This window comes from Capra hircus, chromosome 25 (genome assembly GCF_001704415.2).
Source record: "Capra hircus breed San Clemente chromosome 25, ASM170441v1, whole genome shotgun sequence".
Classification (NCBI taxonomy): domain Eukaryota; kingdom Metazoa; phylum Chordata; class Mammalia; order Artiodactyla; family Bovidae; genus Capra; species Capra hircus.
Window position 1 is genome coordinate 9244990 of NC_030832.1, and position 60948 is coordinate 9305937.

Below are 60948 nucleotides of genomic sequence, written 5' to 3' on the forward strand. Positions count from 1 at the left end.
TGGCGGGTTATAGTCCAGAGGGTCACAAAGAGTCTGACACAACTGAAGGGACTTAGCACACACCCCAATACAAAATAAAAAGTTCAAAAACACCCCAAGCTTTTTCATTGCCCAGATGCACACACAGAGCCTTGCAGGTCCATCCGCCTTCCGACACGATCAGGCTTCTCTCCCAGCTGCCACCCCCGCGGGGCCCCGCGGAGGGAGCAGCATGGAGCACACCTAGTCCGCAGGCCCACCTCGCCAGACCCGAGGCTCCGGACTCGGTGTCGGCTCTCATGTGCTGTGCCCATCTCTGTGTCCCCCGGGGGTGGCCCAGCAGCTCCAGAGGGAGAGGAAAGCTGTTTTCCAGTCCCGCTGCCAAGATCCACCTCTGGTTCCCCTGCCCCGCCCTCAGACGGCAGTGCCAGGACCAATCCTCCCCTCGCCGCCATTCCACCCACCTCCTCTGACTCTGGAGTCACCTGCCAAGGTGCTAACAGATGGGGGGACAAGCCAGGGCCACAGTGCAGACGTTCACGCCCTCAGGAGACTCTCCTCCGAACCCCCAGACCTGAGCGAGCCCCTTCTCCCACCGCCCACATGCCCTGAAGTCTGGCTGGCCGAGGAAAGGGGGCGTCCCCAGCCCCTCCTCAGACCCTCAGCGCTTGCTGGGAAGGAGGCTGGAGGGAAGGTGGGCAGTGCCCACAGGGGTTGGGCCGCCAAGCACGATTGGCACGGAGTTGGCGGGATGCCCGAACATCCACTCAGGGGCGTGGGGTCAGGGCACGGCTCAGGGGGCGGGGCTACACACTAGGCCTTATTTGCATACAACCCTGAGGGGCGGGGCCAGGCACCGGAGTAACTCTTGACGCCATCTCCCCCACCTCCGCTGTGCCCAGGCCCACTGGCCCCGTTACGCTCGGGGGGATGCTCTTACCCACACACCCAATGTCTTTATCTCCTCTTTTGCGTAGATTTAAAGCTCCTGGACCAGTTCCTGGAATCCAAGGAGGGTGGACAGGAGGGAAGAAAAGACGTCCATTCTCCAAACTGATGAAAAAGGCTCCTGAGAAGATTTCTGGGAAAAGGTGAAGCCACTGGGGTTTATGAGGAACCAAGATGGGGAGGGGGGTTCCCAAGTGGCGCTAGTGATAAAGAACTCGCCTGCCAATGCAGGAGACGTAAGAGAGGCGAGTTCCATCCCTGGGTTGGGAAGATCCCCTAGAGAAGGGAATGGCAATCCACTCCAGTATTCTTACCTGCAGAATCCCATGGACAGAGGAGCCTGGCAGGCTATGGTCCATAGGATCGCAGAGTCAGACACGACTGAAGCAACTGAGCACGCACGCAGAATTGGGGAGGTGGAGTGGGACTGTACGGCTTTTTCTGCACAGTTCCTTTCCATGGGTGATGCACGCCTCCTGGGGCCTCAAAAGCTCTCCTCCTTTTGTTCTGGGTCAGCTTCAGGACCCCAGTCACCAAGCTCACAACATGATTTGCTAAGTTGACGTGTGGATCAGCGAGTCCTGGGCTGGCCAGGCCACTGAAGAGTCCCCCCTGGCTGGCAATTCTGTCTGGTGGGGGTCCTTAACAGATACTGAGAAAGCAGGAGTCCTCCTAACTAACCCAACCAGCGAGGTGCCCCTGCTATGCACCAGTCTCTGTGGCCTGCATTTCATAGACGTTACTCTGGACAACTGGCTAAGCCCCCACGAATAGAAACTATTATTGTTATTCCCATTTTACAGGTGAGGAAACCAAGGCTTGGGGCAGTTACATGAGTTGTCCATAATCACCCAGAGAATGAACTTCAGTGCCTGAATATATTTAAAGTTTCTGGACTAGTTCTTGGTCTGCTGTGGTTCCCTGTCAGGATGGTCCTGCTTTGGAACAGGAGGCTGCATACCCATTGGAAAGGTCAGTTCTCTGACTCACGTCCTCCCCTGATGGGTCTCACTCATCTGAGACCACCAACAGCTGGGGTTGAGCTGTGGGCACTGCAGAGACGCCCTCCAACACACACACACACACACACACACACACACTCTCACACTCTGCCAGGCTCAAACCCACTGGGCTTGTGGCAGGGGAGGGGCCTTTCCAGGAGCCCCTTGGCCACCCTCACCAGGCTGTCCTGGGCTCTGCCCCCCATGGGTGCCCACACCCTGTCCTGCCCGTGGAGGAGCGCCAGGAATCCCAAGCAGCATAGTTGGGTGGGGAGGAGGGAAGGACCAGCCCTCCCTGGGACACAGAAAATTCCTCCCGGGAGCCCATCTGTAGTTACAAGGGACCCAAGAAGGTGCAGCCAGAGGCTCAAAGCCCAGCCCAATATAGAGACCAAGAATTTTCTGTATTTTCAAGGGAGGAATTGAAGGACTCCACATAGCTCCTTAGGAATTTTAATCATGTGCCTTGAACCTGCTTCCTTTCCTGCCCCACCCCCCTCAGCCTGTGTGAGGGGACACTTGTCAAGGGTGCCCCAGGAACCACAGGAGCAAACAGCCAGGACTTTGTGTGATGGTGACGCAGTGACATTTCTGGTCAAAGCAAAAAATGCAGCCACCTCCCTCCCAGAGCCTAGCAGCCTGACGCTGGCTGGGGAAGGGTGAAAGGTGAAAGCCCCCTGGGACCAGTGCCAACTCATCTTAACTATACTGCTGTGGGCACCCCATAGCATGTGGTTGGAAGCCTGGACTCAGCCTGATTGCCTAGGTGTCGATCCTGGCTCCACCATCTCTGTAAATTTGGATGACTTCCTAAACTGCCCTGTGCCTCAGTTTCATTATCTGTAAAGTGGGGACAGGCACAGCAGTGGCTTCAAAGGATGAATGTGGGATTACCAGAGATAAGAGGGTAGCACTCAGCATCTCACAAGTGTTCAAGATGTTATCTCAATGATTATTATTATTATTATTGCTGTTTGTTAGCAGAGAACAGATAAATGCTGTCGCACCAGGTCACCTGCTTGGTGAGTAGGGCTCTGGGGTCCTCTGTTTCCTGCAGTGATTGCCAGTGGCCTTGCCAGACCCCTCTTGGACTCCAGGTCCACTTTAAACAGTAACTTTTATTTGGGAGGCTGGGGTCAGCGGTTCAGACCCTAAAGTCACTTAGCTAGACTCATGTCCTGTCTCAGCCATTTATTCACTGTGTGAGATTCTTAACCTCTCTGGGCCTTGATTTCCACTTCCATAAAATGACGTTGTAAATAGAACCCATGTTCCAGGGCTTAGTTCCCTGACCAGGGACTGAACCCACACCCCCTACAATGGATGTGCAGAGTCTTAACCAGTGGATCACCAGGGAAGTCCTTGAAGCTCACTTTTAAAAACCTCATATGACTCTTCAATGAAACAGAATTGTTTTACCCTGGTTTGTTTGACTGAAGACTGTGGCTTGAAGTTCTGTGAAGGCAGGTGGAGTCCCTGCTAGAGCCGCAATGCCCAGCACAGGGGCCAGGTGTTCCGTGAATATTTCAAATGAAGACGTGAATGAATGAATGAAAGCTTACATGGAGTAACACAGTGTTCAAGGGTAGCCCTTCTATGTATCTTACTAATCCATAGTCACCTTCAGTCTCAGACCAGCTGGCACAACTCTCGGCCCTTCAAAGTCATCGAGCAAAGACAGGCTCGATGTACCCTCTCAACTCTCCTTAACCTGGGGGGGAAGTGGGTTCTGCAACAGGCCTGGGAGTTCTGAAGAGGAGAGGGTACTGGCTCCAACTCTAACTGGCTGTGTGACTATGAGCAAATCACTGTGCCTCTGGGCTTTCTCTTCTGAAAAATAACGGCTTGAAAGTATCACCTCCTGAGGCCCCCGTGAGCCCTATCTATTCCTTCATCCATCCACTCAAGAAACATCTGGTGATTCTAAAGGTTAAAACCAAAACAGAGGGCCGCCTCTGAATCACTCTTGTTAACCAGAAAATGAAAAAACCCAGGCCCTTTCCATTCCTAGAGCATTGCTTTTGAGGTTTTACTGTACTGTTCCTGGCCTCTGAATTTGTGAAATGAAATTGGGAAAGAGAATACAACAGCATTCAGATTAGTGACTATCCTGGCCCCCAACAGCTCCAGCCCTGATATCTCAGACCCTATGTCCCTTCTTTTATTTTTTTTAATTTAAATTTTCTTTTTTTTGTTTGTTTTTTACCCCTTCTTTTGAAGCACCCCTATTGGGAAGTAGATAGATAGCCAGGTCAGAGAGTGACTTTTGGTGTCAAACATGATCATAAATTCTGAACGACTCACCCAGGGAGAAACCTGGGGGCATAGGAAATCAACCAGACAGAAGACAAGCAACCTGGTCCCCACTGCATATCTGCCTTGTCTGTATCATGCAGCCCCACTTAAAGTGTGACCCCCTTCTCCTCTGCAGCCCCTGGGCCTCAGTTTTCTGGATCAGAGGATCTTTCAGGAGCCTCAGCAAAGCAAAACACCAAAATCAACTGCTCAAAGGGTCAGCAAGCCAGCTATGTGAGTGAAGCAGGACTGGTGTGTGGCAATAGGGAATGGTGGGCACTGTGGTAAAATGAACACTGCAAGCTCGGTGTGTCAGCTTCAGGGAGTGTGTGCAGACAGGGCAGCCAGATAATCCCATCTTTAATACAACCAAATGTGTGTGTGCACGTGTGTGTGTGTGTGTGTGTAGAATGTATTATTTAGTCATTGGCAATTAATTCAATACATTTTGAAAGCTTCCTGATCACTAAGACTCAGGTCCATGCCCATCAGCCTTCCATCTTCAACCCTGTCTCTCTTCTGTGGCTTCTCACTTTGTCCCTGAAGCCTGCTGGATCTCTGCACCACAGGTCTGGTCTCAGAAATGCTAAAATGCTGGGTAAGGCCATGGAGACAGGGAAGACTACAAGTGTGAGCCCATACATGCACGCACGCGCACACACACACACACACATACAGGCACTGCTTAGGGAGTGGTCTGTTCCCTGGAGCCAGCTGGACAGCATCCTCCTGAACCCACTGGAAAGCAAGTCAACTGAGAGATCCTCCAGCTTCTCCCAGTTTCCTCCCAGGCCTGGCAGGGAGCCAGCTCTTGGTCACGTCTCTAGGATTTCCTGCCTGGGCTGCATCAGGGAAGATACCCAGTGAGGCTGTGGTCACCGTGCCAGCCTCTGAGAGCCACAGGGGAAAACACCTCACGGGTCCCTAAGCTGTAAAAGCAGATAGGAGACTTACCTTCCCACGGCAAAATGCAACTATACCTTTTTTCTTCTAAAACTCAGGAGTCATCCCATCTGTCCAAGATGAATGTACATGCATTTGCATGCACTTGTTTGTTTATTTACAATTCACCCAATCAAGTACTGCATGTGCGTGCGTGCTGTCGTGGCTGACTCTGTGCGACCCAGGGATCTCTTGAGTCTCCTGCATTGGTAGGCAGATTCTTCACCACTGTGTGAAAGAAGCCACCTGCCCAGGTGGCGCAGTGGTAAAGAATCTGCCTGCCAATGCAGGAGGTGCAGGAGACCTGAGTTCAAACCCTGGGTCGGGAAGATCCCCTGGAATAGGTAATGGCTATCCACTCCAGTATTCTTGCCTGGGAAATACCGTGAACAGGGGAGCCTGGTGGGCTGCAGTCCATGCGGTCACGGAGAGTCAGACATGACTGAGTAACTGAGCACGCAAGTACAATAAAGTCTTTATGGAACACCCACTTTAACAGCGACTGGGGTGCAGAGCTGACTAAAAGCTCAGGCTGTCCCCAGTTCTCTCCACTGTGCTTTCTGACCCCGTTGCTCTGCCAAAACACCTTTTCTCACAGTTCATCCAAAGACTCCTGGGCACTAAACCCAATAAACTTTTTATTTTCTTATCAAAAAAAATTCCTAATGATGAGCACATCCAGTATCATTAGGGAAATGCAAATCAAACAAATCTCACAGATACTATCTCACACCCATTAGGATGGCTAGTATTAAAAAAAAAAACCAGAAAATAAATTTTGACAAGGATAGTCCCACCAGCCCTTGTTAGTGGGACTAGTATGGTGGCTCTTCAAAAAATTAGAATTGTGTTATCTAACAATTCCTATTCTGAGTATGTATTCAAAATAATTGAAAGTAGGGTCTCAAAGAGATATTTGTATATCTGTGTTCATTGAAGCATTATTCATAATAGCTAAAACATGGAAGCAAACCAAGGGTCCATTGATAGGTGAATGGATAAGCAAGATTCAGTACAAAGGAATATTGTTTCGATTTAAAAATGGACGAAGTTTTGCAATATACTACAACCTGGGTGAACCTTGAGGACATTATGCTAAGTGAAATAAGCCAGTCACAAAAAGCCAAATACTGTGTGGTTCCATTAGGTACTTAGAGTAGTCAAAACCATAGACACCGAAAGTAGAATGGGTTGGCAAGGGGAAATCGGGGGAGTTACTGTTTAATGGATACAGACTTTTAGTTTTATAAGATGAAAAGAATTATGGAGATGGATGGTGGTGATGGCTCAGTTCAGTTCAGTTCAGTTCATTTGCTCAGCCATGTCCGACTCTTTGCGACCCCATGGACTGCAGCACACCAGGCCTCCTTATCCATCACCAACTCCCGGACTTTACTCAAACTCATGTCCATTGAGTCAGTAATGCCATCCAACCATCTTGTCCTCTGTTGTCCCCTTCTCCTCCCACCTTCAACCTTTCCCAGCATCAGGGTCTTTCCCAGTGAGTCAGTTCTTCGCATCAGGTAGCCAAAGTATTGGAGTTTCAGCTTCAGCATCAGTCCTTCCAATGAGTATTTAGGACTGGTTTCCTTTAGGATGGACTGGCTGGATCTCCTTGCAGTCCAAGGGACTCTCAAAGAGTCTTCTCTAGCACCACAGTTCAAAAGCATCAATTCTTCAGTGCTCAGCTTTCTTTATAGTCCAACTCTCACATTCATACATGACTACTGGAAAAACCACAGTTTTGACTAGATGGACCTTTCTTGGCAAAGTAATGTCTCTGCTTTTTAATATGCTGCCTAGGTTGGTCATAACTTTTCTTCCAAGGAGCAAGTGTCTTTTAATTTCATGACTGCAGTTACCATCTGCAGTGATTTTGGAGTCCAAAAAAATAAAGTCTACCACTGTTTCCATTGTTTCCCCATCTATTTACCATGAAGTGATGGAACCAGATGTCATAATCTTAGTTTTCTGAACGTTGAGTTTAAAGCCAACTTTTTCATTCTCCTCTTTCATCAAGAGGCTCTTTAGTTCCTCTTCACTTTCTGCCATAGAGATGGTGTCATCTGCATATCTGAGGTTATTGATATTTCTCCTGGCAATCTTGATTCCAGCTTGGACTTCATCCAGTCCAGCATTTCTCATGATGTACTCTGCATATAAGTTAAATAAGCAGGGTGACAATACACAGCCTTGACATACTCCTTTCCCTATTTGGAACCAGTCTGTTGTTCCATATCCAGTTCTAACTGTTGCTTCTTGACCTACATACAGATTTCTCAGGAGGCAGGTCACGTGGTCTGGTATTCCTATCTCTTTAAGAATTTTCCACACAATATTATGAATGTTATTTGTTACCAATGAATTATAAACTACTTTTATGTTATTTTTAGTTTAAGATAAATTTTGCATCACATGGATTTTATCATAGTAAGAAAAATTGAAAACAATCCTAATAGTGCACCGAGCACCCAGACTTTGGGTTTCTAAATACCATTCTCCAGTAAAAGGAAACAGCGTTCCTTGGAGAAATGCTGATTCTGGGACTGGAGCAGAAAAATTCGAAATGAGCCCGGAGCATCTTATAGGGCCAGAAAGTAAGGAAGTGCTCAAAAAACAAAAGGACAGGGGCTGTCAAAGGGACATAGGAACCACGGGACATAGGATCCAACCCAAAGAACTCCCAATGTCCAAAGCTGGAACAATTTGAGCAACACAATAATTAATGTAGTATTGGATTATAGCCCAGAGTATAAAATATATATCCATGAGTAATATTGACATAAATAAATGATAGAATACATAACGGTGAAGATACTTTCTTAGAGAATAATTTACAAATAATACATGTCCATACATATACCTTCTCCCAGAGATGGAGCTTAATCCCACCCCACCTTGGGTGTAAGCTGGACTCAATGACACACTGTTAAAGAGTGGAGTACGCAAAGGGATGAGCAGTAACGGGCATAGAGGAGAAGGTTGGCAGATGCCCCCTTAACCGCGTGACCGGTTGTACCTCTACAGGGTGTCATGCAGACATCATGAATGCCTTCACAGAAAGGAATGAGAAAGACACTGCATCCCTGGTCTTCCCTGCCAAACCTGTAACCCCAGACTAATCACAAGAAAAGCGTCAGACAAACCCACGTTCAGGGACATTTAACGAAAACCTTCAAATACCAACAAATAGAAGGACTCTTCAAAACTGCCAAGATCATGAAAAACAGGGGAAGATGGAGAAACGGCCATGAGCAGAGGAGAGCTGATGCGAAGTACAGTGTAACATACACCGGATTGGACCTTAGAGCAGATGAGGTAAACAGGGAAAACAAATTCTGGAGTGTAGTTAATAGTGATGCACTAATGTTACTTCTTAGTTTTAACAAATGAACCGTAACAAACAGTTCCAACAGTTATTAGGGGACGATGGGTGAAGGGTACGTGGAAATTCTCCATGTTGTCTTTGCGCCTTTTCTAAGAACCTAAACATATTGCACAATTTAAAAGTCTATTTAAAAAAGCATTTCCTCCTGATTAAAGAGGAACACATGTTCACTGTAGATGATTAATATATAAACAAATAAGAAACCAGCAGTTACTTACTGCTGATTTTGTTAACATTCAAGTGTATTTCAATGCCATCTTATTCTGCACTTTTTTTTTTAACTCAAAGTATAGTTAGTTGGCTCAGTGGTAAAGAATCTGCCTGCCAAGCAGAAGACCCGGGTTCGATCCCCAGAGAAGGAAATGACAACCCATTCCAGTAATCTTGCCTGGGAAGTCCCATGGACAGGGGAGCCTGGTGGGCTACAGTCCATGGGGTCTCAAAGAGTCAAACACAACTTAGTGACTTTGCGACTCCATGAACTGTAGCCCATCTTCCTCTGTCCAGGGAATTCTCCAGGCAAGAATACTGGAGTGGGTTGTCATTCCCTTCTCCAGGGGATCTTCCTGACTCAGGGCTTGAACCCAGGTCTCCTGCACTGCAGGCAGATTCTTTACCATCTGAGCCACCAGGGAAGCCCCAAACAACAACAATACTCTATTACACTAATGTAATGGACTATAGATAATTATATGGTGAAAGTGAAAGTGAAGTCGCTCAGTCATGTCCGACTCTTTGAGACCCCATGGCCTGTAGCCTACCAGATTCCTCCGTCCATGGGATTTTCCAGGCAAGAGTACTGGAGTGGGCTACCATTTCCTTCTCCTGGAGATCTTCCCAACCCAGGGATTGAACCCAGGTCTCCCGCATTGTAGGCAGACGCTTTACCGTCTGAGCTACCAGGGAAGTCAATTATACGGTAAGAATACTCTATTACAAAATAAAAGTAAATAAATAAGTAAACTTGTCTATTAAGGGCAGGATTCAAACCCAGGACTTCTGGCTCCAGTTCCTAATTTTTCTGCACCACCCCACATGGCTGACAGTCACCTCCACCTTGGACCAACCTTGTTTTATAGAAACAAGCTCAGTCTGGGAACTTGTACAAGACCCCTAAGTCACAGCTGGTCTCGGGACTCCTAGCTCCGATGTCCAGTCTTTGGATACCATGGTCTATGCTGTGCTCCTTAACAGACAAACAGGTTTTTAAAAACGTGACCTCTTCCGTTCCTGGGGAGGCTGACAACCTCACAACATTCGGTCCCTGAGGGGTCACAGCACGTCTCCACCCTGGGATCCATCGTGAGGCTGGTTCTGCAGCAAGGAACAAGCTCCCAGGTCTCTGGTTTGGGCACATTTATTTTGGCTCTTTTACATATATATATATACATGTTATTTTTTTTCCCATGATAGGAGGAAAGGGAGAAAAATGACTCTTTTATTTCGGTTTTTCTGCCTTTGCAAATTCTGTGCTATGTAAGGAGTGTGCGTGGAGAGGGGCGGGGTAGGGGTGGGGGGGAGGGGCAGGCTCAAGGGCAGACGCCCATGCACGGGGTGCTGGGGAATGTCTTCCTCATCGCCATGCACTTCTCCTTGTCGATGCACAGGGTGTTGGCCTTGATGGCCAGTTCATGCTCCAGCCGGCACTTGGTCATGACCAACAGCTGCAGCGTGTCCCGGGTCTCCCGCAGCCTCAGCTTGAGGGTCTGCAGGGTGTCGTCGATGGTGAACACCTCGTTCACCAACCTGGGGAGAGAGCGGAGGGGAAGGTGGGTTCGGCCAGCCAGAGGCCATAGGTGCCTCTCCCATGTGCCAGGCGCTGGGAGACTCAGAGAGCCAGGTGGGCGGGGCTCAGCCAGCAGGAAAGACAGAGGTGGGCAGGCATGGGGTGAACACCCCACAGAGTTGCTGAGGATGGTGAGCACAAAGCGAGATACAGATGGGGTGTTCAGGAAAATAAGCCAGTGGTTCCTCAGTTAAGCACAGACTCAAGACAGGAGCCACAAGAACTAAAAGTGAAGTGAAGTGAAAGCCGCTCAGTCGTGTCCGACTCTTGGCAACCCCATGGACTATACAGTTCATGGAGTTCTCCAGGCCAGAATACTGAAGTGGGTAGCCTTTCCCTTCTCCAGGGGATCTTCCAACCCAGGTCTCCCACATTGCAGGCAGATTCTTTACCAGCTGAGCCACCAGGGAAACCCAAGAATACTGAAGTGGGTAGCCTATCCCTTCTCCAGGGGATCTTCCCGACCCAGGAATTGAACCAGGGTCTCCTGAATGGCACACGGATTCTTTACCAGCTAAGCTACCAGGGAAGAATAAACAGACACTCAAATCCTTGCACAAATACTCGTGTGGCGCTAATGAAAAGTCAGTGAAAATGTTAGCTGCCCAGTTGTGTCTGACTCTTGCAACTGCATGGACTATAGCCGGCCAGGCTCCTCTGTCCATGGAATTCTCCTGGCAAGAATACTGGTGTGGGTAGCTATTCCCTTCTTCAGGGGATCTTCCCTACCCAGGAATTGAATCCAGGTCTCCTGCATTGCAGGCAAATCCTTTACCGTCTGAGCCATCAGGGAAGCCCGCGGCACAGATAACAAGAGTCAAAAGGTCGAAACAACCCAAATGTCCATCGACAGAAGAACGGATGCACAAAATATGCTCTGTCCCCACATGGGGATATTATGAAAAGGAATGCGAAGAACTGACTTATTGGAAAAGACTGATGCTGGGAAGATTGAAGGCAGGAGGAGAAGGGGACAACAGAGGACAAGATGGTTGGATGGCATCACTGACTTGATGGACATGAGTTTGAGCAAGCTCCGGGAGCTGGTGATGGGCAGGGAAGCCTGGTGTGGTGCAGTTCACGGGGTCGCAAAGAGTTGGGCACGACTGAGTGACTGAACTGAACTGAATGAAAAGGAATGAAGTGCTGACATGTACTACAACGTGGATGGACCTTGAAGACATGATGCTGAGTGAAAGATACCAGGCACCACGTCTGAATCCCAGTACCTGTGAATGTGATGCTTTTTGGAAGAAGGATTTTTGTGGATGGAATTCAGTTAAGGATCTTGAGATGAAATTATCCTCCATTAAGTGTGCTGTGCTCAGTCAGTCCTGTCTGACTCGGTGTGACCCCATGGACTGTAGCCTGCCAGGCTCCTCTGTCCATGGGATTTTCCCAGAATACTGGAATGGGTTGCCCTGCCCTCCTCCAGGGTATCTTCCTGACCCAGGGATCAAACCTGGATCTCCCGCATTGCAGGCGGATTATTTACTGTCTGAGCCACCAGGGATGGACCCTAAATCCAATGACTGATCTCCTTATAGAGAAAGGAGGGGGAGATTTGAAACACAGAGACACACAGGGAGGAAGGCCACGTGAAGATGGAGGCAGCTGCAATAATGCAGCTACAAGCCAAGGGCTGCCAGCCACCACCAGGAGCCAGGAGAGGGGCTGGGCGAAGATGCACTCTCAGAACCCCCAGAGAGAATCAACCCTGCTGACACTCTGATTTCAGAGGTTTGGCCTTTGCAAGTTTCAGAGGAGAGATCCTGTTGTTTTAAGCCACCCAGCTTGTGGTCATTTGTTACAGCAGCCTTGGGTCATGAATACACCTGTGATGGTGGGTTGGTTGTGGGGCTGGGACCCACCTGGAGGTCAGGGGAGAGACAGTGCTCAGAACTGGAGGACACACTGCTGGGAGGACCCGGGTTGATATCAGGGTGAGCTTCCCTGTGACAAGCCTGAGCTAGAGAGAGGTGAGAGCAGCAGCCTGGAGACCCCTGTTTCCTTAGGGCTCTCTCAGCCAGCGCTGTCCAGCAGAATTTTCAGCAGCGATGGAGATAGTCCGTTCCACGCCTCCAGCCACACAGAGCTCCTGACCACTCGATATGCAGTTTGTGCAAACAAGAACCTGAATTTTATTCTCAGGCAGTGACCAAGGCTGTAGAAGCCTCAGCGCATGGTACCAGTCATCATTTTCTCTCTGAATATTTTTCTTCCTCCTCTTTACTCCTCCAGCTCTCTTTGCCCCATTCTCTCAGCTCAGAAGGAAGACAAGCCACTGAGGTGGGCGTCGGGGGGAGCCTGCCACATGGCCACCGAGAATGAAGACAGTGTCCTGAGCTTGGAGGGGACAAAGCAGTCAAGCGACCAGCCCCAAGTCACACAGCAGGTCACAGGAAAAACACTCCCAAGGCCAATGGCCATTTCCTTCCTTGCCTGATCATGGTGCCATCCCAACCCTCCACCCCTAGACTCACAAACCCTGTTTCTGGGCCTGCAGTGAGCTTTGTGCCCCTCTCCCGTCAACAGCAGCAGCTCCTCCTTAGCCAAGTGGGACGGGCAGGACTGGGCTGTTCCGAGGGCTCGCAGGTGAGAATTTCACAGAAAGGGCACTGGCGGATGGGTGAGGTGTGGGCTGGGTGCCTCTTTCACAGGAGCCTGGAGGGGGGAGGGGGGCAGGGCGGGTGTGGAGCGATCAAAGGGCAAGGACCACGCCTCCGGGCTGGGCGGCACCCTCTCATTGGCTTGGAGAGTTCCCGGAGCAGAACAGGCCTACAAAACCATCCTCGCTTAGATGAGGAGGCAGCGCAGAGGGGTGGCCTCCATTGGTGGGGAGACTACCACGGGCATCCTCAGAGCCCCAGGCCCCCAGTGCCCTGTGGAGTCGTAGATCCCAGTCTCCTGATGGGCGGAGTGTCCATTTTCCAGCTCCCGAGACCTGCCCCTCCCCTGCCGGCCCCCGACCCCCACCCCGAGACTCACTTGAACTGGGGGCTGTCCCTGCACAGCTCCACGTTGGGGCGCCGGGTCCGGCACTCCAGCCTCGTCTGCGCCACCTTCAGCGGGCACTCCTTGGCCATGATGGACCTTTCCAGCAGCATGATGGTGCTCTCCGTCTGGAAGATCTCCTGCAGCGTCTGCGGGGAACATTTGCGGTATCAGAAGGAATCTGACCTTGCACTTGTGTGCTTAGTCGCTCGGTCCTGTCTGACTCTTTGCCACCCCGTAGATCGCAAGCCGCCAGGCTCCTCTGTCCATGGGGATTCTCCAGGCAAGAATACTGGAGGGGGTTGCCATGCCCTCCCCCAGGGGAATCTTCCCAACCCAGGGATCGAACCCAGGTCTCCCGCATTGCAGGCAGATTCTGCACCCTCTGAGCCACCAGGGAAGAACTTGCACTTAACCAACCATAAGTACCCCCCAGAACTGAGTGTACTGAAACAGCACACGCCACTGTGTATAAAACGTCCGCTCTCTTCCCTGTCATCTCCGGCAGCTCTAGACCTAGGTATGAGCAGTTCTGGTTTTCATGGTGCCCTTCACCTGCGAGAAGGTTCTTTAGTGGTGGACTGCGCTAACACCCCTCCCAGACTTGTCAGGGCCCAATGGGGAGGTAATGGCAACCCACTCCAGTATTCTTGACTGGGAAATCCCCTGGACAGAGGAGCCTCACGGGCTACAGTCCCTGGGGTCGCAAAGGAGTTGGACACGACTCAGCAACTCAACAACAACAAATAGCGAGGTGCTGTGTGCTCTGTTCTGGACAAGCCTGGAAGGGTACCCTGCCACAGTGTCCCTCAACACCTTCCCTTCAGTTAATCTATGAGCTTGTCTCTCTGCCTCCCTAGCATGTGAGCTGCAAGAGGCCAGGTGCTTTGCTTTATCCATTACTGCATCCTCTCCACCCAACGCCAGGCACAGAGCTCAGTGCAGAGTGAGGGCTGTCAGAAAAAATACAGCACGCCCAGTTAAATGTGAATTTCAGATCAACAACAAAGCATTTTTAGTACAGTAAGTCCAATTTGTTCCTAAGTCCACAAGGTTAGCCTAGATACCCAATTAACACAATTGGTGATATAGTACTGTGCGATAATAGGTTTATAATACTTTTCACACAAATAATAGGTAAAAAAACAAAAAATAAAACATTTTTACTCTTACAGTACAGTACGTTGAAACTACAGTACTACAGTACAACAGCTGGCATACAGGGGTTGGCATCAAGTGAACAGGCAAGAAGAATTACTGACTCGAGGAAGTAGAGGAGGTGGGAGATGGTAGAGCTGAAGGATCGTAAGCAATGGGAGACAGTGTGTGTGCGGAGTCACTTAATCGTGTCCAATTCTTTTCGACCCTTTGGACTGTAGCCCAGCAAGCTTCTCGGTCCATGGGATTTTTCAGGCAAGAATACTGGAGTGAGTTGCCATTTCCTCCTCCAGGGGATCTTCCTGACCCAGGAGGGCAAGCTGCAATTTCACTCACTCCTGACGTTAATGGAACGCAAGTTCACATCTTTGAAAGTTCACAACTTGAAGGTTCATATATAGGGGATTTACTGATATGTCTCAACTATTGCATAACACATACTTACACTAGAGAGTTGTTTACTGTTGATCTAAAATTCAAGTGGAACTGGACATCCGGCATTCTTATTTGCCAAATATGGCAACTCTACTCATAGTAGGAGCTCAATAAACATCCATTGAATGAATGAATGAATCACAGTGGGACCTCGAAGTCTAGATTTTTAGTTAGTTCCCCAAGGGTCCTTATGCACAGTGAAGTTTTGGACCAGTGTGCCCTGAAATCTATATGGTCCTGTCACAGATTTTAATATGCAGAGAACTGTTACATGTGAGTATACCAGTGCTCCTGAATGGGGTGGGGACTGCAAGTCTAAGACCCTGCCTCACTTTTAGGGACTTTACAATCATACTGTTTTTCTCTTTGACATGAGTGCCGAACAATTGATGCTTTTAAACTGTGGTGTTGGAGAAGACTCTTGAGAGTCCCTTGGACTGCAAGGAGATCAAACCAGTCCATCCTAAAGGAAATCAGTCCTTTTCCAAAGGAAATCACTGGAAGGACTGATGCTGGAGCTGAAACTCCAATACTTTGGCCACCTGATGCAAAGAACTGACTCACTGGAAAAGACCCTGATGCTGGGAAAGATTGAAGGCAGGAGGAGAAGGGGATGACAGGATGAAATGGTTGGACAGCATCACTGACTCTTTGAACATGAATTTGAGCAAGCTTCAGGAGTTGGAGATGGACAGGGAAGACTGGCGTGCTGCAGTCCATGGGGTCGCAAAGAGTCAGACACGACTGAGTGAATGAACTGAACTGAACTGAACTGATGAAATACTCACAGATCATAACATGGCTATTTTAGCTGGGTAGGGCCCATATTTTATGGGCAACAAGAAATTGCTTAAAAGAGATTTTTTTCCCCAAAGAAGTAAAGTCCTGGCTTTCCTATTACCTTAACACATTATTGACTGGAGATGTATGAATATATCTTTTGTCACCCAAACGTTATTGACTGGAGATGTATCAATACGTTTTTAGGCAGTGATACAATTAACATCACTGTGTGAAGTTGTTAGAACTTAAAGTTGATCAAAGATTCATTATCCAACTTCTGATTGTCATTATCATTCACATTTTGCTCCCTTAGGGGTTTTTGATCCAACCTTATGTATATTATAAATGCAAGTTTATTACCAAAAATTTTCAAAAGTGATGCATTGCAAAATTTTGAGTAAAGAAGTATTTTTAATTGAATTTTATGCAGATACTTTTTCTGATTGTCTGAGCAACACATATACCAGTATCTTAGAAGATGACAGTTCTTCAGATTATAATTCTGATTCAGATGATGTGAATATTAGACCAAAAAAAAAAAAGACAAAAAATCTTAGTGATGGATTCTGAAATGGAAAGTGAAAATGAAACTCATGGTGCTGGAGAAGACTTTACAGGTGTGGCTTCTCAGGTGGCACAGTGATAAAGAATCCACCTGCCGATGCAGGAGACACAAAAGACACAGATTCAATCCTTGGGTCAATAAGATCCCCTGGAGGAGGTCATGGCAGCCCACTCCAGTATTCTTGCCTGGGAAATCCCATGGACAGAGGAGCCTGGTGGGCTACATTCCACAGGGTCATAGAGAGTCGGACACGACTGAAGTGACTTAGCGCACACACACACAGGTTAAACTACTGAATATAATAACCCACAAAGTGTTAGTGAAATAACAGGAATTAATTTTGGCCAGCCAAAATAAAAATCGCTGGCCTCAGGCACTAGTTTCTGGAAAAACCACTCAGCATGCCCTGGTCAATAATGAATTTGCATGCGGCTTAGTCACTCAGTCGCCTCCAACTCTTTGCGACCCTTCGGGCAGTAGCCTGCCAGGTTCCCCTGTCCATGGATTCTCCAGGCAAGAATACTGGGATGGGTTGCCAGGCCCTCCTCCAGGGGATTTTCCCCACCCAGGGATCAAACCCGAGTTTCCTGTGTCTCCTGAAATGGCAGATGGGTTCTTTACCATTGAGCCACCTGGGAAGCCCTACCTTACGCAAAAAAATAAATAAATAAATAAAGCCTACAAAGTGAACACATCTCTGTTTCAAGAGAACAAAAGGATGCCCTTTTCCTACTTGGGCTGAGACAGAGGCAGAGTTATCTGAGGGTGGGGTGGGAGGGGGTGCTACACTGCTTCTTTCAAATCCCACCAAGGAGGGAGACTGGCCCCTCACCTGGTCCTCAGTGGGCCACCCAGACCAGAGCAACGCCAGCCAGAGGCTAGTTAAACGCTATCCCATAAGAATGTTCCGTGCCCAGCAGGTGGGAAGGTAAACACTCCACTGAGTGGGGAGAACAGCTCCTTAGAAGCCCAGGGGATTTTTCTCAGAAACTTACCCTTTGGATATGCAGGTATGCAAAGCTCAGAGAGCACGCCCAACACAGTGTAGAATAAAACTGGGCCTTCCAACCCAGGTGGCCCAGTGGTAAAGAATCCACCCGCCCAGCAGGAGGATTTTGGGCAGGTAGGTTCTTTACTACTGAGCCACATGGGAATCCCCGTTATGCTTCATTACAGGATACTGAACACAGTTCCCTGTGCTGTATAGGAGATCCTTGTTATTTTATGTAAAGAAGTGTGTGGACCCTCAACTCACACCACCAAAGTGAAAGTGTTAGTAGCTCAGTGGTGTCTGACTCTTTGTGACCCCATGGACTGTAGCCCACCAGGCTCCTCTGTCCATGGAATTCTCCAGGCAAGAATACTGGAGTGGGTAGCCATCCCCTCCTCCAGGGGATCTTCCTGACCCAGAGATCAAACCTGGTCTCCTGTATTGCAGGCAGATTTTCTACTGTCTGAGCCACCAGGGAAGCGTGTATCTGCTCATCCCAAACTCCTCACTTATCCCTCCCACCCCCTTCCCCCTTTGGTAACCATAAGTTTGTTTTCTGTGTCTGTGAGTCAGTTTTGCAAATAAGTTTATTTGTATCATAGTTTAGATTCCATGTATAAGGGCCATCATAGGGTATTTGTCTTTCTCTTTCTGATTTACTTCACTTGGTGTGATAATCTCTAGATCCACCCATGTTGCTGCAAATGGCATTATTTCATTGTTTTTTATGGCTGAGTAGCATTCCATTATAGGAGACGGCAATGGCACCTCACTCCAGTATTCCTGCCTGGAGAATCCCATGGACGGAGGAGCCTGGAAGGCTGCAATCCAGGGGGTCGATGAGGGTCAGACACGACTGAGCGACTTCACTTTCACTTTTCACTTTCATGCATTGGAGAAGGAAATGGCAGCCCACTCCAGTGTTCTTGCCTGGAGAATCCCAGGGACAGGGGAGCCTGGTGGGCTGCCATCTATGGGGTCGCACAGAGTCGGACACGACTGAAGCAACTTGGCAGCAGCAGCAGCAGCATTCCATTATACAGCACAGGTTCTACCCATTCATCTGTCCGTGGACCTTTAGGTCATTTCCATGTCTTGGCTATTGTGAATAGTGCCACTATGATCACTGGAGTGCATGTATCTTTTTGAATTAGAGTTTTCTTCAGGAATGGGACTGTTGGATCATATGGTAACTCTATTTTTAGTTTTTTGAAAAACCTCCATACTGTGTTTCCACAGCGGCTGTACCAATTTACATCCCCACCAACAGTGTAGGAGGGTTCCCTTTTATCCACACCCTCTGTAGATTTTCTGTAGATTTTCTTTGATGATGAAAAGGCCTGTCTCTTGACTTTAGCGAAAGGGTGGACATTCATTCACATGCTCACTCATTTCTTCATTCACTCACTAATTTATGGATTCATTGATTCACTCATTGACTTAACTGTGGATGAGGCACCTATTGGGTGCTAAGCACTGTTGTAGGTAGTGGACACAGCAGTGCACAGAACAGATAGAAAACACTGCCTTCAAGGAGTTACATTCTAGTACAGCGGTCCCCAACCTTTTTGGCACCAGAGACAAGTTTCATGGAAGACAGGCTTTCCATGGACCAGTGAGGCAGGGTATGGTTTCAGGATGCTTCAAGAGCATTACATTTATTGTGCACTTTATTTCTATCATTATTACATCAGTTCCACCTCAGATCATCAAGCATTAGATCCCCCAGAGGTTGGGGACCCCTGTTCTAGTGGGTTATTTGCCCACTTCTTTAGGCAAGATTTATTAAGCACCTGGCCTTCCCAGATGGTGCTAGTGGTAAGGAACCTGCCTGCCAATGCAGGAGATATAGATTCAATCCCTGGGTCAGGAAGATCCCCCTGGAGGAGGGCATGGCAACCCACTCCAGTATTCTTGCCTGGAGAATCCCATTGACAGAGGAGTCTGGTGAGCTACAGTCCATGGAGTTGCAAAGAATTGGACGCAGCTGAAGTGATTAAGCACACACACACACATTTAGCACCCATAAGCCCTTACTACAACTGCAACCATCTTTGTGCAGTGCTGTGCTAATTTGCTTCAGTCGTGTCTGACTCTTTGCAACCCTATGGACTGTAGACCGCCAGGCTCCTCTGTCCATGGGGTTCTCCAGGCAAGAATATTGGAGTGGGTTGTCATGCCCTCCTCCAGGGGATCTTCCTGATCCAAGGATCGAACCCATGTCTCTTACGTTTCCTGCATTGGCAGCTGGGTTCTTTACCACTAGTAGCACCACCTGGGAAGTGACCATCTTTGCCATCACAGAAGTTCAAGTTCCTTTCTCCCTGTTAACAACACAAATTTGAGTGCCTTTAGTGTGCAGGATATTGGTGGGAGATGCCGTCACTGGGAGGTATCCAGTACATTTCAGTTTTCTGGGAACTCTCATGTGAGCACAGCAGTGAGGCAGGAAGACAGCAGCTCCCAGAGAAAACTAAAGCTTACTAATTATTTTTCAAACCTGAGGACCACTTCCAGGAGCATGGGGCCAGCCTGTCCTGGCACAGCCTCCCAACACTTGCTCATCTCCCTTGATTGGCAAAGAGCAGCTGCAGGATCCAGAGACTTCTGCAGGCAACAGGCTCCAGTTACATGTTAACAAGCCTGCTCTGCTTTCGTTATACGTATCTTTCTACCGCGTGCACGCGCTAAGTCGCTTCAGTGTCAGAATCTTTGCGACCCTATGGGCTGTAGCCCGCTAGGCTCTGTCTTTGGCATTCTCCAGGCAGGAACACTGGAGTGGGTTGCCATGCCCTCTTCCAGGGGATCTTCCCGACCCAGGGGTCAAAACCCACCTCTTTTATGTCTCCTGCATTGGCAGGCGGGTTCTTCACCACTTGCACCACCTGGGAAACCCAGCTACTCTCTACTCCTGGCAAATGCTGTTGGTTTTCCATCCATAGAATAATATAATTACATTTTACGACTTGAATGAAACATGTAAAGTGAGTAACAGCCCAGGTGGTGGGGCGGGGGTGGGGGGGGGCAGGCAGGTAAAATCAGGAAGGGTGATGGTGAAGGAGGGTGCTAAGGGGCACTATGAAACCCCTTGCCCCCCATCTCCTCCTCGGGGCTGGCTTTTGGCGGTGTGATGGGGCAGTTGGAACCGACTCTTGTTTTTTCTCCATGCCACCACCCCTTCCCACCCCACCTCACCCCCTAGCATTTCTCGAACAGGCCTGCCTGTGGATTTTCCAGAACAGAAGGGGTTTTCCAGAATTGGCTCTTCTAGAACCCACTGATGACTCACACCCAAGGCAAATCTGCCCAGGCGGGTCTAAACTCTGCCGAAAAATATTCCTCCAAACCTCCTGTCCAGCCTCCGTCACTCACAGCCAGGGTCCTCATCAATGGAAGAGAAAAAAAAAGATACATACACACACACACACACACACACACACACTCTGTCTAGGGGGCAGCCCCTGATGCCTACTACAGTCCTTCCAGCCTGTGCACCTCCAAAAGCCCTGGGGGCAGTGACTCAGCTTCCAGAAGTTTGAGGAAAGTGACCTCCAAGGGGCAGGAGGCAGAGACCACCTGGGCTGACCAGAGGCAGGGGCTGGAGACAGAACAGCCTTGGCCTTCAGGCTCAGCAGGAAGCTAAGGTGCCAAGACTGAGCTCTGAGCTCCAGGGCAGCCTGGTCCCAAATTCCATGATGTCCCCCAAGGAGAAGAGCTTGGAGTCCGAGAGGGTAATCCACATATCCCAGCGTGTCCACTCCTGGTCTATACTATATACACTGAAGGAGCCCAAGACCACTCTGGAACATACGTGTCAAGGAGGTCCAGTGAGCCAGCAGCACCCAGCTGCCTGTGACCACAGAGACGGACATGTAAAAAATGGTAAATGAGCAGGTGGAGGATTTTGGCAGCCCATAGATGGATTAACCTCACATCCAGAGGGACAATGCAAGGTGAGGAACTGGGAAACAGAATGAGCTATTTGACACAATCCCTTTTGAGAAAAGTGGAGATCCTTGCACAAGCAATGGCAATCCATGTTTTGTAAGAACACATTTAAATGGGTGGCAGAGGAGGAGTGGTTAGGTTGCATCTGACTCAACGGACATGAATTTGAGCAAACTTGGGGAGATAGTGAAGGACAGAGGAGCCTGGTGTGCTGCAGTCCATGGGGCTGCAAAGAGTCAAACACGACTGAGTGACTGAACAACATTTAAATCAACAGGTCAACATTCTTTAAAGAGGTCATATTCATTCATTCATTCAAATAGTCCCTGACCGCAAGGTCATCTATGGGAGAATAGGAGTTACCCTGAAGTTTAGGGATAAAAGGGTATAAACAAGGAAATAAGAGGCTTTGTACAAACACATGTGCCAGGAGCCAAGACGTATGATAAACTTACCTCTCTTCCCCAGGATCAAAAGAGGAGAAAAAAATCCCCATAATCCTATCAGAGCTAAGGTTTCTTTTTAAAATAACTTTTCTAAGGGAGAAATTCTATTAAAGAGAAAATGCTATCTAATTGTACTGTGCTGTGCCTCACTCAGTCGTGTCCGACTCTTTGCGACCCTGTGGACTGTAGCCCACCAGGCTCCTCCGTCCATGGGATTCTCCAGGCAAGAATACTGGCGTGGGCTGCCATTTCCTTCTCCAGGGGATCTTCCCAACTCAGGGATCGAACCCGGGTCTCCCATATAATGGGTGTTAATTCTTGCATTTGTTTGCCCATTAGCATTATCTGGACAGTTTTTTAAACTGCAGCTGTCTGCCCCCCTCCACCAGAGGTTCAGATTCCATTGGCCCGGGATGCAGTGGGTGTCAAAAGGCTTCAGGAACTCCCTAAAGGTGCAGCCAGAGTCAGGAAACACTGATGCGGGTGATAGAGATGTGCAAATGCTAAAGAGTCCCAAGGGGAAGGAGATGGATTGAGGACTCTGGTTAGGGACTTGGAGGTGCAACTCAAGACTGTCCATCTTGGCAGGAAAACCCCAAGTGGAGGCACGGGAGTAATTTCATCCCTTGAAGATATTTTTGGAGATGCGCATGTGGGTGACCTGTGCACGATGGGCTTGGATTTCCAGCAAGGAGCCTGGGGGAAAAGAGGCTGCCTCATCACAGGGTTTTCAAGTTTCTGGGGGAAATTTGACATCACCAATTGGAAATCCTGGTGCTCAGCCCAGAGCTGTGCCTTGTTCCACACTGTGGTTGCTTAGGCGATCCAGACCCCGGCCCAGGCAGGCAGGAAGCTCAGAGCACAGGCAGCCTTGCCAGGCAAGTCTGTACATGCTCTGTGGCTCAGAATCGCTCAGACCCAAGGCGCCTGTTATATGCATGTGGGCACGCACGCGCGCGCACACACACACGGAATGAGTGTCTCGAACATCTTCACCACCCTCTGCAGGAAGAAGATAGAGGTGTTTGAGACATTCAGTTACCCACTCACCTACCTACCTGCCCGTGGAGCTGGTGTATCTCACAATCCACATCTAACCCAGCATGCTCCCACCACAAGGCCTTTGCAGGGACTGTCCCCACTGCCAGGGACGCTCCTTCCCCAGATCTCCACATGGCTCATTCCCTCACGCCCTTCTGGTTATGGCTAAAATGCCAAGAAGACCTTTCTCTGATCATTTCCTTTAAACTTACAACACCCAAACCGGCCAGCACTCCCAACTGTTCAAATTCTGCTTTCTTTTCTCTATAGTCCTTATACCTTCTGACATACTGTGCTTTATTCATTAAAGAGCCTCTTGATGAAGGTAAAAGAGGAGCGTGAAAGAGCTGGCTTAAAAGTCAACATTCAAAAAACAAAGATCATGGCATCCTGTCCCATCACTTCATGGCAAATAGATGGGGAAACAGTGGAAACAGTCTTTATTTTATTAACCCAAGACTTTATTTTCTTGGACTCCAAAATCACTGTGGATGGTGACTGCAGCCATGAAATTGAAAGACGCTTGCTCCTTGGAAGAAAAGCTATGACAAACCTAGACAGCGTATTAAAAAGCAGAGACAAAGGTCCATATAGTCAAAGCTATGGTTTTCCCAGTAGTCATGTACACATTTAGGCCACGAGTCATGTGAGAGCTGGACCATAAAGAAGGCTGAGAGCCAAAGAATTGATGCTTTTGAACTATGGTGTTGGAGAAGACTCTTGAGAATCCCTTGGACAGCAAGGAGATCAAACCAGTCAATCCTAAAGGAAATCAACCCTGAATGTTTATTGGAAGGACTGATAATGAAGCTGAAGCTCCAGCTGTTTGGCCACCTGATGCAAAGAGCCGACTCACTGGAAAAGACCCTAATGCTGGGAAAGATTGAAGGTAGGAGAAAAAGGGGGCGACAGAGGAGATGGTTGATGGCATCATCGATTCAATGGACATGAGTTCGAGCAAACTCTGGGAGATAACGAAGGACAGGGAAGCCTGGTATGCTGCAGTCCATGGGATCGCAAAGAGTCGGACATCGAGCTACTGAACAACAACAACTCATTAATGTTGTCAATCATCCTCTACCAGGGAGTAAGCTCCATGTGGGGAGGGATTTTTGTTTTGCTGTCTGCTGAATCCCCCACTGCCTAAACCAATCAGTGCCTGGGACATAGTAATAATATCACCTAAAATTTAAAATAGTGCTGACAGCGTGCCAGGCATTTTGCTAAAAGCCGTATATATTGACCAATTGCTCAGTCATTCAGTGGTATCCAACTATTTGTGACCCCGTGGACTGCAGCCCGCCAGGCTCCTCTGCCCATGGAATTTTCCAGGTAAGAATACTGGAGTGGGTTGCATTTCCTATTCCAGGGCATCTCAGGGATAGAACCCGAGTATCCTGACTCAGGGATAGAACCCTAGTCTCCTGCATTAGTAGGCAGATTCTTTGCCACTGTGCCACCTGGGAAGCCCACTGACTAATTAGTAGATACTTAATGAACACTTCCTCCCTGGATGGACCAATGCGCACCATGAGGTGTTTGCTTAAGTAGAAAGCAGAGACATTGGCACCAGACAACCTGAATCTCTCCAAATCCCAGCCCCAGCACATCCAAGCTGGGTGACCTTAAGCAAGTGTCCTAGGCTCTATGAGCCTTTCTAGTAAAATGGGGATCACAGCCACTCCATAGAGTGGAGGTGAGGCCATTGTGCCAGGCCTGGGAGAAGGAGCTCTTGGGAACCTTAGCAAGTATATAAAGCCCTTCACTGCTGGCACACAAAGCTAGCGACACTCCTTTGTGGTAACATGAAAAGCATTGGCACCAAGTCCTGCTCTTCCCAAAGCAAGCCCATGCCTGTGTGTGCGTGTTCCTCCCACAAACACGCCCTGGAAAAAGCCATCGTGCCCCTCCTTCCGTCGTCCCTTGGCCAGCTAGAGAGCTCTAGCCCTCCTTCCCTGTTTGCCTTTCTCCCTGAGCTGGGGAAGCCTCCTGGGGCAGGGCGAAGGGCTGCCTGCTGTGGGATTGGCCCAGGTGCTCACCCCATGGGAGGAGTTTCCGCAGCCTTGGCCCAAAGCTGGAACTCAGTTGGGAAGGAGGGTCCCCAGGCCCTAGACTGAGAAAGGGGTAGTTCTAAGCCTCCCGTGTACCAGGCATAAGGGGCAAGGCAGGCAGGTCCCTTCAGCTCACTGAGTCCCTCTGCACTCACACAGATCTAGGTTCAAATCCCAGCTCCGGCTCTTCCCCACTGTGTGCTCTTCAACGGGTCGCTTACCCTCTCTGTGCCGTATATATTCGTGCATTCAACATCCACTGAGCCTCTTCACTCGCAGCCCCATCTATGGGGCCAGACACTGTACGGGGCACTTGTTCTTTTTGTTGTTGTTTGGTTGCTAAGCCTTGTCCGACCCTTTGCGACCCCATGGACTGTAGCCCACAGGGCTCCTCTGTCCATGGGATTTCCCAGGCAAGAATACTGTGAACGTGAAGCAAAAGTGAAAGTTGCTCAGTCGTGTCCGACTCTTTGCAACCTCATGGACTGTATTCCATGGAATTCTCCAGGCCAGAAAGCTGGAGTGGGTAGTCAGTCCCCTTCTCCGGGGGATCTTCCCAACCCAGGGATTGAACCCAGGTCTCCCACATGGCAGGCAGATTCTTTACCAGGGAAGCCCAGAATACTGTAGTGGGTTGTCATTTCCTACTCCAGGAGATCTTCCCAACCCAGAGACAGAACCCCCATCTTGTGCTTGGCAGGCAGATTCTTTACCATGCAGTCACCTGGGAAACCCATGCTTTTATTATCATGCTATAAAGTTAGCATAATAATAATAAATCACCCACCAGGTTACCATGCAGATCAAATGAGATACTGTATATAAAATGCTGAGTCCAGTGCAGGCATGTGCCATGAGGCTGTCCCTCCTGCCCGCCCTACGCCCAGCTCCCATCCTGCAGTGTTCAGTCCCTTAGGAGGCTTTTCCTTTGGGATAATTGTTGTTTAATGTCAGACAATAGGAAACTCAGAGTTTGTCTCTGCAGGCGACTTCAGTCCCCTCAGACGTCCAGTCCAGGGCTCAACTTCCATCAACCCACTTATTAGGGTGTAAGGGGTCAGGGCAGGGGTTGCCTGTGCAGTGGAGGAGGAGTGTCCTCTTTCTCAGCTTCTAGAATTCAGCTCAGGGAGGGTCGGCTCAAGGTAGAAGGTGGGTCAGTCCTCCAACCCCCAACCCCCCAGCCCCGTCTGAGGAACCAAAGAGCTTTTTGTTCACAACACCCCTCTACCTTCCCAATGCCCCACTCTCCTCCCCACCCCCTGCCCCAGCTCCAGGCAGATTCCCAGCCATGGGGGCCTCTTTGCAGGGTGTCTTGGAGGTAAGAGTCCTGGGCAGGAAGTCAGGAGACTGGGGTCCCATCCAAGCCCTAACACAAACCAGCTGTGGAACTCACACCTCGCTCAAAGCCCTGGGCTGTGGGGGCCTCAATTTCCTTATCCAGCAAATGGGGACTCAAGACCTGTCTCCCTCACCAGTTAGGGCGCTGTAAGTGCTCCTGGACCAAGTTCAAGCTCTAATCCATCACCCATCACCTCCGCGTGCCCGGAGCCACGTCCTCTGAGATCCAGTCTGAGAGCTGTTGTTAGTAGCTGCAGGTGTGGCTGTGTGTGTGCACGTGTGTGTATGTGCAGGTGTGCCTGTGTCTGTGATCAACCCCCCTCAGATGTCTGGGAGTCCCAGCACAGAGCCTTCTGGAGCACCTTGAAGATGCTGCAGACAGGCGACACATTTTTCTCTAAAGCTCTGGGTGGTAGATATTTTCCGCTTTAGGAGACATATAGTTTCTGTCACATACAGTTTCTGAGTTTCTGAGCTCGACTCAGCCAAGGCAGTGGACAATTAACCCCGGACAACACAGAAATGTATGGGGGAATCTGTGTTCCAATAAAACTTTATTTACAAAAACAGTCACGGGAGGGGCAGATTTGGCCCCAGGGCTGGTAGTTTGATGGGCTTCCCAGGTGGCTCAGTGGGTAAAGAATCCACCTGCCAATGCAGGAGATGCAGGATCGATCCTTAGGTCAGGAAGATCCCCTGGAGAAGGGAATGGCAACCCAGTCCAGTATTCTTGCCTGGAGAACCCCCTGAACAAGGAGCCTGGCGGGCTACAGACCAATGGGGGTCTCAAAGAGTTAGACACGACGGAGCATGCACACAGGCCGTATCTCATCACAGAGGAAGTCATGATCCCTCTAAGCCTCCCATCACGCACAAGGCTGCTGCTCCTTTGAGGTTTCCCACGTTCAGAGAGTAATTTCTCCAACAGCTTTGCTACTCAAGGGGTGGTCTGCGGACCAGCATGGCTGGACTCTGAGCGCTGGTCATACATGCAGAGTCTCAGGCTCCACCCCAGACCTCCCAAGGTGCTGCACATTTTAACAAAATGCTGAGGTGACCACACGCACGGTAAAGTTTTAAAGCAGAAGGACATGGTCGGGTTTGTTGTTACAGGCAGATCTCTCCGGCTGCCGTTAGGAGGGTGGGCAGAGGGCACAAAGCTGGGAAGAAGATGGCCAGCGAGGAACTGAGAGGCAGGAGGGCCCACACCGAGTCCAGATGGAGAGACACAGAGGGAACAAGGTCACAAGGGGATCCGAAGGGCGAAATGTGGCAGGCTGTAATGGTCGGAGTGTGCCGAGGGAGGAAGCGCCAGCCCCTAACATCGGAAGGCTGCTGATCAAAGGCCAGCACCACACCACTAAGCACATGGGCTTGGCAAATGGCCAAACCTCTCTGGGCCTCAGTTTCCCCATCTGTATAATGGAGATAAAACAATATCTACCTCAGAGGGTGACTGTGAGGATTAATTCAGGTACCCCATGCTAAGCACAGTGGCTGCACTAACAAGCACTCTGCAGACCTCAGCACTTTCTATCCATCCCCCCATCCATCCATGCATCCACCTATGTACCCATCCGTCCATGCCTATATCCACCTATGTACCCATCCGTCCATCCATATATCCACCTATGTACCCATCCGTCCATGCATCCACCTATGTACCCATCCGTCCATGCATCCACCTATGTACCCATCCGTCCATGCCTATATCCACCTATGTACCCATCCGTCCATCCATATATCCACCTATGTACCCATCCGTCCATGCCTATATCCACCTATGTACCCATCCGTCCATGCCTATATCCACCTATGTACCCATCCGTCCATGCCTATATCCACCTATGTACCCATCCGTCCATGCCTATATCCACCTATGTACCCATCCGTCCATGCCTATATCCACCTATGTACCCATCCGTCCATCCATATATCCACCTATGTACCCATCCATCCATGCCTATATCCACCTATGTACCCATCCATCCATGCCTATATCCACCTATGTACCCATCCGTCCATCCATCTATCCATCCATCCGTCCATCCATATATCCACCTTTGTTACCTATCCATCCATCCACCCATCCGTCCATATATCCACCTTTGTACCTATCCATCCATCCATCCATATATCCACCTACATACCCATCCATCCATCCACCCATCCATCCATATATACACCTACATATCCATCCATCCATGTATCCATCCATGTCTACTTATCTTCTACCTTTTATCCTTTCTTTTAAAAAATATTTATTTATTTGGCCACACCAGGTCTTATTTGTGGCACACAGCATGTGGGATCTGGTTCCCTCACTAGGGATCAAACCAGGCCCCCTGCATTGGGAGCGCAGAGTCTTAGCCACTGGACCACCAGGGAATTCCCTTTCTTTTAAAAAAGTCAAACCTTAATGCCAGGAGACCAAGTCTTCTCAGTCTTGGCACTATTGATATTTGGGGCAGGGTTATTCTGTTATTCTGCACTGTAGGGTGTTTAACTGCATTCCTGCTCTCTACCTACTGGGTGCCAATAGCAGCCCCTCCCAAGTCGTAATGACCAAAAATGTCTCCAAACATTGTCAGATGTTCCCTGGTATAAAATCATCCCATTGGAGGGCACTGATCTAGATATTATTGTTGTTGTTGTTGTTAGGCTGTATTGGCGGGAGCAGGGAAGATGCTCACACTGACTTAAAGAATAAACTCTGGAGCAGAACACCTAGATTCAAATCCTGACTCTGCCATTTACTAGCTACAGTGGTAAGGGCTTTCAGTTCAGTTCAGTCGCTCAGTCGTGTCCGACTCTTTGCGACCCCATGAATCGCAGCACGCCAGGCCTTCTTGTTCATCACCAGCCTCTGGAGTTCACTCAGACTCACGTCCATCGAGTCAGTGATGCCATCCAGCCACCTCATCCTCTGTCGTCCCCTTCTCCTGCCCCCAATCCCTCCCAGCATCAGAGTCTTTTCCAATGAGTCAACTCTTCGCATGAGGTGGCCAAAGTACTGGAGTTTCAGCTTTAGCATCATTCCTTCCAAAGAAATCCCAGGGCTGATCTCCTTCAGAATGGACTGGTTGGATCTCCTTGCAGTCCAAGGGACTCTTAAGAGTCTTCTCTAACACCACAGTTCAAAAGCATCAATTCTTCAGCACTCAGCTTTCTTCACAGTCCAACTCTCACATCCATACATGACCACAGGAAAAACCATAGCCTTGACTAGACGGACCTTAGTCAGCGAAGTAATGTCTCTGCTTTTGAATATGCTATCTAGGTTGGTCATAACTTTTCTTCCAAGGAATAAGCGTCTTTTACTTTCATGGTTGCAGTCACCATCTGCAGTGATTTTGGAGCCCCCCAAAATAAAGTCTGACACTGTTTCCACTGTTTCCCCATCTATTTCTCATGAAGTGATGGGACCCATGATCTTCGTTTTCTGAATGTTGAGCTTTAAGCCAACTTTTTCGCTCTCCTCTTTCACTTTCATCAAGAGGCTTTTTAGCTCCTCTTCACTTTCTGCCATAAGGGTCGTGTCATCTGCATATCTGAGGTAAGGGCTTTAGGAAAACATTTGTCCTGTTCCTCATCTGTAAAAATAATCCCTAAAAATAATCCCTTCTTCACAGGGTTGTTGGCAACCCACTCCAGTATTCTTGTCTGGGAAATTTCATGGACAGGGGAGCCTGGTGTGCTCCAGTCCATGGGGTTGCAAAGAGCCAGACATGACTGAGCATGCACACCACACACACACACACACACACACACACACACACATACACACACATATATACACACACAGGGTTGTAGGAGGGAAAATGAGTTAACGTTAGAAAAGCACTTAGAACTCTAGCTGCACGGAGTGAGGTTAATATGCCTCTTGTGATGGAGAGTTTTTTCTTTCACCTTCTTCTTGCAACAGGATGACAAACTAGATGATGATCACCCACATTCAGACCTTGTGAGGGACCAGCTGACGGCAAGCCCCAGTCCCAGGCTTGGGGAAACAGTTAAGTCCTGACTGGAAATGGTCTTTGGCCCCAGATGGCAAGGTACATCCTTGCTAGGCGTGCCGAGGACGAAACCAACCTCAGCTCAGTGGAAAAGTGCTCTGATGTTCCTGGCTGGAACAGAAATCCACCCAAGGGCTTTGAAAGGGGGGACGCTTTTGGCAGTGGTGTTGGTCCTTTCAAAATATCTGCCCGCATCTTGTGACAGCCTCCAGGGCCGGGAAATTATTTTTGATGTGAAGGGAAAAAGGGGGATTTAGCAGTTCCAGCCAGCTTTGGGCTTCTGCATGCTTTGTGCAACCTTGCAAATTTATTGTTTTCCAAATTGCGTGCAGCCAAGGGGTTTCCAAGGAGATGCCTGACTCAGGGCAGTTTCCCCAGCTTCGGAAGGCAGAAAGCAGCTTGGAATCCTTTTTCTGGTCAAATGGTGGAAGATTTTCAACTGCAGCTGAGCCCAGGGGCAAGAGCTAGTGGAGGAGGGCTCCAGAGGGACTTGGCCAGAAATGCAAGTCGTGAAAGACCCAGAGCGGCGAGTCTCAAACTTGGCCCACTTGATGTCTGGGGCCACAGCTTCATTGTCGGGAGGGTGGACTGTCTTGTGCATCGACGTGTTTAGCAGCATCCCAGGATCCCACCCACTATTTGTGTCTGTTAGGAGCACCCTGCCCCCTTCCCGCTCCACATGGCAAGCTGTAACAACCAAAATGTCTCCGGACGTCGGCAAGTGCCACTGGGGAGTAAATTCAGCCAGGGTGAGAATTACTACTCTGAGGAGAGACGTTGAGTCAACCCTACTCACAGTTGTTTCCGTCCAGAGGCTGCCTTCAGACAATGCCAGACCAGTACACATACCAGCTGCTCAGAGGTCATCTGGGGTCAGGTGTCCTGAAACTCCTGGAGGGGCGGAGGCTCCCTGCTACAGAGGACACTTGTAGGATTCCCTGAAAATTCATGGGCATCCAGTATCTCAGGCCCTCAACCATCTTCTTAATGCTTATCACAATTTTCATTAATGAGGTTTTTACTTATTTTAAAAACATATTTATCTATTTATTTGGCTTCACTGTCTTAGTTGCAGTACTCAAATTCTTAGTTTTGGCACGTGGGATCTAGTTCCCGGAGTGGACTCAGGCCTCCTGCATTGGGAACCCAGAGTCTTAGCCACTGGACCACCCTGAAAGTTCCTACTGTAAAAAAAAAAAGGTCTGTCCCACTGGAACATAGGGCTTCGCTGGTGGGGCAGTGGTAAAGAATCCACTTGCCAATGCAGGAAATGCAGGAGACACGGGTTCAATCCCTAGGTCTGGAAGATTCCCCTGGAGAAGGAAATGACAACTTATACCAGTATTCTTGCCTGGGAAATTCCATGGATGGAGGAGCCCAGCAGGCTACAATTTCTGGGGTAGCAAAAGAGTCAGACACGACTTAGTGACTAAACAACAAACTAGAACATAAGCCCATAGGCAGGGCCCACTGGACCCCATGCTCCTAACTCAGAGTCTAGCACACCGGATGTGCTTTTAGTAAATACTGGGTTAGCCAAAGAGTTTGTCCGGGATTTTCTGCAAGATGCTAACGAACTTTTTTGGCTAAAGCAATACTTCTCAGGGAGAGAGGATTGGATTAGCAAACACTTATTGCACATTTGCACCTGGCAGGCACACTTGGAGGACTGGTGAAAACTTGGATGTCTGGACCCCAGAGTTTCTGAGTCAGGATGTCCAGGATGGGACCCAAGGATGTGCACTTCCTTCTAACAAGTTCCCAGACAATACTGATGCAGTTGGTTCAGGACTGCACCTTGAGAACCACTGGTCTGAATGCTGATCCTTTCATTCTCAACCTTGGCTGGGGAGTTTAAAAGGTTGGATGCCCAGGCTACATCCCAACCAATCAAGTCACAATCCCTAGAGATGCGGGTGGTTCCAATGTGGTAGTGTTGAGAATTGCTCAGCTGTATCTTTTCCTGGGCAAACTCGGGGAGGCAGTGAGGGACAGGGAAGCCTGGTGTGCTGCAGTCCATTGGGTCGCAAAGAGCTGGACATGACTTAGCAACTGAACAACAGCAATATTTTCTTTTCATCCTCATAAGATTATTCCTCTCTCAGAGACTAGGAAACTGAGATTCATAGGAGTTAGTTAGTTTACCAGATGCAACTCTGGTCTTTAGATCCCAGAGGCCATATCCTTTCAGTTCGCTTGTCCCTCCCTGTCAGCACAGGTTATAAATCAGACCACAGGTGGGTTGGTTTGTTTTACCATTTTTACAGTTAATAGTCATTGAGCACTTACGAAGTGACCAGTGTGGATGCTCTTATTCCCAGAGCAAACATTTGCCAACCATTATTGCTCCCATTTGACTGAGACACAGAGAGGTAGGGCAACCTGACCTTGGCCACGTAGTTAGGAAGTGCTGGAGCCAGAAGTGAACCCAACCATCTTCACTGCACTGTAGGGGCTCACGTGTGGGAGAAGCATGTGGAGATGGAAGGGGAGACTGGACCAGGAGGCAAGCCCATGTGCAAGCCAGGAGTGGAGGTGAGGCTGGGCAGCGGGTCTCAAGAAGGCAAGGAGCTGAGGACCCAAAGAGGGAGACGCCACAACTTGGAAGAAACTTGGAGACTGTTGGCACACACCCGTACTCAGGAGGCGCCCAGGCAGCCCTCTGCCTCCTCCGGGCTGCATCTGACTGTCTTCTTGTCTCAGCAGAAGCCAATCCCAGGGATTGCCCCGCCCATGGCTTCCAGTCAAAGCATATGATTGGCTAATACCAACTGCAACGTGCAGTCCTAGCTTCCCTGAGCATCAGTGGTTCACAAAGTGAGCTCAAAACACCCTCATTAGTACCATTCCCGGCTCCAGCCCTGGCCATGCTGACCTTGCTCATTTTCTCCCTACTCTCCTGTCTGGTCCCTCCAGCTTGCGGCATTTGTTGGCTGCCTTCCCAGTTCTGGACCTTGCCTCTGTTTTCCTGACTCCAGCAGCATCTCTCTCGCTTGGCACAGTGTCACCGTGAACAGATAGCTGGTGCACATGGCACCCCCTCCATCACCTCACCATTTGGCACAGCCCTCAGAGCCACCTGTATCTAAGCTCTCATGGACCCCCTCATGCTGGGTGTCCCCAGGCACACCCCACCCCCAACCCCGCAAAAAACAGTGATGAGACCTGAGCCCACATGACACTAGGGAACCGCTGATTCCTGCTGGTACTAAGGTGAGCATCAGGCAGAGACCGACTGCACATGGGGCTTTTCCTGGCGGTTACCTTGCCATATCTACATACCCACAAGGGCTCGATGGCTCAGCAGTGTCCGACTCTGTGCCACCCATGGACTGTAGCCCACCAGGCTCCTCTGTCCAGGGGATTCTCCAGGCAAGAAAAATGGAGTGGGTTGCCATTCCCTCCTCCAGGGGATCTTCCCGACCCAGGGATCCAACCTGCATCTCTTGTGTCTCTTGCATTGGCAGGTGAATTCTTTACCACTGCACCACCTGGAAAACCCCTAGTTATTTAATCTATTTCTTCAAATCAATGCCCTTTTCAGCCTTGAACAAATGTATCTGAAATGGCACCTTTATAGTATTGCCATATGTAGAAAGGGATTCCTTGGTAACTCAGCTGGCAAAGAATTCACCTACAATGCAGGAGACCCTGGTTCATTTCCTAGGTCAGGAAGATTCACTGCAGAAGGGATAGGCTACCCACTCCGGTATTCTTGGGCTTCCCGGCGGCTCAGCTGATAAAGAAACTGCCTACAATGAGGGAGACCTGGGTTCGATCCCTGGGTTGGGAAGATTCCATGGAGAAAGGAATGGCTTCCCAGTCCAGTATTGTGGCCTGGAGAATTCCATAGACTCTATAGTCCATGGGGTCACAAAGAGTCAGACACAGCTGAGCGATTTTCACATATGTAGAAAATGACTATCTCCTGCCATAGATAGAGGGTCTCATCGTGGTAGATAAGATGGGAAAAGACCTTAATTTCAAAGGGTCAGTGCAGCCTGAGACTTGAAGTCTGCCTGGAAAGGGAGATTCCCAAACAAAAGAGAGATGGCAAAGACAGACTAGGGTCACATCAGGCCTCATTGCTCGACACTATTGGAAAGACTGATGGAGGAAACTGGAAACAAGAACGTTCTCAGTAGACACGATGGTCTTTAAGGCCTGGCCCATCCACTTCTCACCAGCCTATCCACTGAGGCACAGGGGCAGGCAGGCCAGCTCCCCAGCACTTGTGCTCGGCCGGTTACGGAAACGAGCTGTCAGGAGCTTGGCTGCTGGCTCTGGTGCTGGAAGGGATCCGACTGCTTGCGAAGCACAAAAGCGTTTCCCACTCCACCATGGGGTCCAAGCCTCGTTGGACAAACAGAGGGGCTGGCAGCAGGCACTGAGGCCCTCAGACGGTGACTGCAGGCCCTCACCCCCGTAGACAGCGCACACCCTACTGCCCCCCACACTCCTGGGGGAGGAGAGGTTCTGCTGGTGTTAATGACCAATTGGAAGTCAAAACCCCAAAGAAACTTCAGAGTGAAAGCAGAAAACTTTCAAGGTGAAAACTCAGAGCCCCTGTGTTCTCTACAGTCCTCTCCAGGCTTGGCTGCTTTCTTGCACTTCCTCCAATGTACAGAGCAGGTGTGGAAAAAGATGGGAAAAAAATGGAAAGAGTTGCAGATTTTTATTTTTCTGGGCTCCAAAATCACTTCAGACAGTGACTGCAGCCATGAAATTAGAAGACGCTTGCTCCTTGGAAGAAAAGTTAAGACCAACCTAGACGGCATATTAAAGAGCAGAGACATCACTTTGCCAACAAAGGTCTGTATAGTCAAAGCTATGGTTTTTCCAGGAGTCGTGTATGGATGTGAGAATTGGACCATAAGAAAGGCTGAGCGCTAAAGAATTAATGCTTTGGAAGTGTGGTGTTGAAGATTCTTGAGAGTCCCTTGGACAGCAAGGAGATCAAACCAATCAATCCTAAAGGAAATCAACCCTGAATATTCATTTGAAAGATTCACGCTGAAGCTGCAGCTCCAGTACTTTGGCCACCTGAGGCGAAGAGCCTACTCAGTGGAAAAGACCCTGATGCCGGGGAAGATTGAGGGCAAGAGGAGAAGGGAACTGTTGATGAATATCAGGGTTGTTGTGGTGTATCAATATGATACCTACCAGGGGTAGTACCTATCAATACAATACAGTATCCATTCAAGACATATAAGACTCGGGAACAAGAAGGAACAAACTAGGGATCTCAGCTATGGTGAATGGAAAAAGGCCTAATGAAAGAAGAGTGGACAGGGTATGGTGCCCTTTATGTAATTATTCTGGAAAATGCAAACTAATCGGTAGTGATGGAAAGCAGATCAGTGGTTGTGTTGGGAACAGAGGGTGGGGGTCAGGAGGGAGAGATGACCAGGGACACAAGGGAATCTTTTCATATGTTCACTACCTTGCTTGAGATAGCAGCTTCATGACATATGTGTGTCAAAGCTTCTCAGATTCTATACTTGAAACATAAGTTAATTATATGTCAAGTAAAAATAGAGCTGTTAAAAGGAAAACATGAGGATCCAAATAACATGTGGGCCAAGTTTAACCCCTGGACTACAAGTATTTATCCTCTGATTTTAAATCCCCTCCAGGGACTTCCCTGGTAGTCCAGCGGTTAAGATTTCACTTTCTCTTGCAGGGGATGAGGGTTCAGTCCTTGGTCAGGGAGCTAAGATTCCACGTGCCTCGTGGTCAAAAAATCAAAAGGTAAAACAGAAGCAATATTGTAACACATTCAGTGAAGACTTTAAAAATGGTCTACATTAAAAAAAGAAAATCTTAAAAAAAAAAAAAAGAAAAACCACTCCACCCGCATTTCCTTAGACTTCACCGTGCATTTTGGGAGGCACTGAGGTTGCAAAGGCATGGTGAGAAATTCCCATGACAGCAGCGGTGCAGAGAGGCCTGGCCAAGGTGAAGATGGAGGCAGAGCCTGTCACCTGTATTCTCCAGTTAGACTCTCAAGGTTTCCTACAGAATCTAAAGCAATCGAACTTTTCCTCCCTGTAAATCTAGTTGTCCTATTGAAGGATCGAATGCCCTCTCAGAAAGCTGCCAGCCCATCAGCTGGCAACATCGAAAGCGAGCAGAGCACTTAGAAGGGCTCAGCAATGGTCCAGGCAAGAAACGATGGAGGCTCAGGTCCGAGTGGAAGCAGAGGAGGAGGGAGGGGTGACGAGCTTCTGAAATTTGAACCAATAGGATTTACTGATGGAGAGGATGGGGGCGTGGGAGAGAAAGAGCGGCATCCAGGTGGACTCCGAGATTCAGGATTGAGCCCTGGAAGCTTCTGGAAGCATCTAGAAGTGACAGCTACCAACTGAGATGGGGGAAGGGGCTCCAGGTGAAGGAGAGTGAACAGGAAAGTTCCCAGCTTGAAAGCTGGCTCATTCTGTTTGCGACAGGAAAGCCTTCAGCCAGGGGGGTGGGGGGAGGGGGTGCCGTGAGGGTGGGGGGAAGGGAGATAGAGGGGGGAGGCTGCTGAGCAGAAGCAGAGAAATCCGATTCCTCTCTCTGACATCCAGTCAAAGCTAAGCTTCTGCCTTATCGTGACTCCCCAGCTCCTAACGTCATTCGCTCCCACCACATTAGTAATCAAGATGGAAAATGAGATTTTGATTCAAGGGCATGCATCTCGGAGGGGCGGCAGAAGCCCCAGAGGGACATATACATCTGCATAAATCCGGGAAGATCTGTGTGGCCGGCTGAGCCGGCCTGAGCCGGCGGATCCCTCCAGGAAGGAAAGGCTGGGCTTGGAAGTAAAATGCAATTAGAGAAGATCTGATTAGAATGGGATGACTGCGCCTTGCCTCTTGGAAAGATTGGGTTCCCCCAATATTTTTGAGTCTGGAAGAGAGAGGGAGGAGGAAGGAGTGAGAGAAGAGACGCAAACAGCTCAAAATTGTCAAGATCAACTTGCTCTGCAACGTGCACTCTTGCCTGCTTCTCACCAGCAGCACTGGGGACCCCGGAGGTTGTTCACAGCGCAGATTCTCAGGCTCAACTCCAGACCTTCTCGGTCAGAATCTGCATTTCGATGCAATCCCCAGGCAACATGGGTGATTACAGCACAGAAAATAATAGTTGAGACACAAGTCTATTTTGCTGTTCTCCAAGAGTCAGGGGCTTCACAGGTAGCGCTAGTGGTAAAGAACCCGCCTGCCAGCACAGGAGACACAGGAGACATGGGTTCGATCCCTGGGTCGGGAAGATCCCCTGGAGGAGAGCAAGGCAGCCCACTCCAGTATTCTTGCCTGGAAAACCTCATGGACAGAGGAGTCTGGTGGGCTACAATCTATGAGGTTGCAAAGAGTTGGACACAACTGAAGGGACTTATGCACACAAGAGTCAGGCTTTCACCCACCATCTTTACCACTATAGGCATATCCCCTCACACCATTTGTAACATGGTTAATAATCTTTTAAAATCAATTGTCTTAAAAATTTTTTTTAATATATTTGTTTAAAAATAAAACATTATATCACTATTATCAATGGAAAATCGGCATCGTTTGCCGTAATGGAAATAACCATTAAAATGCACGAACAAGATGAGCGTAAAAGCGTGTAATTTAAACTCTGGGTAAGGCCCAAAGATCTCAGCCTGAGGTCCACACCCTCTGCTTCAAAGGGAGATCAGTTGGAGTTAAAGAGCTGAGGAAGGCATTCTAGCATCCAATCGAGACTTTCCTCTTGAGAGCATCACAAGGGTTGAAGGGGACTTTACTGATGGTCCAGTGGTTAGGAATCTGCCTTCCAGTGGAGAGGACATGGGTTCCATCCCTAGTCTGGGAACTAAGACCCCACGTGCCGAGGCAGAGCAACAGAGCCCGTGCCGCAACTAGAGAAACCTGCGTACCCCAGTGAAGAGCCCACATGCCGCAGTGAAAATCCAGCACAGCCAAAATGTTAAGAAGGAGGAAACACCTTCTCGCTATGTGATTGCATGCTATTAATGCTGCGTCCTTGTAAACACACCCAGTCATTTCCCCTGCCGGGACCTCACGCCCACAACTGCAGAACAAGCCCTGTGGGCCGCAGCACCTCTGCCCCTATACCTCCCTCCCTCCATACCTCCCTCCCCCCAGGTCCTTGTATCTTTCCCCCCACGTTGAGTCTCACTCTACAGGGCACCTTGGACTGGGTAATCTGGGGACAAGCCCCTCCTCTGGCCACGCCCCTTCCCTGGCCACGCCCCACACTGGGAGCCTGGTTTTCAGGAGCTATCAGTTCTCAAAGGCAGCAACTCACTCTGTGACCATCAACTGCTTCCGCTCAAAGAGGTCACCCGCCGTTCTTTAAGCGGTGATCAGTATGATTGGGTGACATCCCAAGGCCCCAGAGTGTGAGGACCCAGGATAAGTTACAAGGCTTGGGGTGTGGCCTTGGGGATAGAGCCCCCATGATCATGGTAGACAGCTAAGGCTGTCTACACAGCCCTGAACCACTGGGACATTCAAAATCTGCTTAGGGAACTGTGTAGACCTGGTCTTTCAAAGTGAATTCCTATGACCACCCGGTCAATAATTGCTCTGCAGCACAGAAAAAGATAGTTGTGTGCCTAGTAGCTCAGTCATGTCCGAGACTCTTTGCAGCCCCATGGACTGTAGCCCACCAGACAAGAATGAGTACTGGCTTGTTTGCAAAGCAACTGGTAATTAAATAATGATGATTAATAAAAATCCACTTGGTGGCAAAACCTGATAAGCAGTAATGAGGCTGTTAGTAATCACTGAAAACTTCCCTGGAGATACATGGAAAGGGGAAATGTTTGCTCCCTACCTACCCTCAGCCAAAAGATCCCTTTTTCTTTATCAATAATATTGATTTTATTAATTAAATAAATTAATAAACACCTCTATTGAGTGCTTACTGTCTACCAAGCACGTTCTAAGGTCTCCATAAAGATCAACTCACTAATCCTCACACTGTTGGCATCAGACAGGAATCCTGACCCCCAGTTTCACAAGTGAGAAACCAGCCACCGTGACCCAACTTAATCCCAAGTCACCTCCAGGCCTCAGACTCATGTGGTAAAACGTGGCAATGAACTGTATTTGATCCGCTACAGGAAATGCCAAATTAAAGAAATCGCTTGCACAAATGGCCCAAAAGTAGAAGCCATCCGAGCATCCACTGAGGGATGAATCGTATATACATCCAGGCAATATCATTCAGCTTTATGAAGGATATTCTGATGCAATCTACAGCACAGATGAACTTTAAAGACATTGTGCTAAGTGAAATAAGCCAGACACAAAAGGACAAATACCGCACAATTCTAAGTACCTAGTCAATTCATAGAGACGGAAAGTGGAACTGGTGGTCGCCAGGGGAAAGGGAGGGGGATGGGGAGTCATCATTTAATGGACACAGAGTTTAAACACAGGGTTCTTTATACTTTGGGAAGATGACAAATGTTCTAGAGATGGATAGTGGCGATGTTTGCATCATGTGAAGATACGTCTAATATGACGGAAAGCATTAGTCGCTCAGTCGCGTCTGACTCTGCAACCCTATGGACTGTAGCCCACCAGGCTTCTCTGTCCATGGGGATTCTCCAGGCAAGAATACTGGAGTGGGTTGTCATGCCCTCCTCCAGGGAATCTTCCTGACCCAGGGATTGAACCCGGGTCTCCTGCATGGCAGGCAGATTCTTTACCATCTGAGCCACCAGGAAAGCCCAGCATGACGGAACTATACCCTTAATAATGGTTGCTATGAACCGAATGTCCAAACTCAGATGTTGACACCTAACCCCCATTGTTGACAGTATTGGGAAGTGGAGTAGTCTGTGGGAAGTGATTAGGTCAGCAGCAGCCTCATGAATGGGAGTAGGGCCCTTCTGAAGGAGGTCAGGGAGCTCCACACTCTCTGCCATGTGAGGACACAGTATCCAAGAACCAAGAAGCAGGTTCCCAGCAGATACCACCCCTCCCAGAGCCTCGATCCTGGACTTCTCAGCCTTTATTTATCAAAAAATAAATTTCTGTTGTTTATAAGTCACCCAGGCTATGGTATTTTTATTATAGCAGCGCAAAGCAACTAAGACAATGGCAAATGCTTTGTTATGTATATTTCATCACAATAATAGACTGATTTTTCAAGGAAGGAAGGAAGGAAGGAGGAAAGAAAGAATCCGCATGACCTCCTCTGTCTTCCCCTCCCTCCAAACTCATCCCACCTCCATCATCTTGGGAACACTCGCCCCCAGCCCAGTCCTTCAGCTGCCTATCTCCTTATCCATCTGCTCTTGATGTAATTGCGACAACTGCCTGTCTGATCTACCTGAAGTAAGGACCCCAGGAGATCTCTGGCAAATCTCCTTGCTTCTTCTCTCACTAACACTTATTACCAACCTTGCAATTATTTAGAGAAACTTCTGTTTTATGGGCTTCCCTGGTGACTCAAACTGTAAAGAATCTGCCTCCAATGCCAGAGACCTGGGTTCAATCCCTGGGTCAGGAAGATTCCCTGGAGAAGGGAATGGCTACCCACTCCAGTATTCTTGTCTGGAGAATCCCATGGATAGAGGAGCCTGGTGGGCTGCAGTCCATGGGGTCACAAAGAGTCGGACACGACTGAGCGACTAACACTGGGCTTTCCTGGCAGCTCAGCTGGTAAAGACTCTGCTTGCAAGGCAGGAGAACCTGGTTCAATTTCTGGGTCGGGACGATCCCTTGGAGAAGGGATAGACTATCCAGTCCAGAGTGTTTGGGCTTTCCCTGGTGGCTCAGACAGTAAAGAATCCACTTGCAATTCAGGAGTCCTGGGTTTGATCCCCTGGAGGAGGGCATGACAACCCACTCCAGTATTCTTGCCTGGAGAATTCCATGGACGGAGGAATCTGGCAGGCTACAGTCCATGGGGTCACAAGGAGTCAGACGTGACTTAGTGGCTAAGCATAGCACTCCATACCCCACGCCAAAGTGTGGCCTATGTGGGTGGGCTTAGAGTGCCCCCATAATATCCATAAACCCTGCCTGCAGCCCACTAAACCTCACCAAGCATATATACAATAAAAACGGGTTCTGTTTGCAAGTTTAGGTTCAATGCTAGTCCCCTGCCTCCCCCTCTCCAACCAGATTGTCATCCCTAAGCCCTTACTGTGTATAAATTTGGCAGCCATCACTGCTTCCCACCACAGCTACCTGAAGATGGGTACCAGGGGACTGTTCGTGTGGCTCCTCTTCTCATTCCAGCCCCTAGCACAGCATCTGGTACCCAGTAGGTGCTCTAAATTGAGCAGAGAGGCTTGATTCCATGCAGCAGAGCTTCCCCAGGGCTGGGAAACAGCATGATGGTTCAGATGCAGGAGTAGGGAAAGGGGCATGTCGGTGAGGGAATAGCAGAGGATTGTGGCAGGATTACGCTATCCTGTGGCTCCTCCAACTCAAAAAGCACCCCACCCCTGGACAGGGATGCCCTTGGAGCCTTTGAAGGTCAAGAGGTTACATTTCTTAAGATGTTGATGTGACATTTCTTAAGATCTTAAGATCGGCTCAGACCTGTTTCCTGGGGGTCTGGCATTGACAACCATTCTCACTGGTCACGCTCAGCCACGTAGCCCCCAGGTAGACTGAAGGACCCTAGGGGCCATCAGCAACCTCTTTGGGTGCTGCTGTGACAGCCAGGCCAAGCTCTATCATCTAGTGAGCAAGGAAGACTTACCCACAGGATGCTGGAGTCTCCCTAGGAAGCTCACAGCCTCCGCCCCCTTTTGGGTGAACAGGCTCATAAACCGTGGACCATTGCACCAGCAACCAGAAGCCTCTGAGACCAAGGAGCGGAGGCGGGGAGGCACGTGGTGAGGTCCTGGCAGCGTGGACGACGGTCCTCCAGGGCATCTCGCTTACCTTAGCCAACTGCGTCTGTAGCTTGTTTTTCACCTCCGTCTCCTCCGCAATGCGAGCGCTGAAGGCCAGGTTGGTGTTGGTGAACTGCCTCCACAGCTGGTCTGCCAACACATCGAAGAGGTTCTGCGCCTCCTCCCGCAGCCGGATGGAGTTGGCCCGCATGTTCTGCGAGTGCCGGATGTTGTCGTTACTGAACTTGGCCCACGTCTCGGGTACGGAGATCCTAGGAAAGGCAGGAGAGAGAATTTACCAGGCGAGGAGGACTGGGGGGTCGGCGGCAGGCTTGGAGATCTCTGCATGCGGCTTGGAGATCTCTGCATGCGGCTTGGAGATCTCTGCATCCGGGGTTTCTCAGCCTTGGTGCTTCTGGAGTCTGGGTCAGGATAACTCTCTGTTGGGGCTTCCCTGGTGGCGCTAGTGGTAAAGAACCCACCCGCCAGTGCAGGTAGATGTAAGAGACTCGGGTTCGATCCCTGGGTCGGGAAGATCCCCTGGAGGAGGGCAAGGCAATCCAATCCAGTATCCTTGCCTGAAGAATCCCATGGACAGAGCAGCCTGGCGGGCTACGGCTCATAGGGTCATGCAGAGTTGGACACAGCGACTTAGTACACACGCAGCCAATTCCTTGTTGGGGTGGGGATGATGGGCTGTATTCTGCCCTGTAGGATGCTTAATGGCATCCCTGGCCTCTAACCACCAGATAGATGCCGGGAGTAATGCTTCTCTCCTTGTGACAGTCAAAAATGTCTCTAGACACTACCAAATATTCCTTGGAGGAGGGGGAACAATGACCCCTAGCTGAGCCACTGAGCTGATCCAAACCCCTCATTTACAGATAAGGCAACTGCAGCCTGGCTGGCTTCCCCAAAGGGCACTTGGTGAATTGCAAGAGGGCAGAGATCCCTTGGACGGGTTCTTTTCTTTAACCTTCCCTCCTTCTCCACCAAAAACACAGATTCAAGAAGGGGACATCAGGCATGTTGCTGGCTGCAGGGCCCCTTCCATTCAGTGATGAGCCTGCGGCCACGCTACTTGCGCTGACTTATTCTCTCAGCAAATGTTCTCTGAACACCTACCACATGCCAAGACTTTTTCTAGTCACTTGGGATAGAGCAGGTGACATCCTCGTCTTCATGGTGATGAATTTCCAGGGGAGGGAGATAGACAATAAATTAATAAGATGTTTACACCTGGTGTTACATTCTGGGAAGGAATTTAGAAGCAGAATGAGGAAAAGAGACAAGTGGAGTGGGTCATTATGTGTCAGTCAAGGAAATAGATGTGTCATAAAAGGAAATAGATGGAATTTATACTCAGAGAACACTGAGGGGCTCATAGATTAGCGAGTGCACAAAGTTGTCACAACCCCAGCTGTGAAAGGAAAAGAGAGGAAGCCATGGAGAATAAATCCTCAACATCCTTCTCCTTCATCTCCTGCTGGTGACCCTCTTATTTGGCTGAACCCTGCTGGGAACCAGATGGCAAAGACCCAGGAAAGGCAGTTTGTAGAGGGCAAACTCCTTTATCGGACTCACACCAGGGCAGCTAGAGAATGGATCTGGAAGGATGAATAGAGCTCAGGCTACATTAGAAAGGGCAGTCTGGGAAGGCTTCTTGGAGGCGGTGACACATTTAGGGAAGAGAAAGTTCTTCCTGGTTGAGTATGTAAATCCATGCAATAAGAGTTTTCTCCTCCGGGAAGCCTTTGAGAAAGAGAGACACATACACATGTTCCTTTGAGCTGACTTCAGTCCCCGGGTAAACCAGATTAGATACATTTTTGAGGTCTTTTCTAGCTGGGAAGTCTCCAGTTCTTAAAATAAAGCAGATTTTTATTCTCAGACAGCAGGAAAAAAGAGATTCAATCATCTGAAATAGAAGGCTCTTTCAGGACATTTTAAAGCACTGAGACTGCATGGTGACTAGAAATATTTTAGAAAGCGTACAACATGTGCTTGTTTTGTCTGGCTTTTGCAGGAGTTAAAATCAAACTTCTGGAGAGGTCTCAGCTTCTAGAGATGTGAGGGGGCACTGAGTCTGATCCAGAGCTTTCATCTAACAAAGACTTGAGGCTCAGAGAGGTAAAGTGTCTTCCCCAAGGTCGCACAGCTACTCACCATCAATCAAGGAAGGAGGAGACACCAAAGAGAGCAGAGAACACTATGTGGACTCTGAGGGCACCTGCCGCTGCTCAGTGGGCTGCCATCAAAGTCAAGGGCAGCAGCTGCCCCTCCCCAGGAGCAGACAGCTGAGCTCCAGAGGGAAAATAGCCCATTTACTCACCCTCTCCCTGGGGGGGTTACCGCGGCAGCCTGTCTCCTCATGGGTGGCGTGCCTCAGGAGGCGGGGGACATGCTTTCTAGAGCCTGTGTCCTCTAAAAACAGGAGGACACAGCAAGCTTCGCTGGGAAGGCAGGAAGGCGCGGTGGTAAAACAGGGTCCCAGTGTCCCACATGACTCAGACTGAGGCTCTGCCACTTGCTGTGTGAGCTTGGACCAGTCACTACACCTCTCTGAGTCTCAGGCTCCTCTTGGTGAAATGGGGATAAAAATGGTGCCTTCCCTAGAGGCTACTGACTGACTAAATGTGAGACCCCCATTATGGCACCTGACAATAGAAAGCGCTTAATAAATGTTTATTTTTCACGAGATGCTCTGGAGGGGCTCAGCACAGTGCCCAGCCTATAGCAAGCAGCGGGTAAAAGGCAATGGCTAGCCTCTTCATCCACATCATCCGAGGCGATGAGAAATTCCAAGAACAGTTACAGCAATGCAAACTCCAAACATGCTGCGACCTACCAAGTCATGGCCTCTCCTTAAAAAACCCTACAGGGATTTCCCTGGTGATCCGGTGGTTAAGACTCCGTGCTACCAATACAGGGGGGCCAGGTTCAATCCCTGGTTGGGGAACTAGGATCCCACATGCAGCCAGGTGTGGCAAAAAAAGAACAAACCCACATACAAAGCCTTGAGTTAGCACATCTAGGGAGCAGTTACTCACCCCAAATGGCAGCTCTGGCTTTCCAGCTGGAGTCACTGGAATAGCAGACCCCTTGAAATAGCAGACCCCTCGTGAGCATGGAAATCAGTCTCCACCAACCAGCGTGGCCGCCCAGCTTCCAGGAAGGTATCTGTTTGGGAAGGGAACCTTCCAGATTCCCTGTCCAAATGGGCAGCTGTGGCTGAGGGGACTGGTCCCCGCTCTCAAGGCCTTGTTCACCTTGCCGTGGGGAAGTCAAATTTGTCCAGACAAGGAGAAGGGCCCCTGGAAGTTGTCATTGCAGAAAACCCCAAAGGGTTCTTTCAATAGCCGCATGCTTAATACAATCCAGAAAGCGACCCCAACATAAGCCAAGGAGACCTTCCCTTTCTTCTCTCCTCTCCCTCCCTCCTCCTTTTCATTCATTTTCTCAGTCAACAGACATTTTTTGCACACTTACTATGTGAAAAGCACAATTCTATGTGCTAGAGGGTTTTTTTCTTGAAGGGGATCCAAGAGAGACCCCACCCTCTGTGTGTACCCAGAGCATCTCTCTCCAGCTGTCGTTACCCCAGACCTCAAACTAACTGCCAATGGGGAAAGCTTGCTTTCATTTTCAAGCAATTCCGTGATGCTGGGACATGCCCACAGCAGTGCCAGGCAGACAGGAGGCACCTATTTTATGGTTGTTGTGACAAGGAAATCAGGTCACACAGCAAGCGCTCAATAAACGTTAGCCATCATCATTCCCGATGCAAGGATCTTTGCTCTGCGCCTCAGACACCCACCTTTCCACTCTCACAGCAGCTCTGGGAGGTGGATGGTATTTTTATTCCAGCGGTAGAGGCGGGGAAATGGAGCCCAGGGAGATTAAGTCCTTTGTCCTGAGGGTTAATTGAAGCCTGGATCTGAAACCAGGCAGCCTGGCTCAAGAATCCACTCTTTTTTTAAGCTTTTTATAGGATTTTTGGCTACACAGTGAGGCATGTGGGATATTAGTTCCCCATCCAGAGACTGAACCCGCACTCCCTGAATTGAAAGCATGGAGTTTTAGCCCCTGGAACTCCCAGAACCCACACTTAACCAGAGTGGGCAGGCATCAGTTGGCTCTCCCAACAAAGCTGTTGTTCCTCCTCCTCCTGGTTGAAGCCATCTTGTCTCGTAATTTGTTCAGGGCACCTGCCAATCCAGGCGCCCCAAGAGCAGCGGCTGTGGGACCCTCGCAAGCCAATCACCTGTGCTCCCTTCCTGGAACTTGGATCTTGGTGAAGTGGGCAAGACAGTGGTGCTCCAACACCAAAGCCGATTAGCCCGTTCAGGCTTCCAGAACCGCCCCCTCCAACCTTCCCCTGGAGCCTCAGGCTCCTCGACAGCCTTCCAGTAAATTCCATCATAGCTTAGCCAGAATCGGATTCTGTGGCATGCAACTGAATTCAACCCACGACCTATTCAACCCACGGCTCCAGACTTGACTGGGGCCTGATGCCCCTTTTCTATTCTTGGCAGGAGTGGACCCAGAGCACGCCTCGTGGCTCCCCTTGGGCATAGCCAGGTGGGGACCGAGAGCCCGGTACTTACGTGCCATCAATTTTCTCCACCCCATGGAAGAAGCTGATGCAGTCTGATGTGTTCCGTAGGTTAAGGCACTTCTCATCAATGAACTCGGCCGAGTTTTTGTCCTCGAGGTCCCTCTCCAGGGCGTGCTGAGCATCTCGGTTATCACTAGGAGGCAAGGATGTGTCCCTAGATTGTGCTTCCACCCAGAGTCCCTCACCCAGGGTCACAGGGGAGGTCAGTGCAGAGCCACCGCTGGAAACCGAGTCTCTGGACCCCAGGAGGATGTTCTGTTCACCCGCAGTAGCTTCCAGCCCTCTTCCCACCTTGAGGCCCCACCACACACCCAGGGCCTCCTCCCACTCCCCCTCCCACCGCCCCCACCCCGGTCCAAACAGACCTGTTGTCACTTAGAACAGGAGAGAGTGAACATTTATTGTAAAGGGTTAAATACTATATATTTTAGGTTTTGCGGGTCATGTGGTCTCTGCTGCAACTAACTGCTCAACTACGTAGGAAAATAGTCATAGACAATCTGTAAATGAATGGTCATGGCTGTGTTCCAATAAAACTTTATTTACAAAAACAGATGGTGGGCCAGTTCCGGCCCTCTGACTATAGTTTGCTGACCTAATATAAAAGATACAAATTTGCACTTTGGACAAAGTCAGGTTTCAATTTAAATCGATTCACAAATCATTGTGTCTGACCCTATGCCAGGCCCAGCAGGAAAAGACATGAGTAAGACCCAGTCATTACCTTCAAGTTGCTCATAGATGTGTGTAAATAAGTACTGTAAAAATAAAGAATAAGGGCAACACTGCAGGTTTGAAAAGGATACACAGCAACACAGAGGACGAAGCCATTACCCAGGGTGAGGGGTGGTCAGGCCAAGGGATTGGTGCACATCTCACATGGATCCGTCTCTTCCCCCTCCTGCGTCTTCTCATTTTCTCCCTCTTTCTCTCCCTTCCTCCCTCTATCTCTGTCTTTCTCATCTTTATATCTTTCTGTCCCATCTTGCTTGGTTTCTCTCTGATTTGGGGCCTTGGTATGTGTGTCTCTCTCCACCTCTCCCTGCCTGTCTCTATCTTTCTGCCACGTTCTTTTTCTGCTATGGATACTAAAAGCTGGTGAAAGGCTTCCAAAACAGGTCAGGAGCAAAGAAATTAAATCCTTGTGCTGGGTCCTCACCCATCAGGATGCACAGAGGGTCATGTTGGGGCAGGAAGAGCCCTACTGGGGCCCTTGGGGCCATTGGAATTGGCAAAGCCATGGAGAAATGGGGCCCCATCCTACCCTATGAACCAGAATGTGAAGACAGACCAGAATGGGATACTTCTTTGGTGGTCCAGTGGTTAAAACCCATACTTGCACTGCAGAAGGCATGGGTTCGATCCTCAGTCTGGGAAATAAGATCCCACATGCACTTTTGTGATCCCATGGACTATAGCCCACCAGGCTCCTCTGTCCATGGAATTCGCCAGGCAGGAATACTGGAGTTGGTAGCATTCCCTTCTCCAGGGGATCTTCCCGACCCAGGGATTGAACCCAGGTCTCCTGCATTATGGGCAGATTCTTTACCATCTGCGTCACGAGAGAAGCCCCTTTCACTTTCATGCCACATGGCAAGGCCGAAAGATTTAAAAAAAAAAAAAAAAAAGACCAGAATGTAGTAGAGACACATACCAGAGCATCAGAGGAGGACCTGGGGCCTCAGACTCACAGGTTAGTCAGTCCAGCTCCTGGCTCCAGCTAATGAGGCCCAGCGAAGGAGGGGGCAGCCCGTTACCCCCAATAGGAGATTCTGGCCAGTGTCAAAGCTTGCCCTACAATCGTCGCACAAGGAAAAGCCTGAACTTGGCTCCTGCCCAGTCAGGAAAGCCTTTTCTACTTTGCTGGGGCATCTGGCAAGGTGAGGACTCAACCCTGCCCAGATGCAGGCCTCAGGCCTCGCTTAGAAAACCATGAGTCCACAGCCCAGCACCTGCTCAGGGCCAGGGTGGCCCCCAGGTGGGTCAGTGATAGAGCCTTCCCACGGGGTCAGGGCACACTGAATTCTGACCCTCTGATGAGGCTGCAGCCAGTTCTTGGTTAACCGGGCTGCCCTCCAAGATAACAGGCATCCTCTGACACACGGGCCACTGCCCAAGGTCAAAGGGCCTCTCTCCAGGGCAAGCGGACCTCTGATCCTGGCAAAAAGCAGAGTCCCGTCCACCCGCTCTCATCTCCCCCTGACTTGCGCTGCCTCGACAGCTTCCCTCCCAGCCTCTCCTGTTCTCTTTTTCTCTTTCTGCGTGTCTGTCTTTTCCAGCTCTCTCAGTCTTGATTTTTCTTTTGTCCGCATGTCTATGTCCCTCTCTGGCCCTCCGTCTCTCTGCTCCTCATCTCTCTCTTTTACAGCTTCGTGTCTTTCTCTCTCTGTCTCTCTCCCTCTGACACCAGCGCTCGCTCTGTGTCTTTTTTTCTCTGTCTCCCAGTCAAGGAGACCACCCTGGTCATTCTAGTTTTCCTGCACAAGCAGCCCTCCGCTCACTCCAGTTTCAAGATTTCTCTTCCGGGGTCCAGTTCCCTAATTTCAAGTCTGGGATTTTGTTCACTTTTTCGGCTTAGACTGTCCCATTTCCCAAACTAGAGGCCTCCTGTCACTCCAACACAGAATTTTATCACAGCCCCAAGACAACCACAAATGCAAAACCATGCTCCTTTGCTGGAAAAAAAAAAAAAAGGGCGATCATAAACATAAGAGCAGGGCTTCCCAGGTGACTCTGTGGTAAAGAATCTTCCTGCCAATGTAAGACATGTATGAGACTCGGGTTCGATCCCTGGGTCAGGAAGATCCCCTGGAGAAGGCAATGAACCCATTCCAGAATTCTTATCTGGGAAATTCCATGGACAGAGGAGTCTGGTGGGCTACAGTCCAGTGGGATCTCATAAGAGTCAGATACAACGTAGCAACTCAACAACATCAACAAACATAAAGGTAAGAAAAATGCAATAAAGACACTTGCTGCCCAAAGAATTCTCTTTGTTAAAACTTTCCTGTTCTAAATACAACTACTGAAGCCTTTTTTAAAATTTAGTTAATTTATAGACAAATATTGGGCAAATTTAGTCCAAGCAGTAGGTGAACTGCCACGAATTAGGACAGAGGCACAAATATGGAATTCAACTCTTTCATCCATTCAACTGCCACCTCAGTTCACTGCTGTATTTGCATCTCATTTTGACGTTTCTCCACCTCTGAGGTCTCCCTGAGTCTTTCCAACTCCTCTGTCCCTGACTGAGCCCTTAGATCTGCAGGTAGCTTTTCAACATTGCCCTGGATGACATTTTATCCTGGACAATTCTCTCCAACCCTGCCACCCCTTTTTACAGCCTCGGGGTCAGAGAGCTACTATGTGTATCAGGTGTGGGTGACTGCTGTTTCTGGGGACACAGCAGACCAGGGCACCAAGCTCCCAGAACCTAAGTACAAGCTCCCAGACCCCTTAGCATCCCACACAGGCTGCCCACTTGCCCTACACAGCAGGAAGGGGCAGTCCTGGCAAGGTTGTCAGCCCATCTAAATGAAAAATGGAGAAACCAGTAGAACAGCCTGCCCTGCAAGTGCCCAGCTCAAGAGCCAGGCTGCTACCTCCAGGTGATCTGAGTGCCAAGGGCTCAGCTATGAGTCTCACAAGTCCTGTAAAACTCAAGCCTCCCCTTCAATTATGGGGGGGGAGGGCGGGCAGGGGCGGTGGTTCCTGGCTTGTCATGATACCAGGTACATAATCTTCCAAGAACAAAAAGCTGATTCCTTTGAAGACTCAAAAGAATGATGGCTCAAGGCCTCCATCAGCTCCCTTCTGGAGATTCCCAGGCCCCTCACCTTGATGGCCAATGCCACTCACTCTTGGATGTATCCCAAAGTTCACGACTCACACGGGGAAGCCACAGGCTAAGAGGAGCCTCAGGGAGCCTAATTTCTTTTGCCAAGGGACTCACTGCCAACAAGAACCACCAGTGATGTGCTGACTCATGAAAACCAATCAGTGGCATCCTATTTACGTCCCTGAAACTGACAAACGTGACGAATCAGGATTTCTTTCTTTTCCTGGGGAGAGCTGATTGTTAAACTCTTACCAACACACCACTGATCAAAAGAGCCACCTGGAGATGGGGGACCCATCCGCCTTGCCCCCTAGAAACCTGGGACACCAAAAACTCCAAGAGGAAGAAGAGAAAACAGCTCTTACCGCATCTGGATATCAATCCTTTGAGCTAGTTTTCTCATCTGTTCTTGGCAACATTTTATCATATCTACTTCCTGCAATGAGAGATGTCAGAAAGAGCTCAGAAACTCAGCACCCTGTCTCCCAGGCCAGCGCCCCACCCCTCACCGCTCACTACCCACTCTCCATCCCATGGGGTGAAATGTCAGGGTGGAGTCCATTTCCAGCCTCAATGCGCATGGCCCCTGGCCAGGCAACTGAGAGTTGATTGTGGAAGCTGTCCGTTCCACATCCCTCCTGTCCTTTCTTTTATATACCTTCAGAATAAAGGAAAATGCAGCACCTACTATGTGCCACGGGTCCATGCATAGAACATCTTGTCATTGAATTAAATAATGAGTATAAAATGATACGTGACAGTGTGTGACATGTAATAGGTACTCAATAAACACTGCCTAATACTGCCGGTATTTATTGGAATTGCTATCATGATAGGTGATGCTAGTGGCAAAGAACCCACTTGCCAATGCAGGAGATGCAAGAGACTCAGGTTTGATTCCTGGGTCAGGAAGATCCCCTGGAGGAGGGCATGGCAACCCTCTCCAATATTCTTGCCTGGAGAATCCCATGGACAGAGGAGCCTGGTGGGCTACGGGGTCCCAAAGAGTCAGACACGACTGAAGTAACACCACAGCACACACTATTATGATGCCCGTTGTGGAAATGAAAAGATTAAGGGTCAAATGACCTCATCTTTCACTATTTCTAAATTGCAACCTAACCCCTGCCACACTTTCTGAGTCCTGGCTTTGCATGGTGTGTGGGGGGGCAGGGGTGGGGACACGTGCGGCTTCTGTTCTTGACAGGCAGCTCAGAAACCTCTCTGACCAGTTGATCTTCCACTTCCTTTAGGGAGCTGGCTAGACCCAGGGAACACTTTACCCGGATAAGATTTTTCTCCACATTGTCATGGACCAAATCAATCCCGATTCTTTTCTCTCGCTGGTACAGACACTCCAGGGCCACCTGTAGGGAGTGATGAAAAATCGTGTGTTCTTCCTGCAGCTGTTTGTAGACCCTGAGTGGGAGTGACTCGCTTATACCTTTGCCATGATCTGCTCCATTCCTGGGAAACCTGTATGTTTCATGGGGCCCCATTACTGTGTGTTTGGCTGGGCTTCTACCTCCCCTTCTCCATCAGTGGGGGCTTCGAGATGCTGAGGGAGATGGGGCTGTGGGATACAAAAGGAGGGGGGGCTGTGGGATGCTGAGATGGTACACGCGTGCAAAATTAGTGCACACCTCGAGAAGGTCATGCTGGTTAAGTCAGCTCGACAAGTATAAAGAACTTAAAATACTGTCTGTAAGTATCACCAATTAATACGAATGTGTGAAAACCCCTCTTTGGAGATCTCTAAATGAGGGGAGAGCTTTGGAAAGTGGCTGAGGCCAAGTGAGACCCAGGTAACCCTGCCACATGGCCCTTAAGAGTGTCATGGGGACATGAGCAGAACGGAATAGAAGTCAGGGGAGCAGATGCTCAGAGCAGCTCCTGCAGCAGCAGCCTGAGGAAGAATGGTCACAGGCCACAGGCTTGTGATGTCACAAAGAGCGTGGGAGGATAAGGGGTCAGGGAGCATAGCAGGACATCGGGCTTTGGGATGCAAAAGCGTCTGGGAACTCAGGAAGGAGGGGGAGCCCTTGATTCCAGGAGAATTGACTGCCCCCTCCTCTCTGTGTCACAGCCCATCAAGGTACTGGGGACACTTCAGTGAACTAAACAGACAGCCCTTGCTCATGTGGAGTTCAAACAGAAGAGCAAGAACACAAACACATGTGAACACAGAAAGGAACTCAGTCATTTCTGACTGTAATGTGGGCTGGGATGAAAATAAGGGACTGTGAGCGGGTGGGGAAGGGATGACCGGGTGGATAGGGAGGACTTCCCTAAGGAGGTGGCAGGCCATGACCTGAATTATGAGAAGCAGCAGAAATGAATAGGGACACTGTGCCAGGAAGCAGGGACAGCAGGTGCAAAGGCCCTGGGGTAGGAGGCGCAGCAGACAGGACACACTGGGGCTGTGATGAGAAACTCGGATGTTAACCCCTCCGATGCATTAGGAAACCATTGAGGGGGTTTTAGTGGGCAGGTGCAGAGATCTAGTTTAGTGTTTAAAACCATCCCTCTGGCTACTGTCTGGAAAATGGTTTGAAGGGAGCAGAAGTCAGGAGGCCAGGAAGGAGGCTGTCATCACGGTTCACTGAGAAGCAGCTGGACTGAGGTGGTCAGCTTGGAGTTGGAAACAAGTGCATAGAAGTGATATGTCTCCAATCCCTGTGCCCCCATGTGGCTGTCACAGGGGGGCGTACATGATGAGGCAGAGCTGTGCTTTCCAGACAGACTCGACAAGTGAGGAGGGCTGGAGGCAGTGGGGGGAGCACTGGATTTCGAATGCTGCCCTGGATCTCTGAGCAGCAGTCCTTGCCCACTGTCCTTCCAGGTGGGCAACCTGCGGGTGTAGGGAAACAGCTGGGACCCCCACCACCCCATAGTGGTCAGAACCTGTTCCATGTCTCCAAGCGATCTGGAGGCAGGGCCCCTCCTACAGGTGTCCCCATGCCTCACAAAGAGCAGACGCAGATGCAGGAGGTCGGCAGGCAGGATGTCTGTGTCCTCACGTGCTCTAGGAAGCAGCAAGACATTGTCTCATGTGGCCACGATAATCTTCCACAGCCCAAGATGGATAATGCCAGTCCCTCCCCCCAAAATGTCCAGGCCAGGACCCAGTGACAAATTCTCAGTTACTCAGACTCCTCTGCAGCCAGGGAGCCTATAAGAGTTCTAGCAAATGGGCTAAACTCCAGGAGATGGTGAAGGACAGGGAAGTCTGCCATGCTGCAGTCCATGGGGTTGCAAAGAGTGGGACATAACACTTCCATTTCACTTTTCATAGACATACTGGTCCCTCGCAGCTGAACAGCAGTCCTTGCTGGAAAAGCGGGCTGAAATCTCTGCCCTTAAGGAGCCTATATTCTAGTGCATGGAGCAAAACTATAAATAAGTAAAAAACATAAATTGTCTAGTATGTTGCAGGGTCTTAAGGGCTCCGGAGAAAAATAAAGCAGTTAACTGAAACATGTCTTCTAAAAACCATCGCATATGTGTGTGCTTGTGATGTCTTTATGAAGCACCTGTGATTCTGCTGTAACCTCAGGAGAAAGGAAATTCCATTCAGTCTGAGGAAGCCTGATTGCACTGGGATTACTGTCAACTAAGTTATATATAACTTATATGTATATAATATGCATATATATACATATGTATGCATACATAATATATATACACAACAATATATATTATGTATATATGCACATGTATAAATGGGCTTCCCTCATAGATTAGTGGTTAAGAATCCACCTGCAATGCAGGAGACCCCAGTTCAATTCCTGGGTCAGGAAGATCCCCTGGAGAAGGGATTGGCTTCCCACTCCAGTCCTCATAGGCTTCCCTGGTGGCTCAGACAGTAAAGAATCCGCCTGCAATGTGGGAGAGCTGGGTTCGATCCCTGGGTTGGGAAGATCCCTTGGAGGAGGGCATGGTAACCCACTCCAGTATTCTTGCCTGGAGAATCCCATGGACAGAGGAGCCTGGCGGGCTGCAGTCCATGGGGTCGCAAAGAGTTGGACATGACTGAGTGACTAAGTGCACACACACTCACACATACATATGTAAATATATATATATACACACATATATATATTTAACTTAAAGCTGACTATAGATGATGATAATCAGGGGAGTAAACTCAGAGAACTAAAATGGACTGGAATGGGTGAATTTAACTCAGATGACCATTATATCTACTACTGCAGGCAAGAATCCCTAAGAAGAAATGGAGGAGCCATCATAGTCAACAAACGAGTCTGAAATGCAGTACTTGGATGCAGTCTCAAAAATGACAGAATGATCTCTGTTCGTTTCCAAGGCAAACCATTCACTATCAGAGTAATCCAAGTCTATGCCCCAACCAGTAATGCTGAAGACGCTGAAGTTGAACAGATCTATGAAAACCTACAAGACCTTCTAGAACTAACACCTAAAAAAGATGTCCTTTTCATTATAGGGGACTGGAATGCAAAAATAGGAAGTCAAAAAATAACTGGAATAACAAGCAAATTTGGCCTTGGAGTACAGAATGAAGCAGGGCAAAGGCTAATAGAGTTTGCCAAGAGAATGTACTGGTCATAGCAAACGCCTTCTTCCAACAACACAAGAGAAGACTCTACACATGGACATCACCAGATGGTCAATACCAAAATCAGATTGATTATATTCTTTGCAGCCAAAGATGGAGAAGCTCTATACAGTCAGCAAAAACAAGACCAGGAGCTGACTGTGGCTCAGACCATGAACTCCTTATTGCCAAATTCAGAGTTAAATTGAAGAAAGTAGGGAAAACCACTAGAACATTCAGGTATGACCTAAATCAAATCCCTTATGATTATACAGTGGAAGTGAGAAATAGATTCAAGGGATTAGATCTGACAGACAGAGTGCCTGAAGAACTATGGACGGAGGTTCGTGACATTATATAGGAGGCAGGGATCAAGACCATCCCCAAGAAAAAGAAATGCAAAAAGGCAAAATGGTTGTCTGAGGAGGCCTTACAAATAGCTGTGAAAAGAAGAGAAGCAAAAGTCAGAGGAAAAAAGGAAAGATACACCCATTTGAATGCAGAGTACCAAAGAACAGCAAGGAGAGATAAGCCTTCCTCAGCAAACAATGCAAAGAAATAGAGGAAAACAACAGAATGGGAAAGACTAGAGATCTCTTCAAGAAAATTAGAGACACCAAGGGAACATTTCATGCAAAGATGGGCTCGATAAGGGACAGAAATGGTATGGACTTAACAGAAGCAGAAGATATGAAGAAGAGGTGGCAAGAATACACAGAACTGTACAAAACAGATCTTCATGACCCAGATAATCACGATGGTATGATCACTCACCTAGAGCCAGACATCCTGGAATGTGAAGTCAAGTGAGCCTTAGGCAACATCACTATGAACAAAGCTAATGGAGGTGATGGAATTCCAGTTGAGCTATTTCAAATCTTATTTCAAAAGATGATGCTGTGAAAGTGCTGCACTCAATATACCAGCAAATTTGGAAAACCCAGCAGTGGCCACAGGACTGCAAAAGATCAACTTTCATTCTGATCCTAAGAAAGGCAATGCCAAAGAATGCTCAAACTACCACACAATTGCACTCATCTCACATGCTAGTTAAAGTAATGCTCAAAATTCTCCAAGCTAGGCTTTGAACTTCCAGATGTTCAAGCTGGACTTAGAAAAAGCAGAGGAACCAGAGACAAAATTACCAACATCCACTGAATCATCAAAAAAGCAAGAAAGTTCCAGAAAAACATCTATTTCTGCAATATTGACTATGACAAAGCCTTTGACTGTGTGGATCACAACAAACTGTGGAAAAATCTTAAAGAGATAGGAATACCAGACCACCTGACCTGCCTCCTGAGAAATCTGTATGCAGGTCAGATAGTAACAGTTAGAACTGGACATGGAACAACAGACTGGTTCCAAATCGGAAAAGGAGTAAGTCAAGGCTGTATATTGTCACCCTGTTTATTTAACTTATATGCAGAATTAACTTATCATGAGTTAACCTATCATGAGAAATGCTGGGCTGGATGAAGCGCAAGCTGGAATCAAGATTGCCAGGAGAAATATCAATAACCTTGGATATGCAGATGACACCATCCTTATGGCAGAAAGCAAAGAAGAACTAAAGAGCCTCTTCATGAAAGTGAAAGAGGAAAGTGAAAAAGTTGGCTTAAAACTCAACATTCAGAAAACTAAGATCACAGCATCTGGTCCCATCACTAAATAGATGGGGAAACAGTGAGCAACTTTATTTTGGGGGGCTCCAAAATCACTGCAGATGGTGATTGCAGCCCTGAAATTAAAAGACACTTGCTCCTTGGAAGAAAAGCTATGACCAACCTAGACAGCATATTAAAAAGCAGAAACATTACTTTGCCAACAAAGGTCCATCCAGTCAAAGCTATGGTTTTTCCAGTAGTCATGTATGGATGTGAGAGTTTGACTATAAAGAAAGCTGAGCACCGAAGAAATGATGTTTTTGAACTGTGGTGTTGGAAAAGATTCTTGAGAGTCCCTTGGACAGTGAGGAGATCCAGCGAGTCCATCCTAAGGGAAATCAGTCCTGAATGTTCATTGAAAGGACTGATGTTGAAGCTGAAACTCCCATACTTTGGCCACCTGATGTGAAGAACTAACTCATTGGAAAATGAGTTTCCCACCCTGATGCTGGGAAAGATTGAAGGCGGGAGGAGAAGGGGACAACAGAGGATGAGATAGTTGGATGGCATCACTGACTCGGTAGACATGAGTTTGAGTAAACTCCAGGAGTTGATGTTGGACAGGGAGGCCTGGCATGCCGCAGTCCATGGGGTCACCAAGAGTTGGACATGACTGAGCGACTGAACTGAACTGATAGGTGGTGATGCAGCTCAAACAGAGCTACAAGATGCCTGTCACCTTGACCTTCAATCAAGAGGGGTGTGTAGGACTGTACCGCAGGGCTGACATCCCAGGCACCCCCAGGATCCCCTCCCTGCTCCACGCTCACCTGCAATGGACACCTCAGCTCCTCAGCCGCGCACTCCAGCCGCCTCTTAATGGCATCCAAGCTGTGGTTCTCGTTCAGAAGCCTCTCCAGCTCGTAGTTCAGCTCCGACTTCCAGAAGCCGATGTCTGACAGCCTCTGGCCCAGGTTCCGGCAGGTCCCCTCCTGCATCTGGCGCGTCAGCTGATCCTTGTCCTGCATGAGCCGCATGGAGTCGCCCGTCATCCGGCCGGCCCAGAGCCGCGAGGCCTCGGCCCCACATAACTGCAGCCGGTTGGACCGGTCCCAGTCCTGGGGACTGTAGCGACAGAAGAGAGCAGAGCGGCCTGCCGGCAGGATGGTGGGCGGCCGCAGGGCACTGCGGCAGGTGGCCGCCTCGTCCAGGCAGGTCTGGGCATTGGCCACCTTGTAGAAGAGGCTGGGTCTCCAAGCATTGAGGTAGCGGTAACCTGGCAAATAGTAGGGCTGGTAGCACTCCTGGATGGTCGGGCTGGACGGCACTGGGGGCAGCGCGCTCCCACCACAGGGTTTCTTGGGACCACAGTAAGTGGCAGTCTGAGTCGTTCCAAGAAACTCCATCTTCCCCCATCAGCCCCGCTAGGGCAAAAGTCTACCCTGGGGAGGCCAGGGCACCACAGGAAGGGGAAGGGGCTTCTCTTAGGGATGGGCAGGGCCTCTGTGACTCTGGCACTGTTGTCATAAAGCCTGGGAGAGTGATGCCCTCCTGGGGCCACATACCCCCCGCCCCACGGCTCACTTACCCCCTGCTGGGGCCATGGCATCCCAAGCGAAACACAGACAAGACAACCAACAGCATGAATGAGTTTTTCAGTCTACAAGAGTTGGAGGTGCAAGAGATGGCATTTGTATATTTCCAATAAATAATCAAATCTGCCTTTCCACACTTAACTCTGCCTATGGGAGAATGTGGTCCACTCCAGTACATCCAATCAACTCAGGGTCAAGGCGGTCAAGGCTAGTTGTTTCCCTTCTCTCTTTGTCCCCAGGATGGCACCAGAGTGGCCCATGCACATCATGGGATACCACTCAGGGGTAAGAAAACAGAATGAGCTCTTGGCACACAAAAGAGCAGGATTAAGCTCAGTGGAAGCAGCTAGACTCACATCCTGTATGATTCCATCTACATGACATTCTGGAAAAGGTAGATCCATATGGACAGAAGACAGGTCGACGGGGCTGGCGGTGAGAGGGAGATTGACCAGAAGGGGCGGGAGAAAATTTGGGAATGATGACAGCACTGTTCTATATCTTGATGGTGATGGGGGTTATGCAACTATCTGTCAAAACCCATAGAACCACCCACTAAAAAGGGTGAAGCTCCAATACTTTGGCCACCTGATGCGAAAAACTGACTCACTGGAAAAAGACCCTGATGCTGGGAAAGATTGAAGGCAGGAGGAGAGAGGGACAACAGAGAATGAGATGGTTGGTTCAATAGACATGAGTTTGAAGAGACTCTGGGAGATAGTGAAGGACAGCCTAGGGTCTGCAGTCCATGGGGTCACAAAGAGTCAGACACAACTGAGCAACTGAGCAACAAAAAAGAGTGGTTTTTACTGTATGTAAATTATACTTCACCAAACCTGAACTTAATAAGGAGGTGGGGGAGGGGTTGTGAGCTCATTGGCAGGGCTCTGCCATGTCTGGTTGGCTTCACCTTTAACTCACAGCACCCAACACAGGACTAAATGGATGAATGGGAGTCTAGGCTGAGGGTTTCATTATTCCAGAAAAAGCATTCAACCTTCCATTCTATACCAATACTTTTATTCCATCAAGAAACTTCCTCCCCTCCCTGGTTGGTGGGAGCCGCAATAAAGTCTCAAGGTATTCAACAAGAGGGGTGCTTGATTTGTGGGGTCCCTTCTCCCTTTTGAGGGCTTCCCAGGTGGTGCCAGTGGTAAAGGACCTCCCTGCCAGTTCAGGAAATGTAAGAGATGTGGGTTCAATCCCCGGGTGGGGAAGATCCCCTGGAGGAGGGCATGGCAACCCTCTCCAGTATTCTTGCCTGGGAAATTCCATGGACAGAGGAGCCTGGCTGGCTGCAGTCCATGGGGCTGCAGAGAGTCTGACACAACTGAAGCGACTTAGCACACACACACATAACCCTATTCTACCGATTCTATTCTTCCCTCTTTTGAAATGAAAAAGACAATACAGTCAGCCCTCAAATGGTCCTTGTTGGTGGAGTGTGATAGTTAACGTGGACTTTCTCCCCAGTCACCTAAAACCTGGACTGAAAAACGCAGTGGGTACTAGACGACTAAGGCAGAGAGAAATGTATTAAGCACCTCTGTATACATAGGGTTTTACATAAACTCATTTATTTCGTTTCCACAGTGAGACTGTAAGAAAGTTTGAGATTCCCATCTTACAGGGTGGGCTTTGGGCCCCCTCTGGACCTAGAGTGCTTACCTTGCAGGATCATTAGAGATGGGACATCCCACCCAGGAAGTGTTTGTATATTGAAGAATTCCAAGAAATAGTCCAGAAAGACTCAGGGTATTTATAAAGCACTAAATGTTAATGGCAATAATATTAATGTGATCACATATCTAAAAACATATATATACATTATACATATATATAATGGAAGATTACTCAGCCATTAAAAAGAATGAAATAATAGCATTTGCAGCAACATGGATGGACCTAGAGATGATCACACCAAGTGAAGTGAGTCAGAGAAAGACAAATATCATATCAGTTCAGTTCAGTTCAATTCAGTCACTCAGTCATGTCCGACTCTTTTCGACCCTGTGAACTGCAGCACACCAGGCCTCCCTATCCATCACCAACTCCCAGAGTCCACCCAAACCCATGTCCATTGAGTCAGTAATGCCATCCAACCATCTCATCCTCTGTTGTCCCCTTCTCCTCCTGCCCTCAATCTTTCCCAGCATCAGAGTCTTTTCAAATGAGTCAGCTCTTCACATCAGGTGGCCAAAGTATTGGAGTTTCAGCTTCAGCATCAGTCCTTCCAATGAATATTTAGGACTGATTTCCTTTGGGATGGAAAATATCATATGATATCACTTATATGTAGAATCTAAAATATGACACAGATGAAATTATTTACAAAATAGAAATAGACTCATAGAAAACAAACTTATAGTTATCAAAGTGGAAAGAAGGTGTGGAGAAAGATAAATTAGGCATTTGGCATTAACAGATATACATGACTATAAAGAAAAAATATAAACAACAAGGCCCTACTGTATAGCCCTATATTTAGTATCTCATAATAATCCATAATGGAAAAAAATCTAAAAATGGAAAAGAATCTCAAAAAAGAATCTATATGGGCTTCCCTGGTTGCTCAGACAGTAAAAATCTGCCTGCAGTTCAGGAAACACGGGTTCAAACTCTAGTCGGGAAGATCCCCTGGAGAAGGGAATGGCTACCCACTCTAGTATTCTTGCTAGAGAATTTCATGGACAAGGAGCCTGGCGAGCTACAGTCCATGGGGTCTCAGAGAGTCGGACGAGACTGAGAGACTAACACT

The 60948-nt window shown here is 49.0% G+C and overlaps 1 protein-coding gene across 1 annotated transcript; it reads right to left on the bottom strand.

Moving 5' to 3' along the window:
• On the bottom strand, positions 9895-58080 carry TEKT5 (tektin 5). The gene is made up of 7 exons (XM_018040100.1): positions 57426-58080; positions 51696-51779; positions 50778-50848; positions 46564-46707; positions 42006-42228; positions 13328-13482; positions 9895-10299 (listed from the first exon to the last, which is right to left on the bottom strand). The coding sequence occupies exons 1-7, from the start codon at positions 57999-58001 to the stop codon at positions 10083-10085; spliced, it is 1470 nt and encodes a 489-aa protein (XP_017895589.1). The 5' UTR covers positions 58002-58080; the 3' UTR covers positions 9895-10082.

What these genes read in the sequence shown, in the direction of transcription:
- TEKT5 (XM_018040100.1), bottom strand. Translation starts at nt 58,001, where the DNA reads ATGGAGTTTCTTGGAACGACTCAGACTGCCACTTACTGTGGTCCCAAG. An exon ending in AGCTGAGGTGTCCATTGCAG is followed by an intron (nt 51,780 to 57,425) that starts GTGAGCGTGGAG and finishes CACTCCCTACAG; the next exon opens with GTGGCCCTGGAGTGTCTGTA. An exon ending in TACAGACGCAGTTGGCTAAG is followed by an intron (nt 13,483 to 42,005) that starts GTAAGCGAGATG and finishes TGTTCCCCGCAG; the next exon opens with ACGCTGCAGGAGATCTTCCA.